At 50.9% G+C, this 68132-nt stretch overlaps 2 protein-coding genes across 2 annotated transcripts; one reads left to right on the top strand and one right to left on the bottom strand.

Moving 5' to 3' along the window:
* Positions 1 to 15942: 15942 nt before the first annotated feature.
* Positions 15943 to 27916, top strand: IGFBP4 (insulin like growth factor binding protein 4). Its single transcript, XM_059147894.1, has 4 exons — positions 15943 to 16731; positions 23986 to 24143; positions 24880 to 25014; positions 26691 to 27916. Exons 1-4 carry the CDS (start codon positions 16383 to 16385, stop codon positions 26823 to 26825), a joined length of 777 nt encoding a protein of 258 aa, XP_059003877.1. The 5' UTR covers positions 15943 to 16382; the 3' UTR covers positions 26826 to 27916.
* A 10721-nt stretch (positions 27917 to 38637) lies between these two features.
* Positions 38638 to 60420, bottom strand: TNS4 (tensin 4). The gene is made up of 13 exons (XM_059149255.1): positions 60293 to 60420; positions 57002 to 57533; positions 50098 to 50512; positions 48465 to 48889; positions 46284 to 46370; positions 45821 to 45946; positions 44442 to 44534; positions 44261 to 44338; positions 43210 to 43275; positions 42203 to 42371; positions 41052 to 41120; positions 40773 to 40799; positions 38638 to 40249 (listed from the first exon to the last, which is right to left on the bottom strand). The coding sequence occupies exons 2-13, from the start codon at positions 57438 to 57440 to the stop codon at positions 40108 to 40110; spliced, it is 2136 nt and encodes a 711-aa protein (XP_059005238.1). The 5' UTR covers positions 57441 to 57533; positions 60293 to 60420; the 3' UTR covers positions 38638 to 40107.
* Between the last annotated feature and the right edge of the window lie 7712 nt (positions 60421 to 68132).

Below are 68132 nucleotides of genomic sequence, written 5' to 3'. Positions count from 1 at the left end.
GAATATTACTCAGCCATAAAAAAGAATGGAATCTTGCCATTTAAAACAACATGGATGGATCTAGAGGGTATAATGCTAATTGAAACAAGTCAGTCAGAGAAAGAAATACCTTATGATTTCATTCATATGTGGAATTTAAGAAACAAAACAAATGTTCAAAGAAAGAAAGAGACAATTTTAGTATATGTGCTGCTGAAGCGAGCACAAAGAAAGAAAGAGACAAAAACCCAAACTCTTTACTATAGAGAACAAACTGGTGGTTACCAGAGGGGAAGTGAGTGGGGAGATGGGTGAAATAGGGGAAGGTGGGGCACCTGGGTGGCTCAGTGGGTTAAAGCCTCTGCCTTCGGCTCAGGTCATGATCTCAGGGTCCTGGGATTGAGCCCCATATTGGGCTCTCTGCTCAGTGGGGAACCTGCTTCCCTCTCACTCTCTGCCTGCCTCTCTGCCCACTTGTGATCTCCATCTGTCAAATAAATATATAAACTCTTTTAAAAAAAAGAGATAGGGGAAGGAGATTAGGAGTACACTTATTGTGATGAGTACTGAGTAATGTATAGAATTATCGAATCACTATATTGTATACTTGAAACTAATATAACACTCTACGTTAATTATACTGAAATTCAAAAAATTTAAAAATTTAAAAACAAAGAATTTTGACCTGGTAAATACACATTTAGACAAGTAAGGAAGTATTCTAGTTCAGGATGGGAAAAATCCAGGATGAGATTTGTCTTTGGTAAGACAAAAAATTGTTCCTATAAAAAGGAACAATTAATAGGAGAGGTGTTGATATAAGAAAGTACCATGTGAAGAAAAAGTTTCCAATTAGAGCTATGCAAGAATGGACATTCTGAGGACATAGGAACTTCTACCACTGGACTGCTGAAGAGTCTAGATGACCACTTTCCAGATATGTTGTAAGAGAGATCTCTCCAGAGTGAGGGTTGGACTCAATGAGCTATAAGATCCTTCTGACTTTAAGATGTTAGGGTGAGGGGCGCCTGGGCGGCTCAGTGGGTTGGGCCTCTGCCTTTGGCTTGGGTCATGATCTCAGGGTCCTGGGATTGAGCCCCGCATTGGGCTCTCCGCTCAGTGGGGAGCCTGCGTCCCTCTCTCTCTCTGCCTGCCTCTCTGCCTACTTGGAATCTCTGTCTGTCAAAAAAATAAATAAATAAATAATTAAAAAAAAGATGTTAGGGTGATTTTACCTAGGAGTTTGTTTCCATAAATCGTGCTCTAAATTTTTTATCATATTCAAACATTGTCTTATTTTGTATTTATTTATTTATTTTTAAAAAGATTTTATTTATTTATTTGACAGAGATCACAGTAGGCAGAGAGAAAGGAGGAAGCAAGCTCCCCACTGAGCAGAGAGCCCGATGCAGGGCTTGATCCCAGGACCCTGGGATCATGACCTGAGCTGAAGACAGAGGCTTTAACCCACTGAGCCACCCAGGTACCCCTCAAACGTTGTCTTATTTAACATTAATATTTTACTTATTTAACAAAGAGTGATTTTTCAGAAAACATAACCAAGCAGAAAAATGTGCCATCGTCCCTCTCTGGAGTAGTGTCTGCTTGAAATGACCTCTGTGATGGTTAATTTTCTATGTTAACTTGGTTAGGTTATGGCATCTAGTAGTTTGGTCAAACAGTAATCTAGATGTTGCAGTGAAATTACTTTGTAGGTGTAATTAGCATTTAAAATCTGGTGACTTTAAGAAAAAAACTTTTAAGAAAAAAAAAGAAAAAGGCTTGTAATGCCCCTATAATGCCTCTGTAATGTTGATGGGCCTCATCCAATCAGTTGAGGGCCTTAGGAGAAAAAAAAGGGAGGTTTGTCAGAAAAGAAAGAATTTCGGGGGCGCCTGGGTGGCTCAGTGGGTTAAAGCCTCTGCCTTTGGCTCGGGTCATGATCCCAGGGTCCTGGGATCGATCGAGCCCCGCATCGGGCTCTCTGCTCTGCGGGGAGCCTGCTTCCTCCTCTCTCTGCCTGCCTCTCTGCTTACTTGTGATTTCTCTCTGTCAAATAAATAAATAAAATCTAAAAAAAAAAATAATAATAAAATAAAGAATTCTGCCTCAGGACTGGAAGAGAAATTCCATAAGTCTCCAGTTGCCAGTCTGCCTACAGATAGCAGACCTGCCAGACCCCACTATCAGAGCCAATTCCTAAAACCAAATCCTATTACATATAAATTTTCTGAGTGCCAATTATGTACTAGACACAGTATTAAGCACTCTACATAATTTCCACCCTAATCTTTATATCAACACTTTATACTGAGGAAACTGAGGATTAGAGGGGTTAGGTAATTTCCTCAAGGTTTAAAAAAATTTTTTTTTAAAGATTTTATTTATTTATTTGAGAGAGAGCATGAGAGGGGAGAAGGTCAGAGGGAGAAGCAGACTCCCCATGGAGCTGGGAGCCCTATGTAGGACTCGATCCCGGGACTCTGGGATCACAACCCGAGCTGAAGGCAGTTGCCCAACCAAGTGAGCCATCCAGGCGCCCAAGATTGTAAAATTCTACTTATCTTTCAAGACACAGATTCAACATCACCCTAACCACCCATTCTGGGCTCCTCTCTGTTTTCTTGGCATCTAGAACATTTCTCTGTGTTACATAATACTGATCATGGTGGGTTTACCTGCAGGTCTCCCTCTTTGGCTCACAAGCTCTTCTGAAGGCAGGGATTTGTCTGCCCCTTTGGAAGCCTCAACACCTAGTTCTTCAATGCCCCCTCCCCAAGACTCTCTGTGAAAGCTATCAGTACTATCATTGTCCACCTGGGGGGAGCATACCCAGCCGCAGACCCCCTTATGCAGGATGCACAACTTTGGAGGGATAGCCTAATAAAGTCAAACTCCAAAGTGAAAGGAAAGGTCCACACATGCCTCTGTTTACTACCCGCTGGAAGCTGGGACCCACTGTACCAACAGTTTGCACCATCCCTTTGGGATTCAGTTGAAGACTGAGTAGCCATGGTTGACACTAGCTGGGCTGCCCTTGGGGACAATGGGACTGTCCCAGGGCTTTTGCACCTTGAACTCAAAGATTCAGTGAGAGAGCTGATGGAATGAAAACCCAGAGGGGACAGAAAGGATCAGCTGCAAGAGTTCTACTTGAGGAGACTGTTCTGGAATAAGGCTGTATCCCCATGAGGTGAAAGGGGAGGAAGAGAATTCTGCACTAGGCTGAATGAACCCTGCTCCCAACTGGAGTGGGTAATGAGAAAGTCCAAGCAACCTCATTCACAAGCCCCTTACTTCCAAACCTTCTCTTGGTTGTTCTAGTCTTCCTATATCACTTCTAGGGATAAGGTGAGCTGGGGGTATGGACAGGTGAGGGGCTCCTACATCAGTGTGTCTAACCTGAGCTCAACACAGAGATTTTAGACCAAGTCTCTGTCTGTAGTACAGACAGGGCAGTCACAGAGGGTCTCTGCAGATACTCTCCTACTTCTCTTAATTGAAGCTACCAGGAGGCAGAAAGTATGTCTTGGGCGGGTGGTCATGGCAGTACTGGGGGCAGCAGGGAAGAGGCAGGAGAGAATCCAGTCATGTCAGAGCACTTTGAGAGGGGTGGAACAGGGGAAGGAATGAGGGAATGACACAGTATTGCCGATGACTTAAATTTTGAGCAAACAGATGAGAGAAGAACAAGTAAGGGAGGCACCTGGAATCATTTATCCAGAGAAAATAAAAATATTTTCATAAGCTTCACTGACATATAAGAAGTGACATGTCCAAGATTACATGCAATTCCCAGTCTTTTGACTATACACACTGCCTCCTCAAAGCTAAAAGAATTAATGATGGAAGGTGAGACTTAAGAGGCATATGAGGATATTCCTTCAGGGAGGAAAAGAAGAAAAAGAGAAAGAGGAAGAACAGCCATGAAGGAGGGATGCTCTGGCCTCTTCTCTCAGGAAAAGCATCTAAGCATGGATCCTTTTTCCCATTTGGACCTGGGGCTCTAGGAGGCCCCTGCAAGTTTCTTTTTCCAGGCAAAACTGGGCCACTTATTGAGCCTCTCTTTCCCTTTTGGCTCTGTAGTAGGAAGTGGGGGAAGGACATAGGATGAGACAAATGATTAGCTCTAGGGGAAGACCCCTAAGGAGAGAGAGATACAAGCAGAGGAGGGGTAGAGGGTCAGTGAATCAACGAGTGTAATTGAGTATATATCATGTGCCAGCCCCAGACCACACAGGATGTATGAACACTGTGTCTTCCATGTGAGCACATTTATTATAGGAAAGGGTGTAGGGAAGGATGGGAGAGGGGTTGCTAAAGAAAAGGACAGAGGGAGTAAAGAAATAGAGGGAAGAAGAGGAAAGAAGTGCAGAGTTGTTAACGTCTAATAACTCACATTGTAGTTATAGCAATAGGGCAGCTGACTAAAAAGTGAGCATCCCTGGAAAGAAGTTAAAAAGAATGTTTATGGAGGATGCAGGAAGGCCTGGAATAGAGGAACTGGGCTAGGGTGGGTTTTCTTCTCCTCTTCTTTTTCTTCTTCTTTATTTTTTATAAAAGAAAGGAGATTTGATGTTATTTTCTTTAAATAGGCTCCACACCCAACATGGGGCTTGAACTCACAACCCTGAGATCAAGAGACATATGCTTTACTAACTTAGCCAGCCAGGTGCCCCTAGAGTGGAACTTCTTCTCACCTGTGGACCAGGCTGGGTTGGCTGGTCTGGAGGAGACTGTTTTTTTTTTTTTTTTTTTTTTTTTTAAGAGAGAGAGAGAGAGAGATGGGGTCGGAGGGGCAGAGGGAGAAGGAGAGAGAGATAATCCCAAGTAGGCTCCACTCCCAGTGAAGAGCCTGACTTGGGGCTCAATCTCATGACACTGAGATCATGACCCAAGCTGAAATCAAAAGTCAGAGACCTAACTGATTGAACTACCCAGGTGCCCCCTGGAAGAGATCCTTACGCAGAGGGTCGCACTGGTCCCTGAGCTCCATGGGAGCCGATCTGGGCCTGGCAACCTTGAAGGGCCAGGGTAACCCCAGGTCCAGGAAGGCCCAGTGTCCCTGGGGTTCCTTCAAGCCCATCAGTCACAGTCCCTAAGTATCCACAGTGGTCTTGGGAGTCTTCATGGCAAGGAAGTCCTGAGGTCCTGGGGGTTCTGGAAACCCTTGGCAACCAGGGGGACCAGGAGGTCCAATTCTATCTTGCTCCTGGAATGAGAGGCAGGAAGGATGGTGGTGAACCACAGAGCTGGCAATGTATATTTTGGGTGTGGGGGACTCTTGTAGGGAAAGGCAATGCAGCCAAGCCAGAAACTGTGATGGAATAAAATGTGTACATGGGAAAATGCCCATGGCCCTGGAATTATTTAGAGATTTTTGAGATATCCTGGGGGAGAGACATTAACTGAATCACCCACAGAATCATTAATTCTGGGTTCAAGGTCCTATTACAGTACTTGGACACACATATAGAGGATGTCTTAGAAGGAATCTGGGTTCTCAGTTTGAGATTCCCGTTGCCAACTTTGCCCCAGCCCCTGACTCAAAGGACTCAACCAGCCTTCTACCCAAAGAACACTATCATTTCTCATCCATTGACCACTTACCCATTACCTTCTCTACTTATGTACCATTCATCTAGCCCCATCCACCACTTACCCTCCCACCCACGAACCATCTACCTGTTTTCCCACCCACCCCACCATCTACTTACCACTCACCTCCCACCACCCATACACCGTCTACCCTTTACCTCTGGTCTGACTTCTCCCTTCAAAAATGAGGCTGATCTGGGGCTACAGGGATGTGCTAAGAGGCTAGGGATAGCTGGGGGCCCTTGAGGATTAGGGGGTCCTGGGCTCTCCATAGGCCCCTTCTCATCAGTAGAGCCAGGAGTCTAGTCCTGGGGTGCTCCTCTCCCTTTGCTTTCCCTGTTGGGACAGAAAGGCACGTAGTAGAGGTAGAAGTGGGAATGGGAGAGTGAGTTTTCTAGGTCGGTCAAGTTTCTCAATCTTCCTTCTGTTCCCCTATCCCACCCCCACTGTCATCCCCAAAGTTCCCAGAGTTCCTGAAATTCCTACCCAGACAGGAACTTACCTGACATTCAGGGGGTCCAACAAAACAGACACATCTAGAATATATGACAGGAGCAGAGTTGGATCTCCTTGGAAGAGAGGAGATTCAAACTGGCTCTTAGATTACCAACCTTCTCATTGTACAGATGGGGAAACTGAGGCCCAGAGAGAGATATAACTGCAGGTGGCAGCAATGGGACAACAAGCTGGTCTGGAGGATGGGGTGAAAAAGTTAGTATGTCTCCTAATGTGGTGGGGAATGTGATCACCTGGACCAATCACATTTTTTTAAAAGATTTTTTAAATTTATTCATTTGAGAGAAAGAGAGAAAGGGGAAGAATGAAGGAGAGGAAGAAGTGACCTGGAGCTGGATCTCATGACCCCCAGGATCATGGCCTGAATCGAAGGTAGACGCTTAACCGACTAAGCCACTCAGGCACCCCTGGACCTGTCATCTTCTACACAGTTCTGAAATTGGCATAAATCCCAGAAAATGTCCTTGGGAGGTGTGATGTTGTGATAAGAAATATTTTGGTCTTTCTTTGATCCTGGCACAGAGCTAAAACGCTTGGAATTTCTGAAGCGAAGCGATCAGAGCCATAAATGTGTCTTTTGTTATGTGAATGAGGCAACTTTTAGAAAGCCCCTAGGTAACCTGGGGATGGGGGCTGGTTGCCAGGGAGCCACCCCAGGGATCAGAGAGTGGGAACTGTTCCAAAACCCTACCTCTGAGGAGGGGAGAGGTGCTGGAAATTGAGTTCAATCACCAATAGCCAATGATTTAATTAATCATGCGTCTGTAATAAAGTCTCCATAAAGAATGGGGTTCCTCCTCTCTTTCTGGGCCCCACCCAAAAGTCTTCTATGATTCTGATGTGTGGGTTTTCCAACACCATCAAACAATGAGTTCTCTGAACCTTGTCCACTGGGATCCCTGTACCATTCCTTAATGAGAGTCAGGGTGGGGGTAGTGGGAGAGGACAGACATTCCTAGGAGTTAGCTGCTTCCCTACCTCTGACTTTGGTTTGTTAACCCCAGGGATCTGATCTGAGGAAGAGGTCACCTGGAGCTGCAGAATGAGTGAATGAAAGAATGAATGAATGGAGAGGGGGAGTCTGGATTGTGAATCTTTGGTCTCATAACTATCTATAAATCTCTCCCATCTCTCCAAGTTCTTCATTTCATCACATCTACTCATCTTTCTCTGCCTTCCATCTCTGTGTCCTACTCCTTATTCAGTCCCTTCCTCTCTTGGCCTTATTCTCTCCCCTTCTTTCTATCCTTCCACCTCAAAGGATCATAGAATCTTAGAATCAAAAAAGGTCACAATAACGACACCAATCATTGGTAACCTGTTTTCAGGTATACATATCCTGACACTTATATAGGTAGTAGCCTCACCCAATGCTCCTTAATAGCCTTTTAGGGTGAAGTAGGGACTGACATCCCTATTTTTACAGATGAAGAAATTGAGGATCATCATGGTGAAGAGAAAAGCACATGGTACATGGCTTATAAAGACGGAGCTGGGATTTGAACCCCTAGCTTTGACTGCAAGACTAGAGCTCTCTGCCTCACAGCTTGTGTTCTCTAACCTGAGGGCAAAATTCTCCATTGCAGGCAGCCTGCCTTTCCCCTGGCTTGGGGCCCAACTTCTCCTGCTTTTTAGATCATAAAGATTGGGTGGGGGTGAGGAACAGATTGCACAGATCTTGAAGATTACTGGCTCCAAACATCAAGCCTCTGGAAACAGTGATGACTGAGTGGGTGAGGGGGGGAGGAATCCAGGTTTCAGGAGAGGCAAGGTGGAGGCTATGGGAATTAGGGGCTCCAGGCAGGATGGCCCTTCTTTCTGGGCTCACTCAGCCTGTCCCTTTGCCCTCAAGTTCTCTCCAGCCCTCACTGGCCATCTATAGGACTCTCCCTACCTCTTTGGGGACAAGGAAAATCAAAGACTGCAGCAGAAGAGGGCCCTGGCATGGGCAATGTGGCTCTCTCTGAGACCCTCTCTTCCCACAGGTGGGGCTAGATCTGGGTTCTAGGCTGCGTCACCAGCATTCCAATGGAAGGTACCAGAATGATCAGATTTTTGCTAGAACTGGGCAGGCAGGGAAGGCACAACAGCCTGTGGGAGCACAGAACCCCGAAAACTGGGGCTAGGAAGATAAGAGCTTCAGCTGCAAAAGGGCAGGCCAGCAGGAGCAAGAGGTGCTATTTGGGTTTGGGCAAAATTCTTCAAGGCTATGGTGCCTCTGGAGGTGGTGTGGGGGTGCCAGTTGGAGCCTGGGATCCATCAGGACACAAATGGGTTCAAAGCACATTTAATTGCATGTGGCCTTAAGCCAGTCTTTTTACTACCTGGAGGACCATCTATACAATGGGTCTAGGTTACCATGGTGATAATAATACTAATAATGGCTGGCATGGTTGAGCCTTACTCTGTGGTGGGCCCTGTGCTAAGTGCCTCTCTGCATTGTTTCTGTAAGTTCTCATACAGCCCTATCAGGCTGGGCTGCCATTAGCCCTCCTTCACAACCGAGGGTATTTAAGGATAAGAGGGAGGGTGTCACTTGGCCAAAGTTATAGAGCAGGTAAATGGCAAATCCAGGTTTCAGTGCAGGCATTTTGGTTCCAAGCTCTTCATCTCACTCACTTGATTGGTCATGGCTAATGATCAACACCTTCTGGGTACTTACTATATAGTAGGCACTATGGTAAGTGTTTTATACAGACTCATTCATTTAATCATTATAGCCACTCTATATAATAGTCAGTTAATGTGAAAGCTGAGGATTCTGAGGCACGGAGAGGTGTGCTAACTTAGCCTAAACCTACTGCCAAGAATCCAGTCCAGGCAGGCTACTTGAAAGCCAGCAGTCTTTTAAAAAATAAACAAAGAAGTTTTTTCTTAAAAAAATTAAAGGGCGCCTGGGTGGCTCAGTCGATTAAGTGTCTGCCTTCAGCTCAGGTCATAATTTCCCGGATCTTGGGATGGAGCCCCTCGTCTGGCTCAATGGGGAGTCCTCTTATCCCTCTCTCTCTGCTGCTCCCCTGCTTGTGCTCTCTCACTCTCTCTCTTTCAAATAAATAGATAAATAAATAAGTAAATAAGATCTTTAAAATAATGAAAGTTAAAAATGAAAGTACATACAGAAGAGTGCAGAAATAAGAAATGTTTAGCTCAATGAATGTTCATATGGTAAATATACTATGTAACAAAATAATAAACATCACCTGTACCCCATGAGGCACTTTCTAGTAACTTCCATTCTCCCCAAAAGTAACCCCTATCGTAATTTCTGAACCATAGCTTAGTTTTCCTGTTCTTGAATTCTATGGAAAGACAATCCTACAGTAGCAATCTTTTGCTTGCTTTGTGATTCCTCTATGCTGTTGGTAGAGCAATAGTTTATTCAACTATAGATTTATCCATTCCACTGTTGATCCCAGTGGTTGGCTATTCTGAATAATGCTGCTATGACCACTGTATATGTGTTTTGGAATACAAACACGCACACACACACACACATACATTTCTAGTGGGTATATATCTCAGGGTAGAATTGTTGGTTGCTTTCAAGCAGTTGTACAACTTTGTTTTCTTACTGGCATTATATGAGAGTCCCTTATTTCATACTTGGCACTGTCAGTATTTAAAATTTTTACCAATCTGGTGGCTATAAAGTGGTATCTCAGTATGTTTTTTCATATCTATTTATTAAATGAGGTGAAAGCAAGCACTCTGTAAGCTTGTCCTGACAACCCTAGGAGTGCAGGTATCATTCCCATTTTGCAGATGAGGAATGGAGGCCACAGTTGCTCCTTTCCCCTTCCTCTTGCACGATCCACTCACCTTTCCTGGAGGCCCCTTCACCACTTTCCCCAGTAGGGTTGGGAGGCCTGGTTCCCACCAAGTTTGGGAGGCCCTCAGGTCAGGATGTTCTCCTGTGTGAGGAAAAGAGGAAGGCTGGGGTGAAGTGGGCAGGGATGGTAGGACAGAAAGGATGAGGCATAAAGAGGGGTGTGAAGAGATTCTGGCTCTTGGCATGGATGAGGGGGCCAGAAGAGAGGTCTGGAAATAGAGAGAAGGCACAACAGTGGATATTTGTGAATTTTGAGTGCTGGTGTAGAAAGAGGGGTTGTGTAGCCGGGGAATATGAGCCCACATGTGTATGGATGTTGGGGATTTTTCTGGATCCCAGGACCTCTTTCTGGGGTTTTTGCTAAGTCAGAGGAGTCTGTGGGGTCTCTCTAAGCTTAGAGCCCATTTAAGGGGTCACTCTGGGCTCAGCAGTTCCTTAGTAGAGTCTTTTGGGAGTTTTCTAAGAAGTAGATAAGAGGTAGGTAACACTTTGTTCTCCATGGTTGGGGGAGTAAAAGGTAGGACCTAGTGGCCCTCCAGAGAATGTGGGAGAAGAACCTGGGGTCTATTCTGATTCTGGGCTTCTGATCTGTCAGGCCAAGAGGCACCCTGGCAAACAGGTATGCTGTTCTTTTATTCAGCAGCTGTCGAGGGGGCTTTCTAACATCTGTCACCCTCCTCCCAGAGTGCCCTCTGTATCGGTACTTTTGCAAGTGTTGTCTGTATAGATTCTCCCAGGTTGTACTTCCCTCTCCTCCCACTCACGCCTTCCTTGAGCCCATGGCTCACTGGAAATGCTCTGGCAGCAGAGGCAGCCTGGCTCAGGGCACTAAGTCTGTAGCAGGTAGTAAATATATTTATATATATATATAAAATATGTATTATATATAATATATTTATAATATGTATTAATAAAATATTAATATAGATATATTAAATCTTGGTTCTATTAATTACTAGCTGTGTGTCCTTTGGTGAAACTCATCACCTTTCTGGGCGGTGACAGAACTCTCTTTTTTTTTTTTTTTTTTTTTTTTTAAGATTTTATTTATTTATTTGACAGAGAGAAATCACAAGTAGGTAGAGAGGCAGGCAGAGAGAGAGAGGAGGAAGCAGGCTCCCTGCCGAGCAGAGAGCCCGATGCGGGACTCGATCCCAGGACCCTGAGATCATGACCTGAGCCGAAGGCAGCGGCTTAACCACTGAGCCACCCAGGCGCCCCGGTGACAGAACTCTCAAAGGACCCAACATCATTCCCTTGACTTGCCTCCTACACAGGCTTTGGCTGATGAGTTAATGAGAAAGTGATTCCACGGGTGCCAATTGTCTTGGCGCAAACTCTGGAGTGTTGGGAGCCATGCTGGCCTGGGGTCTAGGACCGTGTAAAGACTCCAGAGGTTCTAGATTCCTCAACTGCCCAAGCTGGAAGGGGGTTCCCAATTCAATGTATTCCCCTCCCCCATTTTACAGATGGAAAACTGAAGCTGAGGAAGGGGAAGTGGTCACAAAGCTGGCAAGTAGTGGAGCTGGTTGGATTGGAGATAAGACACTGAATCCTGCCCAGTCCAACTACAGATGGGCTCTCCTGTTCCTTCTGCATCCTCTGTCTGGGAGTTCATTTCTGGAGCCACATGTCCTGAGGAAAGGACCCAGGCTCTAGCTCCTGAACCAGATTTCCCTCTGCACTGTGGGGTCTCTATGGAGACTCTAGCTCTCTTGATCTGATCTCTCCAAGTATGGGGCCCTGGTGCACAAGGAGGCAGCTGTACTGATGGGCCATTGCTCAGCTCACACCTGGAGTGACTGTGAAGGATGTTCTCCCTGGGGTCTGGACATCAGCAGACATGGAGGGGAGTTGAGCCCCCTACTCAGTTTGGGCACTGTGGGAAGTCCAGGGCAACCAGGGAAGGGCTGGGAAGCCAAAGGTATGGGGAGGCCTGGGGCCTATTTCTCTGCTACCGCCTCCTCCACTCTGACCCCCTACACCCATCTTGCACTCTCTACAATAGTCTTTTGCCCTTGGCATTTGTTTAGGATACTTCTGACAGCTCTTTCAGAAGGCTGTGAAACATAAAGGTTTATCATATAAACTCTGGAGCAGGACTGGTGGGGTTCAGAACCCTGTTCTTTGACTTACTTGCTGTGTGACTTAAGTAAGTTACATATCTTTCTGTGCCTTAGTTTCCCTGTCTTAAAAAGGGGATAATGATAGCCCCTACTTCTTGAGATTGTTGTGAAGTGCACTTGGAACCGACTAGCACACGACTCATGCTCATTAAGTGTTAACCTTCATTATTATGCATATTTTGCCTACTCCATCAGACAAGACACTCTATAGGACAAGCCCATGAGATTGGGGGTAGCTTGAAGGCAGGACTGTCAATTCTCTAAGAAGCCCATCCTGAACGCAGTAGAGTTTTGAAACTGAACAAACAAGGAGCCTAATTAGACTCTAAGCAACAAGCCAAGGAGATTGTGGGCTGGAAGAAGTGGGCGGGGAGTGGGGATCATTCTCACTTCTCCATCAGTAGCATCTTCCTGGCATCCTGAGTACGCAGGAGCTTAGGGACAGACAAGGATGCGAGAGGGAGGCAGGGGTTCTTTTTCTTTTTAAAAAGTTTATTTTCTTTTTCAGTAATCCAGTGTGAGGCTGGAACTCACAATCTCGAAATCAAGAATTGCATGATCTTCCAACTGAGCCACCCCGGTGCCCCAAACAGGTTCCTTTTCTGGTAGAGCCCTGGGCTGGAAAAGATGACAGGGAAGAAAGGCGATGTTTCTGTCTCTGGGGGCTCCTGGAGGTGCTCTCAGTCCTCAAGGAAGCAGCAATCATTTGGAGAAAATCAATGAGCAGCCTCTGTACCCCATTTCTTGGGTTCCAGAACCCTTTCTTATCCATTGTCTCATTTTCTCTTGAAATCATCCTGTGGGGTAAGCCCAATTACCTCTCTTGCTCTTTTTTTCTTATTTTTATGATATGTTTTTAAGGTTAATTTTTTAAGTTATATCTTTGTTTCAGGAGCATGTAAAAAACACAGAAGAACTGAATTCAGATTTTTTTTTTCTCTTTTTAAAATAGAGGATGAAATGACCCTTCCAGACATTAAGTGGGTATCCAAGGTCACATAGCTCTTAAGCAGCTGTGCTACAACTTGAACCCAGGTCTTCTCATTCCAAATCCTTTGCCCTTTATGTAGCCTATCCCCAGGCACCAGCAAGCCCAAGGAGGACACTAAATCTCTAGTCCTCTGAGAGCCTCCAGTCCGCCGGGGCTGGGGGTGGGGGGTGCAGGATGACAAAGATCCTTAGTTTCCAGCAGGGTGGCTGATAGGAAGGAGCAAACACTCAGTGCCCCTGTAGGCTGGACAATTTGCACAATCTAGTCTTTCTCTCTCTTCCCTCCTTACGCTTTTATCTTTCTTATCACAAAGCCCCATTTTCCAGGTAAGAACAGTGAGCTCAGAGTAAGTTGTTTCAGATTCCCCAGTGAGTCCAGTGGCAAAGCTGGGATTAGAATCCAGGTCAGCCTAATGCTAATACCAGTGTTTTTTACTCTAGCGTGGCAGATGGTTGGCTCATCAGTCACCTTTTCTGTGAAGCTTTTCCATGCCTTGGTCGTAGAACTGACCACTTATGCGTCTGGGTCCCCACGGTGCCCCACACGAATGTCTCCCAGGGCACCTACACACTTCTTAGGTTCATTTTATTTATATGCCTGTCCCCCCTCACTAGGCAGTGAGCTTCTTGAAGGCAGAGAGTGATCTTGGTCATCTCTGTGTCCTCAGTATGTAGCACAAAGCCTGCGCAAATCACTGTCCAGTAAATATGTGTTGCACGAATGATGGGGAGGTGCTTGGATGGCCTACTTATGTCTATTTTTCTGCTTCCTTGAAATTATCCCAGACAGTGATGTGGGGTGGTGGGTGGGCACCAGCAGATGGATAGGGGTTGCTGGGGTAGAGGTCTGGGCACCTGTCTCACCTGGAAACCTTTCTAGATTTCTCACACCTGCACTCTTGCTTCACCTCAGGTACTTTTCTGCTCTGAGTCCAGCCTCTCCTGCACGCTTTCCTCCGCGTCCCAGTGTCTTTAGCTCTCCCAAGTTTGCTGTCTATGAGGCAAGTCTGGCATTGGTATCAGAACTGTCCTTTCTTTCTTTTTTTTTTTTTTTTAAAGATTTTATTTATTTATTTGACAGAGATCACAAGTAGGCAGAGAAGCAGACAGAGAGAGAGGGGGAAGCAGACTCCCTGCTGAGCAGAGAGCCCGATGTGGGGCTCGATCCCAGGACCCTGGGATCATGACCTGAGCCGAAGGCAGAGGCTTTAACCCACTGAGCCACACAGGCACCCCAGAACTGTCCTTTCTGATCCCATTTTACTCTCATAAGAGCTTTAAGAGGCAGAATAGGTGGAGATGACCTACCTCTATTTTACAGTTAGGGACATTCAAACTCCAAGGAGTGGTGTCCAACTTCACACAATAAGTTAGTGGCAGAAATGGGTTCAAGATGATTGAGGGGGATAGGGCTGGGGGAAGTTTTCTGAATCAGGGACAGGCTGGGCTTCCCCCAGGGACATGAGGATCCTGGCTCTTTTTGCTGTGCTCCAAGACAGAAGAGACCCCAATATGTCTGCGAGATGGCAGGGAGAGGATTGTACAATCTTGTCCCCTGCCAGAGCTCTCCAGACCTTCTGCAGTCTTGATGATTGCCAGTAGGTGCCGTCAGTTTGCAACTTTTTGGTTCTGTCCAGGCAAGTTCAGCTTCCAGCTCCTCTCTTCCTACTATCACCTGGACAGTCTACACTTGGAGAAAGTAAGAGAGGGCCTAAAGGCTGTGAGACTGAAATGAAAGACTGCTGCCTTGGGAAAGGAAGTAGGAAGCAGGAAAACAGTCTCTGATCTGCACTTGGCTTGGCTGCCTTGCCGCTTTCTAGGCTAAGTCAAGCCAAGCCAAGCCAAGCCAAGCCAAGCCAAGCCAAAAAAAAAAAAAAAAAAAAAAAAAAAAAAAAGTCCATAGTGTGTCACTGATTGTGCCCTGACAGGCACTCTTACCCTGAAACCAGGTCCAGGACAGGAGAAGCCTTTGTGGGGGAGGACCGGTGAGTACCTGCGGGACCAGAGAGAGAACCTAGGAGATGGGTCTCTACTCAAATGTTACTCCAGGTCTCTCTGGATCGCAGCAGGACTGAGGGAAGGGTGAGGGAAACAGGCACCAATAGGATATCACAGAGGGCCTAGCCAGCCCCACGCACAATGCTGGCTGAATTAGAAGGCACCCCTTCCTCGAAATGCTTGACTGCCCTCTGCTGGAAAACTGTCTTAACAGCTACACAAACCTACAATGTCTACAAGAGAAATGTTGCCCCCTGGAGTTGTGCTATGCACAGTTTGCACACTGAGAGTGGCAATCTCCCCAGCCAGTCCTCCTCTGGGGAAGGAGTCGGGCAGTAGAAGCAAGCATCCTGGAGGAAGAAGAGGCTGGGCACCTCCTTCTCCAGGAGTTCGGTGGATTCAGTTCTCAGGAAGGTAGAGCAGATCAGGACCCAGATGAGCCCCGCGGAGACAGGGCGCGCGCGGCCGGGGCGGGGAGTTGGAAGGGCAAGTGGGAAGAGAGCTTACTAACTTCTTAGGGCCATGAGGCCCTTCTGGGTCCCTCGTTGGGTGCTTGCTTCCCTTTCCCCGCTTCACCCGACTTGGTCTCCAGTGGTTGGGACTGGAAGCACTGGGGGGGGGGGGGGGGTGGAAAGGACTCTGGCCCGGGAGACTGAATCGCGGAGCCGGGAGTCTGGGCTAGGAGGTCGCGTTCTTGGAGGGCGGGGGGTGGGGCTGCAGCCGCCTTGGAGGGGAAGGGGAGGAATCCTCCAAGGTCGGAGGAGAGGTCCAAAGAGCAGCCCCTTGGCGTCTCCTCTCCTTTCTCTCCCCTCCCAGACTCCGGTTCAGAGGCGCTCTCGGCGCCTGCCACGGCTTCCAAACTGCTCCGCTTCCTTCTGCGGCAGAAAAGGACTTTCAGATGTTGTAGCGGCGGCGGCGGCGGCGGCGGCGACTCAGGACAGCGCCCCCTCCCCCTAACGGCCGCCTCTCCCTCTCCCCCCGGCGCCCCCGCTCCCCCACCTCTGGGAAGGCTCTGGGGGTGTGGCCAGGGGCCGGTATAAAGTCCGGGGGAGCCGGTCCCAAGCAGCCGCTCAGCCCCCTGCCCCCCCTGCCCCACCGCCCGCTGCCTGGGCCCGGCCGAGGATGCGGCGCAGCGCATCGGCGGCCAGGCTCGCTCCCCTCCCGTCCGCTTGCTAACTTCCCTGGCTCCGTCCCTGTCCGCCCGCGGGGCCGCCCCGTCTCCCCGCGCCCTCCGGGTCGGGTCCTCCAGGCGCGCCAGGCGCGGTCTCCCTGGGTCCCTGCTGCCAGTCTGCGCGCGCGTTCTCAGCTCCCGCGCCCCGCGCCCGCGCCCCCGTCCTAGCTCGGTCATGCTGCCCCTCTGCCTCGTGGCCGCGCTGCTGCTGGCCGCCGGGCCCGGGCCGAGCCTGGGCGACGAAGCCATTCACTGCCCGCCCTGCTCCGAGGAGAAGCTGGCGCGCTGCCGCCCCCCCGTGGGCTGCGAGGAGCTGGTGCGGGAGCCTGGCTGCGGCTGTTGCGCCACTTGCGCCCTGGGCAAGGGGATGCCCTGCGGGGTGTATACCCCTCGCTGTGGCTCGGGCCTGCGCTGCTACCCGCCCCGGGGGGTGGAGAAGCCCCTGCACACGCTGATGCACGGGCAGGGCGTGTGCATGGAGCTGGCGGAGATCGAGGCCATCCAGGAAAGCCTGCAGCCCTCTGGTAAGGTGCCCCTGTCCTTGCGTGCCCTACCTGGTGTTCTCCTCTCCCAGACACCCCTTCCCCTTTCAAGCTAGTCCGAAAAGCCCTTGAAAATCTTTCGTGAGTTAAGGAGACAGGTACCTGGCAGGGCTGGAATGGCATGGGACAGGCTCACCCAGGGAAACTGCTGTAGAGTCCCTAGCAGCCTGTTGCCACCAGCAAGGAAGACTGTCCCAGCCCTCCATCTCAAACCTCCCAAGGGTGCCTATTTGGGAAGAGAGGTCTCGGTGGTAGTCCTGGTTGCTGCTGCAGGAGTGGAACATAGCCTGACCTGGTCCAGCCAGCAGTCTGCAAGTGAGCGGCTTGGGGTCAGATAACTAGAGGATGGGGCTGGCAGGGGTGGCGGCTTTCTGTTCCTGATCCTGGAATGTCCCTCATCCTGGCCACACTTGAAACCCAAAGGGTCTAAGAAGCCTTTTTGACATTGAGGTGGGGTGGGGTGGAGTGGGACATGCAGATCAGAGGGGCTTTGGTGGTGGGGGGCATCAGAGTTGCCCCTCCCCAAAGCCCCTAGGCAGCTCACCTAGCTGTTTGAGAGGTATTGGGAAGACAGAGGTCTCTCTGCCAGGCCTGGGCACCTCATCCTGCTCTGGTATATGGGCACCCCGCTCCTCTCCCCTGGCAGGTGTCATCTGAGGTGGCGGAAGAGAAGCAAGTCTTGGCTCCCAGCCCAGAGCTGTAGAAACCTAACGGTGTGGGATAGGGAGTAGAGAAAGGAGAAAGAGGGGGAGAGAGAGGGAGAGGGGGAGGTGGGAGGGGGGGGGGAGGCCCTTTGCTCTAAACTCATTCTTACACTTTCTCTTTTTCCATTTTTCAGTGAGCCTCTCAGTTTCTCCTTCTAATCGTTCTCAGTCGTTCGTATTCTTTTGTTATTTCCTGCGACATCTCGCCGTCTCTAGTTTCACTACCAACAGGCCTGAGTTCTCCTTGGTTCTCCTTTCCCCAGTGTCTTCTGCCCGTTATCAGTTTCTCTTTCTCTACGTTGTTCCCTTTCTGCTTTTGTTGTCCTGCTTCTCTCACTTTCTCCTCAGCCTCTTTCTGTTGCTCTTTCTCTTTGTGTCTCTGTCACTGTTGCTCGTTCTGTCTTTGTTCCTATCTTTCTGTTACTTTTGGATTCTCTCTGTCTGCTTTTCTGTATCTCTGCCTCTGTTTCTTGTTCCCTCTCTGACTGTTTTGCTCTCCCTGTGACTCTGTCTGTGTCTGTCTCTTTTCCTGGTGCTTGAAGCTTCCATTGTTGCAGTCCGGATGCTGGGACTCTGGCCCCAAGCTTCCTGCCTCGGGTCCCAGACCGTCCACTTCCTCAATCCTCTGCAGCTTGTTAGTGGAGGAAAGCAGGATGCAGGGAAAACAGGAAGGAGGTGGACCCCAGGGGTCTGGGCCTCAGGCCTCTCTGCCCTTCCTGTCCTTAGGCAGTGAGAGATGGGTCAGCAAAAAACATGCTAGGAGAAATGCCAGCCTGGCACCCGACACATCTGGGAAGTGGGGGGCGGGGGGGTGCGGGGGGCGGGGGGTGGTGGTCCTGAGGGAGTAAGGCACTGATCCTGGGGCATAGGTGCTGGAGAGGAGCGGAACTGGTACCAGACCAGACTGGGAGTGAGGGCTGAACCCTTGGCTCCCTGAGTATAATGGGATCTCTTTTCCTTCATATCTCCATCCTTCACTGGCCAGTGCGTATGTATCTGGCACCAGATTAGAATGGGGTGCTTCTCCTCTCTCACTGACTTGAACTCAGGACAAAAGAGCTCTCAGAGGGTCTTGAGTACCCCTTCCTCCCTGGCTGAGCAGGAGCACCTCATCCTGTAGTGGGGGAAAATCTAATCCCCTAGAGGCTTTGGGAGAAATGGTATGAAGTTCGTGATTGCCCTGTGGACATCATGTGAATTGGTCTTTATGTCCCCTTGGGATTACAGGGTCCAGGTCTCTAATGCCCACCCCCTCCCTCCTTGCCTGTCCTCCACCCATGCAGGGTATGCGAAGATCTGGAGAGGGAAAGGGCAAGCCTGGAGAACCCTGGGGAAAACTTGGTACCGACTCGGCAAGCTGTGTCCGTGCCTTCTCACCTCCTAGTCATCACAGAAGCTTCCCCTGCACCATGTGAAAGGTGCCCCCTAGAGTTGTGCAACAGCCCTGCAGGGTCTCTGGTGTGACAAGATGGCCAGAGCTCAGCCCTTATCCCCACTATTCTCTCTAACCTTTCACTGTCAATAGGCCAGTGTCCCTCCTAGGTCCCCAGACTTGGACCCTCTTGCCTTGGGAATAGTTTGGCAGAGAGTATCAGGCTCTTCTTTCTGCCTTTTCCTCTTAGAGCTAAGCTTCAGCAGGTGACTGGGGGCAGACAGTCACTTGGCATGTCCCTTCCCTTGGTCTGCTATGTCCAGCTGCTTACTACGTGCCCCAGGAGCAGGTGTTCTCCTTCCATCTTAAGCCTTTGCCCCTAACCTCTCCAGAGCCCTCCTGTCCCAGCTTTCTGAGCCACGAAATGTTGTGGGTTAACACTGCTCAAGCCCCCGGAGGTGGGGGTGGGAAGGAACATGTGCGTCAGAAGTCCAAAATTCTGCATCAGTGGACTGACCCTTGACCCATGGAATCTGGGGGAGTGGACAGTACGAAGATCGGTGCTTGGACTGGGGAGCTCCTAAACTGTGCTCTTGGGTTTCTCTGGGACAGGGTGAGGGCACAGACAGACTGGGTTAATTTTTAGTCAACGCAGCAAATATTGTCCCCCTTACTTCAGTACTGGGAATTCAGTCATGTCATGGGAACAGGGCCTTCCCAGAAGTTCTGTGCCTTGGGGGAGGTAGGGGGAGGAGCATGGCTGCTTAACATTTTTTCTTTAGTATTGGCAAAGCCAGAATTATTGGTGCCTCGGGTATCAGGAGTCTTTCCATTTAAAGACATAGGAGCTGCAGGGATAAGTCCTCCTTCCCCTCCGCCCAGGCTGCTGCATTTCCTCATCTGTAAAATAGAGATGACAACGGGACCTGCCTCACAGGCTTGGGGTGTCTGGCATGGAGTAAGAGCTTCATCAGTTAGAGCCATGATGAGGATGGTGAAGAAGAAGAAGAAGCTGAGAAGATTTTGGTCCAAACTTAAATCCTCCTCTGATGCTGGGATTTTTGAGGGACATTAGGGCAACTGAGCAAAGTAGGGGGACATTCAGAGTTGTTGAGGGGGGTGGGCAGGAACTTGGTCCTTTTTGATGCTGTAAACAAGGGAAGAACAGATCAGCTTTCCTTCAGTCTGAGGCAAGCAGTGTGGCATGATGGTGAAGGGGACGCCTTCTGAACTTGACCTTGAAGTAAGGGCTGGGTACTTGGGATGGATGATCTTGGTTTCTCTAGAGAGAGTCCAGGGGAAGAAAGAAAAAGCCTTTCTTGCAGGGTAGGAGGGGTGAGCTGAAACGCCTGTGTCTGGGTGGCTGGGCCCACCTACGTCACAGCCTCACCCTGGGTGTCTTGAAGGGGATGGGGGCTGGAGTTGAGGAGGAATCATGGGGTTGGAATCAGGCTTCCATTAAGAGGAAATCCTCTAGCTTTGACCATGAACTTTTCAGCCATTGGTGCCAAAGCTGTGAAGTCTTTTCTCTGTCTGGGCACCTAGTTGCTAGAGCAAAGACCAAGGTTTGCACTGTGGTTGCATGTTGTTGGCCTAGCCCCATGCAGGGGCTGGAAGAGATGACCTGGCCCACCTTGGAAGTCCCACCCTCTAAATAAGCCTTCTGGAAGTCCGAAAGTCAAATCTTTCAGGGGACTAGGTCTGACTCTGGGGGGGGGCCCACAGGGATTGAGGGCTCCACCTGGGTGAGCACGACCAGAGGGATGGAATTCCTGAGTGAGCGGGGAAGTAGCAAGAATTTAGCCAGCTTTGGAGAGTGGAAGGTTAACATTTTTCAGAGGCCCAAGGCTACGATGACCCTCACCCTCCCAAACCCAGTGTCTAGGGGTGGATCCTGGGGTGGATCCTCAGTCCGCCTGCTAAGCAAGGCTGAGCAAGGAAAAGTTACAGATTAAATGGAAAGTCAACAAGCGATGGGGCAGGCAGAGTGCCCTGCCCCCAGTCTCTGTGTCTCTGCCCAGGGCAGGGTCAAGGTGCCCAAGTGTATGTGGGTGTGCCTGTGTGGACCAGTGCCCGGACACGTGATTGTTTGTATATGTTTGTGGTTCTTGAATCCTGGCCTGTGTCTGAGTGGGAAGATACGGATATACTCTGTGTATCTGTGTGCCTGTGAGAGTAAGTGAGCTGCTACTCTTCCTCTCTGGTGTATTCTTCCCTGAACTTAGACTCGAGGTAGGGACAGACCGGGACCAGATCTGCAGAGTGGCAGAGCAGCTGGAAGTTGGCTTGCTTGCTGTTAATGAAGGACTGATCTCCTCTGTGGAGTGCCCTTTTGGTGGGGTGAAACAGTCTGGTCTTGGACAGGAAGGGTCCGAGTATGGCATGGATGCGTATCTGGACTCAAGTATGTGTATTTTGGAGGCTTGTAGGATTCTTCAGTTCTTCAAAAAATAAAAAAGGAAGTTGGCCTAGCAACAACAAAGAAGTGGGGAAACCAAGGAAGGGGAGGCCAGGCACACTGCCTGCTTAGCTTTCCCAGATAACCCCCTTAGTGTGACATGGGGCCCTACCCACACAAGAGCATAAGCTATGCTTCCAGCCTTGCCCTATGGCCCATAGAGCTCCAGGTTTCAGTGAGAGAGAGAAAGAGACAGCATCCACAATCAGAGAGAGAGGGAGAAAGAGAAAACCCCAAACAGACTATGTGCTGAGTGCAGAGTCCTACCCCTACTTGGGGTTTGATCTCACAACCCTGAGATCATGACATAAGCCTAAACCAAGAGCCAGATGCTCAGCTGCTTAACCAACTGAGCTACCCAGACGTCTCCAACAGTTGTTCTCCTTAATCATGCCTCCTAAGTTAAGGGAAAAAATATTCCATATATTCATTAATAACCCCCAAGAGTTAGTCATTTGTGAACTTCAACTCATGGAAACTCAATGTTGGAAAGCCTAGTTGCGGTTATATTTCTACTCCAGATCTCTAGGTTCTTGAGGCCTTTACCACTCTGATGGGCCACACTTTCAGGATGGGAGACTCTCTACCTCCGTTTGTTAAGAAAACTCTTGCTTACTTCTTGAACCTGAGAACATTCTGCCCACTTACCAAGAGAAACAAGTGTTATTGTGCAAAGTAGTGCTTCCCTTTATGGCCATGAAAAGAAAGCAAGCTTAAAGGAAAGACCAAAACCTTTTCCAGGTTCCAAGGGTGCCGCTTGAATTAGCATCATGGGCTGTGGCACATGAGTCCTTGTGATTCCTTCCAGTCATTTCCGGGTAAAATGGTGGTGCTTTTGTCCATGGCTCAGTTCAGCTCAGCCTCTGTTGTTTCAAAATTTGGCTCTAATTCTTTTATTTCTTCCATTTCCTCTTCTTCTCCATTATCTACCTCCAGCCTACACCCCTGCAACACTGTGAGCCCTCCAAAAGTCTTAGGCTTTTGTGCAAGGTGGATGCAGGGGCAGGGATCGCTGGCTATTCTGGGCCTTTTGGCCAGAAAGTTTCCTTGGGAGGGTCTTTAGGGTAGAGCCTGGATCCCAGATCATTTCTCTGGTTCTGACCAAGGGTTTGGGGTCCGTCTTCTTACGGCTCCCTTGACAATCCTGGTCTTCCGAAATTTACCCACATCTTTTACTGCCCACATCGCTGGGAGGTCTTGCTATAGTGGATACTCCTCGGTTGACCCTTAAGAACTTGATGTCATCTCTGAGACGAGTCCCCTCTGGACTGTCTTTCTTGGGATGTTAAATATGCAGAAGGACAGAGTATATCTATCTGCTTCATTTATTTCCTTACCTTTGATTCTTTCTAAACCCGCCCTCCACCCATGACAAAACCTTCCCATCCTTGGTGACGCAATTTTATCAATAACCTTTGGGTATGGAATCTTGACAAAGACTTTCTCCTTGCCTGGTTTCCCTTTATCTACTTGCTTCCCCCCCACACCGCCAGAACTAGGAGAATAAAAAGAGAACTAACCCCCCAACTAACTTTGGCTAGACGGAAAAATACCATTTGACCCAGAGGCAGCTCTGGGACTGCTGCCATGCGTGGAGGAACCTGCTAACTCCTCAGGAAAAAAATCCTGACGCAAACCAGATGTAACCTTCTGTCTGGCTGCCAACATCTGGAATGCTGGCAGGGGCTTTGCATTCAGGCCAGCAGCAAGCTGCCAAGCCCAAGCATTTTAGAGGTGACTCTGATCTGCAGAGAGGTCTTGCAACCTCTTTCTCCAGCTCAGCCCTGAATCCCCGTTTTGGCTGTCTGGAGGTTGGAATAGTGGTTAGGATTCTGGGACTTTGGGATCGGGTTATTCTTGAGTTCAGATAGAGTCTTCAGGAGATCCCAGGGAGAGTGTGCAGGTTGAGCCTCACCACCCCCATCTCCACATCCCCAGTGCCCTGACTCTGGGCAATAGACATGGACTTCGGATGGAGTCCAAAGTCTAAGGATGGAAGAAATTGGGGTGGGGGAACTGAAGGGAGGTGTGAGGGTGTTTTTGGTCCTGCAGCCACACAGTGGGTCACACACGCACGGACTCACACTTTCAGATGTAGACATACACACCCACTCCTGCTTCTTCTCTCCTGTTCAGCCAGTGGGGAGAGCCTTTGGGGCCAGATTTCTCATCACTCATGGAAATTCTGATTTTGGCCATGTGGAAGAGGGGTAGCAGAGCCAACAGACCTGAGGATCCCCTGGTTGGCTCAGCCAGATGCTGAAAAGAACAGGACAGGAGACAGGAAAAGAGAGCAGACGGAGTGGGGGATGGTAGGAGGAGCTGAATGGAGGAGGGTGTGAGATCTGGTGGGGAGGCTCCTGCCTGCCTTAGACCTCCCTGCAGGGCTCAGGGGACACTCCTGTTGTCTGCGCAGCTGCAGCTGGTGACTCATCTGAGGGCTGGACTGGGTGGGGTGAGGGACAAGTGAAGGACTTTAAGAAGAATATTCTCCTGAGGAAATCCCGGGAGAATGGGGAGGAGACGAGGGTGTTGCTTTCATCCCCCCCCGCCCCCCCCCCCGCCGCAACTCCAAGGTCCCCTATTCTTTCCCAGAACCAGGCTGGAGAATCCCCAAGAGAAAAGCAAGGTGGGAGGCTGGGTGGGTGTGCTGCCCTGTCCTTTCCCAGTGCTGACCTCTCCCTATCTCGGCCTGACTACAGACAAGGATGAGGGTGACCACCCCAACAACAGCTTCAGTCCCTGCAGCGCCCACGACCGCAGGTGCCTGCAGAAGCACTTCGCCAAAATTCGAGACCGCAGCAACAGCGGGGGCAAGATGAAGGTCATCGGGGTGCCCCGGGAGGAAGCTCGGCCTGTGGTGAGGACCTCTGACCTACAAATGCGCATGTGCACACCCTTCCCCACTAGATCTGGATTATGTTCATTCAGCAAATGTTCACTGGATGCCAAACTGTGTGCAAGAGGCACCTAGAATGCATCATCAGGACCCAAACAATCCTCATTCCTTTCCTTGAACTTCCTTTCCTGTTCATCAGTTCTACATGTTGCTGCAGTGGAAGTAATTGTTAAGTACTGAAATACTTCCGTACTGGTGTGTAAAAATAGTGGTTGCTCCAAGCTTCCTGGTGTTTCTTCTCTTGGATTCTCCATGCAGACTTTTTCAGTAACTAAGGGGTTAACGCTGGCCACAGCAGGGGGCCTGGAGACCCTGCCCCACAGTCTGGCTAATGTCCTTTCTGATGAATGGTTCTGATGGATCCATGCCCAGCTCTTACCAAGTTGTTAATTGTATGATGTCCGCTATCCCTCCTGCTTAGAAATCATTCCCTTCCCAACCATCTCCATTGGTTTCCACAGCCACTTTCCCCTACAAGGTCCCTTCCATTCACACCCTTCCTTTTTAGAAGCTCTTTGGCTCAGGATCCTCTCGTTAGTGTCCTGCTCTGTCCACCAGGGTCCCCTGAACCCTGGGTCTTGCCTGGCCTCTGGGCCTTGAGCCTCCTTTCTGGGCCTTTAGTTCTGATCTGACCCCCAGCCTTGGTCTTCCTGCCTCTCTCCCTTCTGCTAAGCGGTTTCATTCTCCCTTCCTCTAGCCCCAGGGCTCCTGCCAGAGTGAGCTGCACCGGGCCCTGGAGCGGCTGGCCGCCTCACAGAGCCGCACCCACGAGGACCTCTACATCATCCCCATTCCCAACTGCGATCGCAATGGCAACTTCCACCCGAAGCAGGTGGGTCTTCATCCCCGCTGGCTCCATCCTGACTTCAGCTCTTGGGGCATGCCTGGTCTCTCCACGAGATGGTCCAGGATGGAGATCTCAGCAAGGGAACTTTCCCACCTACACCTAACCCCTTGGACCCTCCCCCAGCCTTACAGTTTCAGCTTATTTTGCCTACCGCACTCATTTTGGAGATGAGGAAACTGAGGCCCAAAGTCACAGCGTGAGTTAACGGCAGACCAGCTGTCCTGCCTCCCCATCCAGGGTTATTTCCATCACCTCTGGATCTACCACTTAGCACTCCTGCCAACCTCTACCTCCCCGCACTCTCTCACTCCCTGTACTGTACTCCGTCCTATGAGTAGTTCTCCTTTGCCACAGAATGTCTCAGGTTACATTTGGGGATGGAGGGGCTCAGTCGTGAAGATTTAAGGAGGAAATTCAGCCTGCCCTTTCCCCCAAACCACCTGGGGTACAGCCAGGATGGAGGTAAAGCCAGATCTGACAGCTGGGAAAGGGAGCTTTGGATGGAAGCAGAGGAAGGAGTGGGACAGGGGAGAAAATATGAATGCAGGAACCTCCATACTCCCTCATTCCCTTGGAACATGGGTTCCTCTCATAACCCCGCAGGAGGCTGGGCTATTCGGCAAGGTTGGCTTGCCTCAGCCCCAACTCTGACCTGTAAGAGGTGGGCTTACTTGGCAGGGTGGCACATCTGGGCAGAGCCTTATACTGGGTGTGACCTGGGGAGTCCTGGCCTGGGTCTTTCTCCAGCTCTTTGTGGGCATAGATACATACATTCTCCCACTCTGTGCTCTATAGATAGATCCACAAAGTGGGCTAGACACCTAGATAGGAAAAGCAGGGCTGCTCCCAGGTCTGCAAATCCCAGGATGGCATGAGGAGGTTATGAGGGCAGAACCAAAAAGGGCCTCTCAAACCAGTGCCAAACCTACCTGCAAGCTTTATCCCAACACGAATTTTATCTTTGTCCCATTTAAAAAAAAAAAAAAAAATTTCTATTTATTTATTTATTTATTTGAGAGAGAGTGCAAGCAAGTGCAGGGGGAGGGGGAGAGAGACAGGGAAAGAGAGAGAGAATCTCAGGAACCCCACGCAGGGCACCATCTCCAAACCCTGAGATCATGACCTGAGCCAAAACCAAGAGTAGATGCGCAGCTGACTGAGCCACCCAGGCAACCCCATCCTTGACCAATTTCTAAAAATGTTTTTCCCTCATTAAAAAGAGCTAATAGACTTTATTTTCTAGAGCAGTTTTAGGTTTCAGAAAAATCGAGCAGAAAGTACAGGATTCCTATCTACTCCTCACCCCCAGTTTCTCCTGTTAACGTCTTGGTTTAGTGTGGTACATATGCTACCACAAATTAAGGAACTAAAATTGGTCCATAAGTTACCTTAGGGTTCACTTTTCGTGTTGTATAGTTCTATGTGTTTTCTTCCCCCAGTTTTTTTCCCACTGAACATTCTGACACTTAAGCCCTTTATCCCTAGACCAATGCTGGCCCCTGAGACAACCTTCATTTCTTGGCCAAGCTCTGTCTACTCCATGAACTCATGAAAGAGCCTCTGCCCTCAGAGGCCATCTGGGATCAGCTGTCTGACTTGAGCTGGGGTGGGACGGGGGCAGACTGCCTGGGAACTGACCTCTCACACCCTTGTCTTGGCAGTGTCACCCGGCCTTAGATGGGCAGCGCGGCAAGTGCTGGTGTGTGGACCGGAAGACGGGAGTGAAGCTTCCGGGGGGCCTGGAGCCAAAAGGGGAGCTGGACTGCCACCAGTTGGCTGACAGCTTTCGCGAGTGAGCCCTGCCAGGAGGCAGGGGGCTCAGTGCCCCCTGCGGCCCCCAGCCCCTAGAGGCTATAGACCTGACCTGGAGCCTGGGTCTGAGTCTTAGCTCTGTCTCTGGCCCAGAAGTTTCCCTTTTTCTGTGTGTGTATGTGTGTGTGCATGGGTGTGCCCTTGGGGTGAGCAAAAGCCTAGTGGTATCTTTGGGCTTAGATAGTCAGAGAGGTCTAAGAGTGGCAACGGGGACCCCTGGTGTATCTCCAAATTGATCCTGGATTCATTCATTCAATCATTCATTCATTCAGCCAGCCATCTAAAAACACTTATTGACAACATATACATGCCAGCTCTAGTTTTTTAGTCCTGGGGGCTCTTATATTGACTTTGTTTGATTTGGGCATGTGAGGCCACTTCTTATAAGCTGAGCACAAGCTTGTGGGGGAAGAGAAGTCCCATTTCCAGAATCAGAGAAGCAAAGTAGACATGTACCTTGACTTTTGTACCTTGTACTATTATTGTCCTTCCCCTCAATTTAGTCAGAGGGTAGAGGCCGTAGGGAAAGTGTGGGGTGGCAGATGATTCGATGGTCAGGAGTCCAGACCCACTTCCAAAGCTCAAACCTGCCAGGCTCCCCTTCTTCTCTTCCCCAGGCCCCTCCACCGGGAAGGACCTATAAGACAAGCCCACCTTTGGGTCTGGTGTGTCACATGGTTTGTTGCCTGGCTGCCCAGACCCTGCTGTGGGGGAGGGAAGAAGGTCAGAAGCAGTCATGCGGGATAGAGCGCTGGGGAGGTGGGGCCCATTTCTGAATATTCAGAGTGCGAAGAAAGGATACGCAATGGGACTGCATGTGCCAGATGGAACAGAGGACACACATGCTGGGGGGTAAAGGACTTGTCTAGGGTCTTGCTTCCTCCCCTGTTTGTGGTCACAGTCACAAAGTCACCAGGATGACTCCATCCTTCCAGTGCCTCACTGCCTGTGGCTTTGCCTCCCTCCCTGTACCTCCCTATCCTCCAGGCATTTCTGACTTGACTGGATGGAAGGAGACTTAGGGACCTACCAGTTGGCCATGATGTCTTGTCTTTTTTTTTTTTTTTTTTTTTTTTTTTAACAAAACAGAACAAAACAAACAAAAAAAAAATCTAGACAATTGTGTTTGGTTGATTTATTTATAATTAGAGACAGAGATGCACCAGGGGTGGGAAGGGGGGTCATCATGTGGTCCCTAGACCTATCCTACATGGTAAGAGGATTGCAGAGTCAACCAATTCACCCTCCTGTTCCCTGCAGGCTCCTCCTAGGGAGCTTCCCTGTCCCCAAAGTCATACTGTCTGTGTTCAGACTCCTGGTAAGCAAATAATGGCTTCTGAAGGAAGGCAAGCAAGGACAGCCCTGCTGGGCCAGAGCTATTTCTGGGATCATATGGTGTGTGAAGCTGGGGTATTTCCTAGGGCATCAGGCAGATTGGATTTGCATCTGGATTTGATGTATTAATTTAGTGGGGGAGGCACTTCCCTGAAGTTGAGGGAAGGGGGTAAGCTCCAATATATTCCATAGCTCCCGCTGCCTAGATTCCTTAATGGGGTGGTTGTGTCGTTATTTGATTCTGAGAGATTGGGAGTAGGGGCATCTTTGATTTTGCTGTCCTGAGTTCGGCAGGCTGTGGGCTCTTGGGGCCAGACCCAGAATTTGTGCCCATGTGATATGACTGGATTTCTGGTCACCCCTCTCCACCATTTCTGTGCTGTGTGTGTGTGTGTACGCTGGGTACCCCTTCTCAGGTGGTTATAGGCAGCCTGAATACCCTGTGCACCAAGTCTGCTGTGCTCTGCAGGGGTGGGGGGAAGGGGTTCCCTCCTGTTGGGTTGTCTTCTGGATTCCTAGCCCCTTTCCAGTTCCAGAGGCACTCTCAGACTTTAAATTCTCTGGCTCCTGATGAATTGGCCCCTGTGCTATCTGTATCTTAAATCTGGGCCTGCAATCCTCATCTCTCTAGCTCTGCCTCAGTGACAGCATCCCGCAGCCATCTGGTCTCCCTGAGGCACCGCAAGCCACTGCCAGCAGTAGGAGATTAAAGAACAAAGTGACCTGGGCCCCCTGACCCCCGTTCATGGAGCCCCCTACTTCCTGGGCTGAGGCCAAGGCCTGTTGGGGTGGGAGGTAGGTGTAGGCTGACAATTAAGTTTTAGGTCCTTAAAGCAAATAAATGTAGAGAGAGTATCTCTTTCCCTAAAGCATCTCTTTAAATTTCCCTTCTTTATCCAGCCCCCCTTCTCAATGCTCTACCCCTGGTACCATTGGTAGTGAGTACTAAGAGGTCCTTTTCCCTTCGGGGGCCTCCGAAAAGAGCTGGATCTGCTTGGGAAGTAGCTGCCTATGTGGCCTGGGATGAACCTTTGTTATATCTGCATGTTTGTGGTACCTGTGTGTGTGGGTTTGAGTGTGGGTGCACGCACGTGTGTAAATACAGCAAAGTGCTACATCTGAATACACGAAGCGAATATACAAGGTGAGATGTGAACGCATGTGTCCTGGGTGTGGGTGTGTGTAAGGGAGATGCTAATCTGAGGGGCGTGTTTATGTGGGCTGTGTGAATCTGCGAATGCATGCGACGACGTGAGGCAGGAGGGAATGGAGAAATTCGCAGAGTATGTCTGTAGTTCCCTGCCGACTATGAACGCATGGCCTTCACTCATTAGGTGTCCCCACTGCAGGATATGTGGGGAGCTTAAGCAAGCATCAAAGAATAGAGGATACACACTTTGGGAGAGGGAATTACACATCCCACAGAAACACTGCCTGGCGCTTGCCTCCACCATCTGGGAGTCAGGTCCTAGGTGTCCAAAAAGAAGGAAATCAAGGCAGCTCTGTGTCAGCGTGGGCACGCTCTACCACTCCCAGGCTAGAGGAAGTACACTGTCCTGGACAGTGCCACAGTGGGGAGAACCAGGCTTCAGAGAATTGCTGGTCTAGTTTGCACCTAGCCCCACCCCCTCCCTGCCCAGCCATGGCCTCCAAATACCCTTGGATGGTCGCTCTAGTAGCCACAGGGCATCAGTATGTCTGGCAGACATGGAAGGGAGGAGGGAGCAAGGACTAAACTCTTGTGTCCTGTTGGGACTTACCTAGAGAAACTTAAAACTGAAGTCCTTGAGGGCTCTGCTCTGCTTCCCCAAGAAATGTTATTCCCCTCCACTGTGGCTTGGAGCAGGCGGGTGGGAGGCTCCCCACCAGGATCCCTTAGCCCATTGGTGCTGATCTACTTCAGGCATTTGGTTTCCATTTCCCAGCTCATTAGTTGAGATCAAGCCCTGCTGTCACTGAGGACTGGGGGCTGGGTGTTCCACTGGCAAGCCAGCAGGGTGGGGATAGGGAGATAAAAGGGGAGACTTGGACTGACTCCAGCTCCAGAGTTGGATTCAGGCGGGGGCATCTCTGGAGAGTTGGCCAAGCTTCCTGGCCCCTCCTCCTACGAAGGTTCCTAGGTTCCAGCTACTGCAATCCCTTTAGCTCCTTCCAGGAAAAGGCTGCTTGTCCCAACCCCTCTGCCCTCTGGGCCACATTCAGCTCTACCAAGCTGCTCCAGGAATGTTATGAGGTATGCAGGACTTGGGGTGCCTGTTTGGCCCCCCCTCCTTGGAGGGGATATGACTGTGTGGTAAATGACCCTGAAACATTCCCAGCCAGAGAACCTCCCCCTGCATTCCAGACCCCTATGGCACTGTCACCTCTGACCTAGAAAGAGAAAGTCAAGATGATGTGGGAGGCAGGCAGGCAGGCAGCTGCGACATTGGGTCAGTTTTTGGGTCCCGGGGGTCCTCTCAGGGAAGAGGGGAGGAAAGGGTGGGTTTGTGAGTCAGGGGAGAGGATCAATGGGGAGGAAGCATATTCATGGGGGAGGAGAGAGTTAATGAGAACAATAAGTGGAGGAGAGACAATGGGGCAGACCTTTGGGTATACCCACGGGGGCGGGGGTGTAGACACCACTTCAGCCAGCCAAGGGTCTAATTAGATCTTCACTGTCAGAGTGATCTGTCCCCTCTATGTCTGAGGCCCCAGGGCCTGGAGAGAGTTAGGGTCAGGGAGTAGAAGTGGGGGTGCTGAGGATAATTAGAAACATGCTCTACTGAGTGGGCAGGCGCCACCAGGACCATTTCTCCCCTTCACGGTCCCCCTCTCTTCCCCAGGTCCTCAGCCCCCTTCTCCGAGACCAGGACAATTCCAGCCAGACTAGGGGAGGGGCTGGTGGAGCCTGGGAGTAGAAACCCCATGGGATTGGCTTCCTGGGCCCTTACACAGTCTCTAAAGAAGTGCAAACAACATATTTTCGCCATGCAATGGTATTTAATTACACATAAAAACAGAGCCATTAAACTGAAATTAAACCCTTGTTGGAATCACTTAATTCAGGGCATGACAAATTGCTTTCAGTGGAGGCGGCAGTGAAGTCCCCCCAGGGAGAGATGGAGATTAGCGGCTTCCATGGCTGGCTGGGTCCCCTTGTTCTCTTTAGAGCTGGCTCCCTTGCCAGCTCTAAATTCTGAAATTGGGGTTGACCTTCTTCCTAAAGACCACCCAAGCCAAGGGAAACCTTTGGGTTTGTTTAGGATGATAGAAATGGAGGGTTGGGGAATCACTGTCCCATCCAGTTTTAGACAATACTGGCTAATTTTATCGATGGGGAAGTTGAGACCCCAGTGCCAAAGTCATCCAGGCCAGAACTAGGACCCTAGGACCCTGGCACCAAGGCATGACCAGGAAGGCCCCCCACCCCCACCCCCAGGCTTTTATCCTGCACATCCCAGACAGAAGTTGGGACTGGCTAGGTGAGGGTTGGGGAACCTCCCTAGCTGGGGTGGGTAGATGTCTCCAGAACTGGGCTCCCACCTGATCCAAGTCTAGAGATGGCTGGGAAGACAAAACGGTGGCCCTGGTTGCTTACCATCTGGGTGAGGTTGGGCAGGTGGAACTTCCTACTTCTATGAGCAAAAGTTTTCCCATCTTTTGAAGGTGGGATTGTAATTCCTAGTAAGACTGCTGAGCAGAATGCAGGAACAGGGGTTGGGTCTGAATTCAGTAAGTGATTCTATTAGATTTGCTTCTCAGGACCTCTGCTTCCTCATTTGTGATAGGATCCAGGTGGGGGCCTCATGGTTTCCAGGACCTTGGTTGCTCTGACTCTGTTTGCAGCCCCTTTTCCTCTTTCCAGGCCCCTCTTTCCTTCAGTTTTCCACTCTCCTCTGTAGTTTGTCTTTCTAACATGGACATAGTTCCGGGGTCTATACTGTTGCCCCCTAAGATTTGTCTCACCGAGTCTTCCAGTTGCTGAGTGAGACCCACCTGGGAGGTGAAAGGAGATCTAATAGGACAGGGGCTGCACTCTGGGGAGGGGTTGGAGTGGGGGGCGGTTCCTGTGCCCAGCCTCCCTCCCCCATGTGCCCTGGGAAACGGCTCTGATGAGAACCAAATGGGTCTGCTGTGGCCAGAGGCATCTCAGAAGTCCATTCACTCAATGCAACTTCCCCCTCACCCAAGGAGGGGAGGTGGGTGTAGTTTAGGGGAAGTGGGGACCTGGGGGTTCTCTGTGCCCCTGCTAGGAGAGAGTCCTTTCCCTCTTTGCTACTCTGCCCACTACTGCCCTGGGAACTTTTCTGTTAGCCCAGGAAGGGCAGCAATGGGGCGCTGACCAGAGGACACATTTGTCACGAGGCTTGGGGGGTAGCCCTCGACCCCCATCCCCGACCCCTGACCCCCGACCATCGACAGCCTTCTCTGGGAGTAGCACCCCATCCCCCACCTCTGCAGTGACGCTCAGCTGCAGGTTGCCCAGTAAAGGCTGACTAGGTCTGTACACTGCCTCCTGCCGTGGCCTCAAGGTCATTCCCCTTCCCCTTGGCCTCCTAGGCCTTGGTGGACAGAGAGGTTCCTGTGTTGGGGGTTGGGGTGGAAGGGTTGGGGCCCAGGGTTCTCGTCATTGCAGGCCTGGCAGCTCCTCAGCTGCAGATGGCTCCCCCCCAGCCTGGCGGCCAGCACAAATGCCTTACAGCTGTACCTCTACTGGCTTGCCCCGCAGAGACTGGAGACAGAGGCAGGAAGCTGGGGGGGCACAGAGGGGCACACATGGATTGCTGGGGTAGGTCTGGGACAGGCCAGGATGGATGCCCAGCAAACCCAGGTTGCTGTGAAAGTGAGAATGGCAGTGAACACTGGGACCTTGAGAATGCAGGGCGGGTTGGGGGAGGAGCTTCCTTACCCTGCAGGGGCTGGAATGGGGGCTTCCTGGGAAAGGATTGTGGGGTGGGGGAGGGTCGTGCTTCCTGGAAGGGCCAAGACTCAGGGTCCCTGCCTCCCTCCTGGGTCCCGGTTTCTGAGAGCAGCCAGAGCTTCTAAATTGGAACAGCAGGGAGGGAAGCCCAGTCTTGTCCCCACCCAGGGGAAATTGGACCAGACTGCTCAGGAAATAAATTTAATTTTCCAGCATCATGGAAGGTTAGCCGGACAATAGAGGTTTTTTTTCCCCCAAAAAACATAAGTAAAAAAAAAGTTCAATTGCCTTTGGCCGAGCTGTTTCCCAACTTCATTTCTCAGCCTCAGTTCAAGGCTTTCCATTCAAAGTGACATGTGACTGCTCAGTGACCCTGGCCTATTCGCTGGCTGTGTGAGGGGTCAGGCCAGGCCAGCCCGGAACTGTGACCACCCCCACTCCAAAAGCCCTGGGCAGTGCTTGCCCTATGCAATGAGGGAGGGGTTTTGGTAAAAACAAAAACCCTCCCCAAAAGAGACTTTGAATTTAGGGGTGGGTGAGTCCCAAATCCCAGGCAGTAGGCCCAGAAGGGTTTATGTAAGAAATGTAAACCGGGACCTTGAAAGTTTTGATAAGTTTTCTTTTTTTGGGAGAGGAGTGGGGAAGTTTGCCTTTAAAATGCAAAGGGATTATGTTCTTGGGGTTCAAATGAGGGGAACCGGCCCACAGGCTAGGGAAGGGCTAGTCTCCCTTTGTGTTCTCTGAAGATGGTGGCCTTATAGGGGACTCTGGGCTCTGGCAGAGGAAGGGAGGGTCAGCACAATCCAAAGTAGAGGGCAGGTCTGGAATGGGGGGAGAGCAGAGGCTGTCCACAGGCAGATTCCATTGCCCTAGGGTGGGGGGTAGCGATGGGGAAGACCACACAGGAAGCTTTGGGGAGAGCCAGGCGGTATCTCACTGGAGAGGGGGCACATGTGGTGGGAGAGAGGATGGCTCCAGCCTGGTGACTGAGAAAGGTCACTATCAAGAAGACTAGGGCTGGGAGCAGCCTTTAAGTTCTTCTCCAGTTCACCCATTACACAGATGGGAAATGGAGGCTTACTGGGGTCTGCGACTGGCTTGTCTAAAGCCATAAAAGAGCTGGTGGCAGAAGTGGATTAGAACTCAGGGCGATATTCTATTTGCACCATCTCCTAGGGAGTGCAGGGGGAATGTTTGGGCACCTACCCTTTCCACAGGAAACTCTTCAGATACCAGAAAGGGAAAGTTAACTAAGGGCTCTAGTTGGAGAGGAAGGAAGGTGGCCCTGGGGGAAGATTCTGGGATTCTGGGTGGGAGATTATAGGGGGAGATGTGCCACTTTCCAGGCAGGAAGGAGGAGGGGTGACTTTGTCAATATCCTGAGCAGCCTGGGGTGGGGGACCTAATCCCTGATTTGAGAGGAGGGGTTTGGCCGAGACACCAGAGGAGAGGCAGACAGCCCTATCCTGGGATATGTGGGGATTGAACTTGATGACCTTGGGTTCAACAAACTCCAAATATCATTCTTATTGTCATCATCACCATGGGTTTGGGTCCAGATTGCTTGGGTTCAAATCTCAGTGGGCTACTTATTATGGTTGGATCCCAAGAGGCTGACTTAGTTTCTACTCCACAGTTCCATATCCATCAAATGAGCATAAATAAGAGTATTTATACAGTATTGCTGTCCAGGTTAAATGAGATGGGGCGCCCGAGTGGCTCAGTTGGTTGAGCGTCCGACTCTTGATAAATCATGAAGCTAGTCGATGGCAGAGGGGACCTGCCACCCACATCTGCCTGACCACCCAGGCTTCTAATTCTTGATGCAGAAGAGGGACGTTGTGATGTGTGTGTGTGTGTGTGTGTGTGTGTGTGTGTGTGTGTGTAGGTGAGAGTGGTGAGAACTGGACAAATGATATGTCCCATCTCAGTGTTCACGGGTGTCACATCTCATGCTCTGGAGGATAGAACATCTGTGGGGCACATGCAGACCTCTTCTCCATTCCTTGCCCAGCCCCAGTATGGCTAATGCTACCCTGTTCAGCACATGTTTGGTGAATGAGTGAATGAGGTGAATGAGTGAATGTTTGGTGAATGAGTGAATGAGGTAAATGAGTGAATGTTTGGTGAATGAGTGAATGAGGTGAATGAGTGAATGTTTGGTGAATGAGTAAAGTGAGTAACATTCTCCCTTCTCCTTTCCCTCCTCCTGGCTCTCCTCCCTGACCTCCAGGCCTGCAGCAAGCCACGCTCCACTTGACTTCTTCAATAAGACCCGATTGCAGAGAGGTAAAGGCTGAGCTGCCTTCTAGGAAGCAGAAGCTTACTAAGAAGGCCCTGGCTGCCTCTAAGGGCAAGATTCAGAAAGAAGACAGCCCTTGCCCAGCCAGCACAGGGGAGCTATGGGAGTGGGGGATGTGGCTGGGGCAGGATTGAATTGTGACCCTCTAAATTCATAAGCCCTAACAACCAGTGTGTGATTGTATCTGGAGATAGTATTTTTAGGAATCAATTAAAGTCAACTGAGATCAGAAGGGTGGGGTCCTAATGCTAGAGGCTTGGGGCCTTGTTAAGAAGAAGAGGGATTTTCCTCTCTAGGAGCCCATACTGAAGAAAGGCCATGTGTGCAAACACGAGAAGGTGGGCATCTACAAGTCGAGAAGAGAGCTCTCACTAGAACCCAACCATGCTGTCACCTCAGGCTCTGGAACAGGGACAAAGTTTAGGTATCTGTTGTTTAAATGGCTTAGCATTGTGTTATGGTGCCTGAGGACACTAACACCAGGGGGGCTGGGAGGCCCCGGTCTTGCTTTTTCCCATGTTGCCCTTCAGGCCTGAAGAACCTAGGACCCAGGCCTAGATCAAGTAGGCTCCTGTCCCAGCCTATCTCCTTAGGCTTTTATTCTTTTCCTGGCCTGAAGTTCCAGGTTCTCACAGCTTTCTCTTCTGATCACACTTCTCCTCAACCCAGGCCTCAGGTCTTGTCTCCTGCCCCCATAGCCATATTTCTAAAGCACAAATCTGGTCACTTACTCCTTGACTGAAAAGCCTCTGATGTCTTCTCATTGCCTACAGAATGAAATCCAAGGAAGGTGCCATGTATGATTGTGCATTGCACAACCTGTGCAACGGTACATGAGGGGTCTTGAGTTCAACCTCATTCATTCATTCACTCACTCATCCATTCATTTAACAAGTGTTCATTCCCTAGACATTCTCGGCTTAGAACCCAAGGTTCTTGATAATCTGGCTCCAGACTCCCCTTTCCTTCCTCTGTTACTTATTTCCTTGGGTACCATATACTTTAGCCACACTGAACATGGTACTGTGTCATACCTGTGTGTTTCACACACAAATTCATCCATCAGCTTGTCTGAGACTGCTGAGGCAGCGCGGGCCCAGATCTGGAATCCCATTTCTCTGCCATTTCCCAGCTAGGAGGATATGGGCAAGTTAACCCTCCAAGCCGCAGTGAAATGGGATTAAACATATATAATGGGCCTCACATGGCACTTAGCACATAAGAGCCTCCCAATAAAAGCTGGTTTCCCCACTTCTTTGTGTGCTAAACTCCTTTTCATTCTTCTCTCTCTTTTTTTTTTAAAGATTTTATTTATTTATTTGACAGAGAGATCACAAGTAGGCAGAGAGGCAGGCAGAAAGAGAGGAAGAAGCAGGCTCCCCGCTGAGCAGAGAGCCCGATGTGGGGCTCGATCCCAGGACCCTGGGATCATGACCTGAGCCGAAGGCAGCGGCTTTAACCCACTGAGCCACCCAGGCGCCCCACTCCTTTTCATTCTTGAAGACCCAGCTCGAATGTTACCTCCTTGGGAATATTGCCCTCTTTCCCTCCAAATGGATAAAGTTTACATTCCCTATTTCTACTTTTCCTGCCAGTCCCACATGGCACTCACATACCTCTGTTAGAAAGCTGTTGTACTGATCTGTTTTCCTGGCTCACATGAACAAAGCATCCAGCCAGAAAACCCTTGTTGCATGAAGCAAAGCACCAATCTCTAGGTTGGGGGCCCTTCAGCTCCCAGGGCTGTCCTGGCTCTAAGCCCTGGGCCTGTTGGATAGCTTGAGAGTCCAGGACAGGAGGCAGAAGATGAAAGAGAAGAGATGGGCAGACAGAAGAGGGGGTGGGGTGAGGTTTGGTAGAGGGGTGAGGGTGTTTCAGCCTTCTGGGGAGGTCACTCTGTAGCCAGAAAGGAGGCAGGGCTCAGAGAGGGTGGCAATTGGAGGCTTGCAAAATGGTTGGCAGTGCAGGTAGCTGCCCCTGTTCCTTCCCATGGACTTGAGCTAGGCTTTGCTGTGGGTCCAGCCACCTGCGGAAATTACGGGGGACAAGAGGGAGAGGGAGGAAGGTTTTTCTGTAAAGAGGGAAAAGACAGGTTTGAGGCAGGAAGGTCAAGAAGGAATGAGTTGGAGAAAGATGAGGGAGAGGAGAAACTGGGCAGGGAGGACGAGGGAGGACTGGGCAGGTGGTGGATGTGTGTGTAGACAGCGGGTTGCGGAGAGCTAGAAAGTTGGGAGGAGTGACATTAGAAGGTACTGGGGAGGGAGGCTTTAGAACAAGGGCTCCAAGGCCTGGGACCTCCTGAACAGAAACATCTTGGGGTATGAAGACTCCTCTCCTCCTGGCTCCAGGCTTGGTGGCTGTCCTTCCTCCCCTCTGCTCACCGCCCCCCCCCCCCCCATATCCTTGCTGGGCTGGCTGCTCTGTCCATCGGCAAAAGTCCAAGTCAAGTTCTTTGTTAAATCTTCCTGGAGGAAAGATGAACTGTTGTAAATGGAGCAGAGATATTACCTTCCATGGACTGGGTCCATGGCCAGGTCGAGGGGGCTGGGGTGGGAGGACGGAATTCAAGTTTGGTCGTGGGAGGGGAGGAAGTCTCCTCAACAGCCATTCAAGGCCATTGGGAGGGTCTCTTTGCAGGCCCTCCAGGGCAGCTCCTGCCACTGAGTCATAGAACCCGGCTTAAACAGAAGCAGCAGCTCTCCTTCCTAAGGCTCTTCGGAAAGTAGATTTCCTGAGGCCCCTCTTATACCACTTGGCAAGACTGGACTGCTGCCTGGCAGAAGCTGGTGGTAGAACCCCGAGGCCCAGGGCAGAATGAAGAAGCCATTGTCTATTTCTCTAGGGCTGAGCTGGTAGCTCAGGGCTCATTTGGGTTCCGAAACTCTTCCCAACTCCTGCCCGTATTTTACCTGCCTCTCCTTGGCCCTCAGGGAGCCCGAGTGAAAACTTGGAACCTGACATAGGGGCCACACAGACTCACCTTCAGCTCTGGGACATGGGGGAGATCTCAACTTGTCTTCCTGGCAGAAAGGCGAGCAGGGAGTCATGAGGAAGAAAATCGCGTCTTTGGGCCATGCGGGGGCAACAGAATGGTTTGAAGAGATGGTTTATGAAGGGAAGCCAGTGCAGACTGTACAGCTGTGACCAGCGGTGTTGGAGGGAGTGTTCTCTATGACACAGCCTCCGCCTGTCATCTCGGGTCCCCTCTCTGTTCAGGTCTCCACCTCTGAGCAGGCCGCCCTGAATGTCTTAGAACCGATTGTTATGCCAAGACAGACTCTTTATTCTCCACGGGAACTACACAGGCACCCATGGGTAAAAGGGGGGCTCTCTGCCCACCTCCTGAATATGACTTTGAGAACCTGTCTAGTGCTTTCTACTCTCCAGGGATGGGACAGTTCCTGAGCACAGACTGAGTGGGCTTCTCTCAGCCAGTCGCGCCAGCCCAGGGCAGCCTCAGTCTGTTTTGGTTTCCTGGATTGAAATCACAATCTGTCAGACCCAACTTTGGCCAAAGATAATGATAACGATGGGTGGCAGGGCCTACAGCTGGGAGGGGGCGGGCACTTGCTCCTTGTAGAACAAAAGTGGGCTTCTTCTCTGAGCCTCCTCTTCCATCCTCATGGTATGGTTTACCTAGGACCCCAGACCTGTTGCACAAATGATTCCAGCTTCTTGGGAATCTTGATGGAAGTGGGGGTGGGGGAAAGACCGCCCAGCTTCTCCAACAAACTTCTTGAGTTGGCTGTCTGCACGCATTCATGACTCTCTGCTGCCCCCGTGTGGCTGTAAGGACAGTAGATGCCTTCCTGTTGGGCCTCTCTGTGTGTCTATGTGTGTGTTTTGGAGAGTAGGGGGCAATCAGCAGGTCTGGAACTGAGGCAGAACCAGAGAAAGCTGGTCTTTGTGTCTGCTCCGGAGAGTGTGTGTGGGGTCTCCCTGCCCCTACCTGCCTCCTGTGTGTTACATAGACAGCATGAGGGCCTTTGTGACGCGTGCGGGGGGACACTTGCTTACCAAAAAATTGAGAGAAAAGATGGGGCTGGTCCTCATTTGCAGTGGTGGGGGTTAGACCTCAAGAACTTGAGGGCAGCTGGGTGGTCTCTGATCTTGGGGACAAGTTCTCCCTTGCTAAACTGCCCTGACAACCATGGCCACATTGGCCTAAAGAGTCCGGGGCAGACAGATTCTGCTTTGTCCTGGGAAGAGCTGCCCAAGAAGCCATTATGGGAATGGGGAAAGGAACAGATCTGGAGGGGAATAGAGTCCATCTACCCATCCTTCGGTCGATCCTTGCATATCATTTCTCCCAGGTCAGCCTTGGGTGAGGGGCCCATGGGTCCTGACCCAGCACCTGCTGTTCACCATGACAGAGAGTCGCAGGTCTCTAACTCTGTGCTGTGTTGGTAGTGTCCCAGCTGACGGAGGCAGGCGTCCTCAGAAGTTGTTTCCATGCGGGGTCCTCAGATGAGGGCATGCTTCCGAATTGCAGGGAGCTTGTTAAGGTCTCATCAAAGTCTGAGAAGCATAGCTGGTCCTGTCTATTGGCCTCTTTTTATGGTTGAGGAAACTGAGACAGCTGGGTCTGGATGAAGGTCACTGCTGATGGTCATAGGGTTTCCAGGATTTCACTTGGTACCGCTCTCCTCCAGTCCAATAGATTAGCTCCGGCTCAGGGGTTCCAGCCCCCTTGGGATGTCCGGGAAGGTGCGTGGGCAGCTCCCTTCATCTACATCCTTTCTGTGTCCTGCAGCAGGGTACGCACGAGGCTGATGACCTGGGAGGCTGGCTGGACCGGGTCGTATTCCGCAAACAGGTGGCACACATTCTCTTGTGACTCTGTCTGGCTCTTGGCCACAAACCCGAAGATCCTGATGGGAGAAAATAGCCTGAGTGAAGTGGTGGGTCTCAGAGAGGCTGGGAGGGGTGAGATCAGTATGGTGCTCTGCCCTGCCCCTTCCCCAGCCCTCTGAGAGTGGGATGGACCTCCTCGCCTCCTCTGTCAGACTGGGAGATCCCTGAGTTCAAGACCTGGGTTTCTCTCCTTTCAATGAGAGCTCCTTCAGGACAGGACCTATGTATTCCTCATCAGAGTAGAAGCTTCCTGAGGGCAAGGATGTGTTTTGACCATCAGACTGCAGCATCCCCATCAGTGAAGGCTCCTTGAGATTAGAGCCTGTGCCTCCTACCTAAGACCAAGGGCTCCCAGGCTCTTGTCTCCCCCTTCAGACTGGAGGATCTCTGAGGACCTGTGCCACCCCCATCAAAACCACAGACTCTCTTAAGGTCAGGATAGGGCCTCCCTCCTTCCCCGAGTTCCTCCTCTTGTTGGGTCCCTGTTTCTGGCCCAGGGAGACCTTTCAGGGTGACTGACAGGGCACAGGAAGGCCTTACCAGGAAGGCTTGCAGTACTTTTGCCACCTGTGGGAAAGGAAGATGGACAGGAATGAGTACTGAGGCTTCTCTGCATTCCACAGGACTCTGGCTGAGCAGCTGGAGATCATGGCCAGCTGTGGCCACGCCCCACTGGGTCCCCTCCCTTCATCCTGTTGTTCCTGGCCACTCCAGGTTCACAGGCTTTGTCTGTGACCCCAGTCCCAGAGTCAGCAAGAAACTTCAGTGGGCAGCTGGGCCCTGGATGGCTTTTTGAGTTTGGCCCAGCCTTGAACTTACTTCCGTTGCTCGGGGTCCATGCCACAGAAGCGGAGGGTAGTGAGGGGGTAATGGCGCCGGAAAAACACCCTGGAAGAGAAGGACAGCTGGTGAGAGTTTGTCCCAGTGCCATGTCCTACCTCCACCATCTCCAGCTCTCCCAAAGTTTAGATGCCCCGCTCTACAGCCTGGCATATACTTTCCCACTACTGGGCCCTGGGGCACATGTTTACACTTCTCTCTTTTCTTTCCTTTTTTCTTTAAAAAAAAAAAAAAAAAGATTTTATTTATTTATTTGACAGGCAGAGATCACAAGTAGGCAGAGAGGCAGGCAGAGAGGCAGAGAGAGAGAGGGGGAAGCAGGCTCGCCGCTGAGCAGAGAGCCCGATGTGGGGCTCAGTCCCAGGACCCGGAGATCACGACCTGAGCCAAAGACAGAGGCTTTAACCCACTGAGCCACCCAGGTGCCCTTCCTTTTTTTTTTTTTTTTTTTTTTTTTTTAAATTTTTTATTCATTTGAGAGAGAGAAAGAGAGAACTCAAGCGGAGGGGTAGAGGGAGAGGGAGAAGCAGACTCCCCGCTGAGCTGGATCCCAGGACCCCGAGATCATGATCCGAGCCCAAAGGCAGACTCTTAACGGACTGAGCCATCCAGGTGCCCTGAACTTCTGTCTTTTCATGGAATGACTCTGTCTTGTGTCTTAGGTATTTAGGTTTTTTGCCCTCTCTCCGCCCTCTGCCCACGGTGTCATTTAACGGCTTGAGGATGGGAATGATGTCTTGCTCGTCTATTGTTCCTCCAGCCCAGGACCAGGCGCCTGCTAGACTGGGAAGCCCTGAGCCCTGGGAAGGAGGGATTCCATCCACTGTGTCCCAGTGGGCAGCCAGAGTCTGGCCTTCTGCGGTCGTTCCATCAGGGGATGCCGATTTAACCAGTGCCCAACGAATACTGGTAAATTCCATCTCCATCAGTTTCGGGGAAGGGGAAGCAGGTCATTGGCATGAGGCCCAGAGAGGGCAGAGAACTTTTCTGGAGTCACTCAGCAAGCCACCGACCATATGGAGTCCAGGATCCTGGATCGTACCTTCATTAGTGATCCACAGCCATCTCAGCTATCCCCTCCAGATCCCCCTGCCCCGCCCAGCAGCCCCAGGGCAAGGGAAGTCCCTTACTTCCTCTGGACATCGGTCAGGGTGATGCCTTGATCAGTGACTTTGAAGTGGACCACAGTGGGTGTGGGGAGGACATCCCTCTCAAAGGTGGTTGAGATGGCCTTCCGCACGGCCAGGGCTCCGCTCAGGGTCTCCACGCTCACAGAGGTCAGGTACAGGGCATGGCAGCCTGTAGGAGGTAAACGCTGTGCTCAGGCCTTGCCAGGATCCACCATGCAGGGGCAGGAAGTGTTCCCCCAGCCCTGGTCCTCCCTCTGCCCAGAGCCAGGTGTCTGGGCTCTTCCTTGTTCAGGAATCAGGGATTCCTCTGAGCCACCAGGCAGGCAGGCAGGAGTTGTGGAAGTGACTGAAATTCAAGGCCAAGTCCAGTGGACCTTGCTCTGCATTGCTCTGGCCTCTGGCCCTCTGGGGCCGAGTAAAGGAGGGGCTGTTGCCCTCTGTATAGGGATGTCCAGGCAAATCTTCCTTCTGTCCAGAAGCATGCTTGGCCCTGCCACCACCTCCTCCACCCACCCTGCGGCCCTGGTTCATTGTCAAGAGAAGGTGAAAGACAAGAATGGGGTGGAGGCACTCAGACAAGCGCTGATCTGTGCCTGGCGTCTGGCTGTGAAGAGGAGCAACCTTTTCCCTGTTGAAACCCCCAAGACTTGGACCCGACACTCCACAGAGGATCCCGGACCCAGAGATCTCCTCTAGGGCGGGTCCCTCAGAACCTGCCCTAGAGAGACCCCAGCACGTGACATATATGCCCATGTGTGTCCAGGATGGGGTTTAAACCCACCATCCCCCCCTCTTGCCACCCCTGCATCCCTCACCCCCAGGCTTGCAGCCTCTCACCTCTAGGTTTATAGGGACGGGGAGGACCGCGGGGGCACCTCTTTAAGGACGAAGAAACAGAGCTGGCGTGGGAACATGTGTGGACCCGTGCGTGCACATGTGTGTGTGTGGGGCTGGGAGGCACCCTCCGGGGACACAGGCAAGCCTGGAGCCTCCCGCACACCGCTCACCTGCAGATTTCTTCAGGCAGGAGGCCCGGCTGTCTGTAGCGTCCGAGGAGACTCCACCTCCCAATTCTGAGCCAAAGCAAAGTAACAGGCCCCGGGTGGGGGGTGGAGGGGGAGGTGGAGTGAATGAAGGAACATTAATCCCTTTGAACATCTCCCACCTCCGCCCCCAGGAAGCAAGCCAGTTGAGAAACCTGGTGTGATTACCCTAATTAGACAAACAGGGCCACTTGAGGCTCCCCAGAGGCCTGACTTACAAGCCTTTTGATCCCTCCTTCCCCTCCATACTCCTCCAGCCCCAGGACCCGGCCGTCACCTGGTCCTCAGATGCCTCTGATCCTTCTTTCAGAGCCCACCCCAAACCCACACCTTTCTTTGTGGAACGTAGGGAGGCTTTCCCCATCCCCACACCGGGGGATCCCCCTGCTCTGTGTCCTCTCCCAGAACCCCTCAGCTGCTTCTCCTGGACACTCAGAGATCATCTACTCTGGCTGCTGGCATGGCGGGGCTGGGGGCTCCGGATGGGACTTCCAGATCTTCGTTTGGGGTCTGATCTGTGTGTCTTTGGGCAAGTTACTCAGCTCCACGAGCTCTCCTTTTCTCATCCGTGAAATGGGGACAACACCTATTTGACACAGTTGTGGCGAGGGACAAGGGACGTGTGAACGAGGGAGCGCCCAGTAAAGGCTGGACCTGGGAGGAAAAAACCCTGCCCTCTCCAAACTGGCTGCTTTATGCTTCTTTCATCCTCTCGAAGAAGGCTCCTGTTTATCAAATATATACTCTGTGATAAGAGCCTTGCCTGGACCAGCTCTTTTAACCCCCAGCCAATCCAGTCAGTAAGTATGATGACGGCTGTCTCCATTTCATAGAGGAGGAAACAGAGGTTCACAGAGGTCGACAGTCTCAAATTCTCAGGCCAGGAAGTGGAGATGCTAGAGGATGCTAGGCAATTCACTTTAAAATTGTGACACTAATCCATAAATAAGGTGGGACGTGACCACTAGGAGTCTTTCTAGTGCCCCGGTATTGCCTCTTTGGGGCCCAAACCCACCTTTCTGTGGGATGGTGAGTTTGCAGGGCAGGGCCAGGGCCATGATGGAATGCTGGCACACAAAGGCAGAGAGGCTCCCTGCAAGGAAACAGCCCTGTGTGAGAAGGCTTTCCCCAGACCAGTCTCCCACCGCAGAAGAGCGCCCCCCACCCCCAGAGGTCTGCAGGCTGGAGAGGCTCACCAAAGTAGGGTTCCTCGTCTGCTCCTTTGAGATGCACTCCTTTGGCAGAAGACTCGATGAGGAAGTGGCGGATGAGGTCGTTGTTGTCCTCACCTGGACAAGGACAGAGGAAAGAGTGCATGTGGATGGGAGTTCCAGAGCCCAGTGTTCGACGAACACTGACCCACTCATTCCCTGACCCGCCTCCTCCAGGTGTACCCAGAGGTTAACTGGTTCGTCACCTGCCTCGGGGTGGGACTGCTAGCTGGGACCCTATCTTCAAGGCCTCCCACAAAGGAGGTCCCAACATGTTTGCTCCAAGGCTTCTGCATCCAGTAATTCTCCTTTTAGGAGAACTTTCTCTTGGTCTCAAGGGCTCCCGGGGATGGTCCCAACAACTACTGGGATGAAATCTTAATCCATCAGCCTGATCTCTCTCTCTGTCTACCTAGTCCTTCCCAGGGGCTGTTATTCTCCACCAGATGGTCCTTACTGGAGCTGGTTGGCCCTGGAGGGAAACCATACCCCTCTGCTCTTCTTCACTAGCCCATGGCTTCCTCCTCTCTGGGCTTGTTGGCAAGGCTTCCTTGAAAACCAGCCCTGCTCCAGATCTCACATTCTGATTTAACCAGAGCGGCAAAGTGTAGAGAGCACAAAGTTGGGGTTTTTGTCTTTGCTCTGGAGGGGGTGTGGCAGGCCGTCATTAACTAACTCTTGGAGCCCCGTTTACCTGACCCTTTTGTTACATGAGAGCTATACCCTGGGGGCTTGGGGAGGGGTTGTAACTTAGGTACTTTGTACTATAATGATCTTTCATTATAGTACATTTCATTATACCTCTTTCCCCAGCGAGGTATCCCAGGGCAGGAGGGACGCCCCAGAGATGTGTGTTGCATATGCGAGACCACGGGAAAACATGGGATAAGCTATCACAAGTGTGAAAAAACCAGCACATATGTGATAAGCTATCATGCACGTGGAATAAGCCAGGGCATACCCTCGATAAGCTGTCACACGTGAGAAACCCTCGCATACATGTGACAAGCTGGGACACACACATTATTACCACATCAGTTTCCCTCACAATAAGGCTGGTCTGGACAGTGGGGTGGGGTGCGGAGGAGAGCATCCTGAAGAGGGGCTGGGAACTCCCTCCTCTTGCCCCCATGAGAGCAGAGCAGGGAATCTGGGGACTCCCGGAGGCAGAGGAAGCTCAGGCTTGCCGTGGAAGGAGTTCCTTACGGAACCTTGGTGCAGGAAGGCAGCTGGAAGAGCACGGAGGTGAGCCCTCCTCCCAGGAGTCCTTGCGGGCCGGCTGCAAGGTAGCGGGGGAGCTAGGACTAGAACCTACCACTGCCCCTTGCCTCTGTGAGGCCTTGAATAAAGAGGCGGGTGCATACCTGACCGGTTCGCGGCAGGAGCAGCGGCCTCCTGGACCTTCAAGGCAAGGCCAAATGAGCCTCGGTAGGAAGAACTGTCCCTCACGACGAAAGCCCCGGGCTCCTCTTTCCTCAGCAGCTCGATTGCTAGAACAATCCTTGAGTCAGAGAGAGTTAGCCACCCACCCCCACCTGCAGGGGACACCCCCTGTCCCCCAGCCCCATAGAATCTTCATAGAACAGACATTACAGAATCACCTTGTGTTCCCAGGAAGTCCTTCCTGTTGTCTAATCTCCACCCTTCCTGCTGCGGCCCCTGTTTCCTCAGGACATGAGGTTTGCACGACATCCCCCTTCCCTGGATCTACCATTTGCCATTCCCTCCCCTACCATGACCCGGGGCCCCATCTACCTGATACAAGGTACAAGACCCAGACTTGACTCCTGGATCCCTCATCCCTTGAAACACAGCACTTCCTTTTACCTTGTTCCCGGGTGATGCTTGGCTTAAACCAGTATTTAGATGTGTCCATCACAAACTTCATGGTGGGCTGCATGTCCCTGGTGGGACCTGGAGACAGAGAGGGGGAACACTTTAGGCTGGACAGAGGGGAGTTGAGACACCCTTCACCCACCTCTACCCAGTGGTCCCATTCAACCCATCCTACCCTATCCCAACCCCATTGTATCTCCATCTGCCTACAAGAGGCAAAATCCAACAGAAGAATTCAGGGCTTGGCACATCTAGGACCTAGGAGTCTCCCCTTGTATCCTTGGTAATGAATCACAAACAGATAAAATCTCAGTTTAATGAGAAACAGTTTCTCAAACCTTGTGTTGTCTGGTGCGGATGGAAAGAAGAGACAAGGGATTCTGAGAGGCATCGTGTTTGGTTTTACCCTCTCTTCCCCCTTAAGAATCCTACAAGGGTCTTTGGGGTGCATATTAAGTTTGGAGAAGAAAATGAAAGAAAAGTTTGAGGAAAGAAAGGCGGCAGATTTTGTTGAATGAGCCTGAGCGGAAGTCAGGAGACAGGATTCCTGACTCTGATTTGGGACAACAGTCTTGCTTCTAAAGCCCAGAGGGGACTGAGTGTACTAAGCAGTCTCTGAGGGTTTTTGACGTTCCAATAGCCTAGGCAATTAGGGTGGATTTTGTTTTGAGAACAGTTTGTGGAATTTGATAAGACCCCAGGGTATAATTAGTGATATCCCGGGGCATCACCAAACCAGGATGGGAATATCACCGGACTAAGTAAATGTGCTCTCTGCCATGACACAATGGTCATCTCCCCAGGTCCCTAAGGCAGAGATCAGTGTTTCTCAATTTTGGCACCTTGAAAAGATGTGTTGTGGCCAGCTGAGAGTAACTCATTATTAAAAAAAAAAAAAAAAAAAGTACTAAAATCTGCAAATGATTTGTCCTGGGAAAACGATCAGAGCAGATTCAAAGGCACACCTGTCTTGCCATTTTTGCTTACATTGACATGGATGGCTTCCTGCATGGCAGTGCGGGCCAGACTGAACCTCACACCCCTAGGAGTCACCCTGATGCTTGTGGCTGAGCGACGGAGGATGGGGGGCAGTGTCCCTGGGGCTCTGCCAGTGGTGGGGGATGCTCTACTCTGGAGATGTGTACCCTGCGGGTGCTAAGCCTGAGCCTCTGTGTTTACTGCTTTGGGTTCTGGCTGGTTTTGTTCTTTTTGGACGCCTGTAGTCACAGACTACGGGAAGGAGGGTGTTTTCTGCTTTGTGGTTTTTAGCTGTCTGAATTGGAATGCATTGTCTCCGTCGGCTCTCTGTGTACTCGTCATCCACGAACGTCAGAGGTAGAACTGACTCTCCTTCTCTTTCTCCCTCTCTTGGGTTAGTCATCAAGCCTGCTGTTTTCATATCCCGAGGGTCTCCTGGCTCTGTCTTCTCCCCTCCGCCCTGCCCTGCCCTGGTGCAGGCCCCCGTTACAGCTTGTCTGGACCACTTCATGATGAAAATCAAAACAAAGCTGCTCTCCCTGTCCAGGCCAGGCCCTGCAAGTCAACTGCCAGCTGCTGGGGTGATCTATTAAACGTATACCTCTGACCCCATTACTTTCCTGTTTGAGACTCCCTGCTAGACCCCTCCTCACCCCCCACCCCGCAGTCTAATAGGGAAAATCCATCCTTTAGCTTGGTGTTCAAGACCTTTCCCAATCTGGCTCCAGATTTCTCAACCAGTTCATCCCACACCCAACACTCCAGTCATTCCTTGAACATGCTTGTCCTTCTACACCTCCATGACCATGAACTTGTTCCCTCTGCTCGGAAGGCCCCTCCTATCTTGCTCTGGCTCTAGACATTTGATCCGCTTTTCCAGATCCAACACAGATGTCGCTTCCTCCAAGGAGTAAAAAACTCCAAGGAGTTGTTTAGACTAAAAAGATCACCCCTTCCTTTGTGGCCCCATAAGACTTAGGATACCTCTACTTCTGTGTTTATTCTACTCTATAGTGATCCTTGGTATTTGTCTCTCTTGAAGCTGTTTCCATCTCTGTCTCTACTCTTTGGCAAACTGCCTGGCACACAGTAGGTATTCAGCACATGGACCTGCTGTTGCAGAAACCCACTGATGCTTTGTCTTTGCCCCCAAGCCAAACCTCACAAGGGCTGAAGGACTGGTTTACAACATACCCTCCGAGGGTGTGGTGAGAGAGGCATCTGGCAGGGTCTGGCTGTGGCTCCTGGTGGCTGGACAAGAGTTGCTGGAAGAAGTGGCCCCAGGTCGGACAAAGTCCTGGTGTCCTGGGATCTGCTGGGTGGGGGGAGACCCCGGTTCTGGACAGCCATTGATCAGCACGATGGGTATGTCCACCATGGAGTTGGTGATGGATGGCGGACAGCTGCTGGCATGCTCCTTGGCCGCTGGCGGGGAATGAGTTGTTCTGGGTTGGCCCATGCTTGGGGTGGGATTGCCGGGGACCTGAGAGTCGCTGGCTCTTGTACACAGGGACACTTGGCCCAGGCTGTGGAGGCTGGAGGAAGAGCTGGCTGGGCTTTCCAAGGATCTAGAAGATGACTGATGGCTGGAAACGCTGGAGTGGATGAGGGACTGGCTGCTGCAAGGAAGACACCAGAAAGGCAGGGTATTAGGGTGTCAGTGCACACGCAGGAGCCAGAGCCAGGCTCCAGAATCTATTGATTTGGGTGCCCACAGCTCTGGTTAAATCGAATATTGCATACTCCATCCCCCACAGCCCAGAGCAAAGTACATGGCCACCTCATCCCCAAGGGATGCTGAAGGATACAGAAATGTCCCTGTACTGCAGAGTCTTTGGTCATTTAAAGTAGCTAATGAGCTGATCCTCTGCAGGTCATGTGGGCTTAGGCTGGACTGGATTCCCTCTGCCTTCCCAGCCGGGCAGGTCTGACTGAGCTATCACGCAAGTACCCGAAATTCGCAAGAGCCCTGCACGCTGGCTGGACCACGTCCATGGCGGATGCAGAGGGAACTCCCCAGCTGGAGGAAGAGGAGGAGGCCAGCTCTGCATCCAGCCAGACTTTCCTCTGAGCTTGGAGGCCCATGCCAACGGCCATGGCTGTGGAATCCTGGCCTCCTTGCCAAGGACTGCCTTGGCACATCGGCTTTGTAGTCAGTGTGGGGGACAGAGGTCCTGTGGTGTGGTCCTCATGCGCAGGTTGGGTGTATGTGTGTGTGTGCAGCTCTACTGTGAGGCCAGCAAACTGGGCAGTTTCCCCTCCTTCCTGCTAGGTTTTGCTAGCAACAAATAATGCCCAGGCAAGCTTACCTCCCTCCTGCTAGGGAAGAAGGAAGGAGGCTTTTCTTTCCTTAATGGTTTACCCTAGGCCTCCAAATTTTACTTACATCCCTGTGTTTTGACCTTTAAAAAAAAGCCCTTCTTTCTCTGCCTGCCTTTCTGCCTACTTGTGATCTTTCTCTGTCAAATAAATAAATAAAATCTTTAAAAGAAAAAAAGAAGAGAAAAAAATCCCCTCTTTGAGATTGGTTGTATGAGTGCTGGAAAGGATACAGGTGAGCCTCATGAATGTAACCATTCTCCTACTGAAGAGGTCAGCATAAATCAACAATTTTGTATATTGAGTTATCGTCTTAAGTGCTTAAGGAAAGCTTGAGGTCCAAATGGCTCTGATGGCATAAAAGAGAATATTCACTCTTTTGTTCTGGGTGTGCACCCTGATTTTGCTCAGCTAGAACAGGGTGCCTGTCGGATTTTAGGGTGTGTGCCTGAGTGTGAGTGTGTATGTTGCAGAGACAATATCAGAAGCTATAGTGGGAGCGACCTACCTTCCGAACACATAGCTGCCATTGGACACTGGGCTGGCTGACAGCACAGAGATCCGGCTGCCTCGCTGTGGGGCCAGCCCCTTCTCCAAGCCCGGAGAAGCCGCCAGTGGGGATCCCAAGCCGTGGGAGCCCGAGGCCTTGCTCCTCATGCAGGGGATGGAGATGCTGGGAGAGGGTGAAGGATGGGAAGAGGGAGCCCCTGAAGGAGGAGGGGTGCGTTGGTGCCCCCTGCCCTGGCTCCCAGAGAAGATGAGGCTCTCACTGCTGCTTCGGGTCTCTCGAGGGATGTCTCTGGAAAGGAGGAGGCCACCACTGCGTGGGGAGCCAAAGGGCGGGGTGGCAGATGGGTTGGAGCAGCACTGGGGGCCATCAGGACCCCTTGATCTGGTGGAGCTCACCTCGATGTACTTTATGTCTGGGGAGAGAGCAGAGCACTGGTGAAACCCAGGAGCCTGGACTGCCAGAACAAGAATTCTGGAAGAGTCTTCCAGAACCTCTGGTCTCCCCTTCTTTAGGCAGAAGAGGAAACCAAGGCTCCAAGAGAGGACAAGTTTGCTGGGTTAGGATTAGCACCCGGCTCCCCCTTCTAGGCACAGTTCCAAAGTCACCCTCCTTGTGATTCCTCCTTCTGGTGGGGGGATGCAATGGAATAAACACAGGCTTGGGATAGGTCCTGGTTTCAGATCTGGTTCTGCCACTTACTATTAGAGCACTTGGCCAAACGACTTCACCAACCAGAGCCTCAGCTTTCACACCCTTGAACGGGGCTGACTGTATCCAGTCTCTTGGTAAGTAAGGATGAAACGAGATGAATGCAGGTGGCATAGCACTGTTCTTGGCACACGGCAAATACTTTAAAAATAGCAAATCCTTTACTGTGTGAATGTCCCCCTCCCCAGGTTGAAAGAACTGTTTATAGAGGGTGCCAGTCACATCTTCTGATGGCTCCATTGTTCAGGGCTGGTGAAGGCTGTTTCTACATCTGTGCCTACAATCAAGGCACAGAGGGGTTTTCATGCTTGTTTGCACACTAGAATCACCCGATGAGCTTTTCAAAGTCTCGATACTCAGGCTACCCTCTGCGGCAAATAGACCAGAATCTCCAGTGTGGACCCAGACGTCAGGCTGGTTTAGTTCCCCAGCCGATTCCACTGGGCACCAAGCCACAGGTCGGGGGCCCCCTGCCCAGCAGTGCCATGTCACCTGGGGGCTGGTCAGATGTGCAGAATCTGTTTCTACCCCAGACCCACCGAAGCAGAATCTGCATTTTAGCTCGACTCCCTGGCATCTGAGAGCACTTTAGAGTCTGAGAACTCTGCTCTAGAGCAGGGGCTCCCAGAGGCCAGGGTTTGCTATACTATCCAGCTGTGGACCTCCCAGGCCATGCTGTTCGCTGGTATGCAGTTGATGGTTATCAAACACGGCCCAGGGTGGTGACTCACTCCAATGCTGCTTCTATTCCCCAGTGTGGGCACCCAGGGCTCTTGTTCTGAGAACTTGCTCCTCCCTGGAGTGGGGTACCCTGTAGTTTTCCCCATGGTGAGTATGGACACCCCGCCTCTTGACCTGGGGGAGGGGAACTGTCCTTGGTGCTGTTCCAGCAAAAGTGGGAGAAGATGGGGACAACCTAGCTTCCCTCCTAGAGACCTGTCGAGTCCTGTCTCTGGCTTCCCAGGATGGAAACTGGGGCAAAGTCAGCAGGAAACTGCACCTTCAGCCCCTGTCTGCCAGCCTCCCATCCCCCTTGGGCTTTGGTCATGAACCAACTCCCTCCTACTCTGTGGAATCCCTGCCTGCCCCAGCCCGCTCCTAGGTAGGACCTCAGAGCCTGCTGGCGGTTACTGCTTCTGTCTGAGCCTGCTTAGGCTGGGGTGGGGGTGGAGGATTACATCAGATGAGGGGGGGCTGGCAGCCTGACCCGGGCATGCTGTTCCAAGGGGTGTAGGAACAGGCCTGGCTTTGCCATCAGACAAACCTGGGTGTGAGTCCTCGTTTTGCACTTTCCCGCCAAGAGGCATCAGGTAACTTTCCTAGACACTGTGAGCCTCAGTTTTCTGATCTGCAAAGTGGGGATCTAAAGCTAACCTCCTGAGGTTGTGGTAAGGATAAAAGACACTGATGAATGGTGCCTGGATCCTGGCCCATGGTGAGCTTTGGAGAACTCCTCCTGCCTGCTTGCTTTTTGAGGCCAGTATTGGCCAGAGGTTGACACTGTCCAGCTAAGAGGGGAGTCCCTCTGCCAAGGGTAAGAAAAGACTATTTAGCACAATGTGTTGTGGGTTCTGAAAGAGTAGAGGTCTTGGAATGGGGTGGATTCTTCTGGAAGGTTGGCAAGCACAACTTCTATTTTTATAGAACTTCATCGTGTTTTTACCCATAATCCTCTCGGCTCTTATGCCCAATGCCAACATTCCTCAGGAGGAAACTGAGGCTCAGAGAAATGTGGCAATGGGGCTGGCATTTACTGCAGAATTTTTAAGGCTGGTATTTACTGAGTGCTGTGTGCCAGCACTGTTGCAAACATGTTACCTGTACTAGCTCATTTAACCCCCACAACAACTCTATTGAACTAGAAAATATTATGAATTCCATATAATAGATGAGAAATCAAGGCTCAGAAAGGTTAAGGGAGTGATCCGATGCCACACAGCCAGAGTGGAGGAATCTGACTCCTGCTCCTGTGCTGTGTTTGGAGGGCCTCTTCCAGGACAAGGGACTCCTCAGGATACTTTCCCAAGGCCTTGTGTTCTGAAAAGGTGCTTGGCTGCTTTGGGGGAGGGTATCTCCTCGTGGTGAAGCTCTGGGCCTCCTGCTTACCAGGTCCCAACACTGACCAAAGGCCTTGCTCGGGGGACTGAGCAAGCAGAGCAGGGTGGGAAGGGAGGAAGGAAGAAGCCCTGGAGCTGTGAGTCACCTCTCCCTGCTGCCCCGAGGTGCATGTGGCTAGGGGAGGTGGAGGCCCTCGCACACCCTCACCTGGGTGCAGCCTCTGTTTACAAGCCCGTGGGGCAAGTCCCAGCAGTGCTGGGTGGATGTAGGCGCCAGCGCCAGGCTGGGCTGGTGGAAGGGGCACGTGGGCGGGGGGCAGAGAAACAGTTATTAAACACCCTTCCCTTGGAATTGGCAAACAGCCTTGCCTGGCAGAAATTGCTGGAAAATTGCTGGAAAATGAAATGTGGGTGCCTGTTCCAAAGATGGGGAGGGGAGGGAGTGGCGGAGACGGATATGGTGTTTGCTTGGAATAGCCATTCTCCCTGTGGGTTGGGAGCCCCCCAGGGTCAGTCTGAAGGAAGGTAAGCAAGAGGCAGGGGCAGGGAAACTGGAGGAGGTTTGTGGGCACTGGGGGAGGGGGAGCCCCAGAAGAGGAGCCTGAAGGCTGCCTCCAAACAGATCTGTTCTTCGAAGCTCCGGAGGGCAGGAAACTGGCTCCAAAAAAGAGAGAGAAAGGCAAGAACACAGACTTTGGAGGCCAAAATCCAAGGCTTTGGGGCCTGACCTACGACCCACTGGCTGTGTAACCCTGGATCATTACTTCTTCTCCCTGAGCCTCACTTTGGTTTCTGTAAAATGAGGCTACTGCTGTTTCCTTCTCAGGCAGAGGCTGAGATCACGCACTACAAAATCTATCTATATATATTTAAGGGAGGGAGAAACATAGGATCGCCAATGCTTAATTTTTAATTTTGCCAAGTGAGGACAAAGAGAAACAGAGAACATCTGCTAGCACCACAATTATAGAACACCTTCCCTTTGACACCCCAAGAGAAGGAAGGATGAGAGGCGAAGGGAGGGCGTCCCACACATTTGGATATGTTTGGCCCAGTGAAAGCTCATCACGGTGCCCAGAACGAGTTACGCTGCCATGGGCTGGCAAGCTCTCTGTCACCGGTAGTGGTGGTCTGAGGGGAGGGTTTTGGCAGGTTCAGATGCCTGGGACAGGCGCCACCCATCACAGTGACACGCTATTAGGTATCACAAGGAACGCAGTCAGGGGAGCTGACTGCACCAGCTGTCTCAGGATGTAGTGAATTCCCAGGTGTCACTGCCATTCAGGCAGAGGTTAGAGGAGAGGATTTTCTTATTGCATCAGAAGATGCTAGGGCAGAACTAAGGGGCTTCATCAGGGCTCTCTGACCACTGTTGGCTGCTCGCTCACCCCCCGAACCCCTCTGCCACTCAGAGTCAGGTGGACACCTCCCCACTATGGCAGGTTGTGTCCAGAGCATCAGGGGACACAGATTACTGACCACTGGCCCCTTGGAGGAGGGGGATGTTGTTCACATCTCCGCCCCGTACATGTGGATGCTCCACAGAGGCTGGTCTTGCCCCTACAGGCCCTGAGTGTGTGGAACCCCTACATTGGGGCATGAACATTAAAGCCCTGAGCTTGCTCCTGCCAGTGATAATTAGACCCAAGCCACCTTCCCTGCAGAGACATGCCTGTGACTGGCCTCAAGAGGCAGGAAGATCTTGGGGGGTAGAGGTGGTTCTTTCAACAGCCCTGGCAGGCAATGCTCAGTGGGAGGGGCAGAAGGCAGGGCGGAGACTGGGAACGGGGGCACCAAAGGACCTGGGTGCTGGGCTCACCTCCACCCCAGTCCCTGAGCTTCCCCTGGGGCGGGTCCTAAATGCCACCCCAGTGTTTAATGAAAACAGTTACCATTTATAATGACTAACAGCATGTCAGGATTTCTGATAAACGCCCAAGTGTTATTTCTTTTAAACCCTGCAAACCTCATGGAGGTAAGAACTCATCTCTGTATTACTGATGAAGAATATGAAACAGAGGAGTGAGGTCACTAGCTTGTATGAGGTTTGCCCACCTCAGGGGCGCTTGGGTGGCTCAGTGGGTTAAAGCCTCTGTCTTCGGCTCAGGTCATGATCCCAGGGTTCTGGGATCGAGCCCTGCATCAGGCTCTCTGCTCAGCAGGAAGCCTGCTTCCTCCTCTCTCTCTCTGCCTGCCTCTCTGCCTGCTTGTGATCTCCGTCAAATAAATAAATAAAATCTTTAAAAAAAAAAAAGGTTTGCCCACCTCCAGTGATTAGGCTAGACTTACTCCTTACTGAAGTCTGTCAGCCTCAGTTTTTTCCGTCCCTAAAATGGTGATGAAATATTTCATGGGGATAGGTTGGGAGGATTAAATGTTCTCCTGTAGGGTGCTTAGCAGAGTCTGGATATTATAAGATCTCAGTAAGTGGAAATTCTCATGGACCCTATCACTGATCCTCATTGTACCCCTTAATCCATGCTGATTCTTTAAAATCCCGGAGACCTTAGTCTTCTAGCCTGTCTGTTGGGACTGCTGCTCCTTGACCCTCATCCTCAGAATATACCTGAAACCCTTTGTTTGAGAAACTGACACCAGATGTAGAGATTTCTAGACTCCCTTGGATGCAGTGGTGTATTGAAGTCGACTTGTACCAGCTCGTAAGAGCAGACTGTTAAATTTTTAGGATTTTGTCCAGCTGATTTCTAAACTCAGATGTTATTAAAAATTAAATTACATAAGCCTACAATGAAATAACTTACCATAAAAACAAAAGTAATAAATACAATTCATCATATACCAGTTATTTAACTAGATGCTGCTATTACCTGGATTCTTTTTTTTTTTTTCAAGTTTTATTTCTTTTGGGGGGCACTGGCTGGCTCAGTTAGTTGAGTGTCCGACTCTTGGTTTCCGCTCAAGTCATGATCTCAGGGTCGTGAGACTGAGCTACGCTCAGCATGGAGTCTGCTTGAGATTCTCTCCCTCTGCCCCTCCCTTTCCTTGTATCCTCATGTGCTCACACTCTCCCTCAAATAAATAAATACATAAATAAATAAAATCTTTTAAAAAATAAAATTTTATTTATTTAAGTATTCTCTACCCTCAGCATGGGGCTTGAACTCGTGATCCACACGAGTCACACTCTCTTCCGACTGAGCCAGTCAGGTGCTCCAGTACGATCTATACGCCAGAGGTTATTTGGTAGAAATACTGTATATACCGTAAGGGCCGTCTACAGGTTATCTCTTTCCAGTGCTATGTTTGGTGACATCATGCTGGTAGCCTGAGACTGGCCACAGTGAGAGAGCCTATCCCATGAAATTTGGTAGATGTTTCCAGCTGGAGCCTTTAGCACCCCGGCATGGAGCTCATTGTTAAACTTTTACCAGCACACCACTGCTTACCCACAGCAGGGTCCTGCCCTAAACAGACTGAATTCTGTGTCTTTCCAACCCTACTGCTTCCAGCTCTCCAGAGAGATAACCCCTAAAAAGGGACAGGGGCCCAGAGAGCAATCCTATGAAAGTTTCAGGGGATCCAGGTTAGGACTTAAAGAGATCTACTATAGAACAGTGAGGTTCAGGGACTTCACATTTCTTGATCTCTTATTTACATGTATGGCATTGTATGACATTTATACACACACACACACGTATACATGTATACACACACATATATGTATATATGTATATGTATATATATACATATGTATATGTATATATATGTATATGTATATATATGTTGTTATAATAATAACTTTAAGTTTACTTGTTACATTTTCTCAGTACGTATATGTATATATACGTATATACATATGTGTATATATACATATACATGTGTGTATATATACATATACACATAGCTTATTTAAAGTTCCTGAAAGATCCCATAAAACAGGTATTCATCACTTTTCCAAACTTAGGGACAAAAATAGCATTGGATAGTGAGGGAAGCCTGTATATATCTCTTTGATATAGGAAAGAAAAGAGTGATTAAGTAACTTGTTCAGGGCTGCACAGCACCTCCCAACAGGACATTGTCTCCTACTCCTCTGATCTGATAGAAAAGTCCTTCTTCCTCATGATGTTTGGTCCCCAAGCACCCCCTCCTGGCACTGTGTCCCAGATCCTTACCCAAGGCTTCAGCGTCATCTTTCTTTTTCCTTGAGGTAGTGCTCTGGGTGGGCTCAGTCCAGGGGCTACCAGTTCCTGGGGGGAGCAGCTGGAAGGTGGGGTCCAGTTCCAGAATCATCTGGTTGAGGCTCTCCAGTGAGAAGTCAATGTAGGAGTTGAGGTCCTCCAGGGTCCCCGAGGTCTGCTCAGCGGGCAACTGTAGGAGGCGGCTGGCTTTGGCTCCAGTTTCTGGGCCCTGCTGGAGCCTGCTGGGGGGCCCCTTGAAAGGCGTGGAGGCCATCAGGCCCTGGGCTCCCCAGCCTTCTGTGGTGTAGTAAGGACATTGGGGTGGCAGGCCAGGGCTGGGTGCTGGGTGCAGGGTCCTCCTGGGTTCTTCACAGGGAGTCAAGCCGACTGCATGGCCTCCTGCCAGCAGGGCGCTGGACATCACTTGTGACATGGTGGGGGCGGTGGCTGTCTGTTTGCCTCTAGCTTCAAACCAGCCTCACTTACACCCCAGATATGTTACTTGCCAACCAGGAGCTCCCAGAATCTGAAAGAGGTCAGGGTTGGGAACTGAGTAACTTTGGTAGTTGAAGTTTCTCCCACTCCTCCCCCCAAGCAAAGGCATGTTTATTCATTCATTAAAAACATGGGTCCTGGAGCCAGATTGCCTGGGTTTGCATTCTGGCTCTACCACTTACTAGCTGTGCCATGTTGGACAAGTTAATTAACTTCTCTGTGCTTCAGTTTTCCTTAACTATAAAATATGTTGAGATTTGTAACATGCTTAGGATGGTGCAGGGCACTTAATAAGCACTATGCCGGTGACTGTCAAATAAAATCGCTTCAACAAAGGTTACTGAATATCTGCTCTGTTACAGCCTTCTTTATTAAATAAATACCAGCTAATATTTATTGAGCGATTACTATGCACCTATATTACACATAAAGTCTTTTAAACTCCTCCTAACAACCCTCTGAGGTAGATACTATTATTTTACATTTTATGATGTGTGAATGGAGAGACAGAGAGGTTAGTAACTTGCCCAAGCGTCATGCTGTGTCATACTAGTGTCAGAGCAGGCCTGGACCTCAGGCTGCCTGATGTCAGGAACCCACATTTAATAGCTACTATTGTGTGTGGGCCAGTTAGTGAAACAGACAAGTAAGCAGGTGAGCAATTATAAACAGTGTTACCATGGAGGGGCAAAACAGAGGAGACTCTGTAGCACTGGTGCAGAGGTCAGGGAGGACTTCCTGGAGGAAGGGACCTGGATTCCTAACTCCATATACCTCATGGGGTTCAAATGCGGAGGGATATCTAAAGTCCAGAGAGGGCGTATGATTTGCCTGAGGTTGCATTTTAAGTTAATGGGAAAAGCCAGGCTCCCTTGTTCCCCATGGTTCCTGTAGGCTCTGTTGCCAGACCTCTCCTTGGCTGAGACCTGGAGCGGGCGGTGCGTCCCGGGCACTGGCCTGTCTATAAATGGCAGTGGAAGGGACTAGGCCTCCGAGCAACTTCCTGGGGGCAGCTGAGGACACGGAGCTGTGGCTCTTTCCGCACATCCTCCAAGGGGTCTGGGGCAGGATCTCAGTGCATCCTATAGGGTTTTTGGCTGGGCCCCACAGAGGAGGTTACTGACTTGGAGAGCACACTGGGGGCCTCGGTCATCACTCAGGACCAGAATCTAGAATGCCTGCTTACTGACTGGAAACTGCTATTGTGCTATCCTTTCCTCTTTAGGCCTCAGTTGTCCCATCCGTATGACAGGGATATAATAATAACAACTTTAAGTTTACTGTTACATTTTCTCAGTGGTTCTGTGCAGAGGGTACTCTTACTGTGGTGCTGGAGAGGTTCAGGGATTTGCTTAAGGTCACAGAACCTGAAGAATTCACTGGTGGAACGTGGGTTTGAACCCAGTGGCTTTGAACCTGGGCTTGTAGCTCCACAGTCCCAAACTCTTTTTTTTTTTTTTTTCTTAAAGATTTTATTTATTTATTTGACAGAGAGAGAGAGAGCGAGAGAGCACAAGCAGACAGAGCAGCAGGCAGAGAGGGAGGGGGAAGCAGGCTCCCCCCTGAGCAGAGAGCCCGATGCAGGGCTCGATCCCAGGACTCTGAGACCATGACCTGAGCTAAAAGCAGAGGCTTAATCCACTGAGCCACGCAGATGCCCCCACAGTCCCAAACTCTTAACCCTATATCGCTACTTCATAGATTTAAGACCCTTTTCACATCTGCTCCTTCTGGTGTTCTGGAACCCAGAGAGGGTTCCAGACAAACCTGGACAGGCCTGGGACTGAGCAAAAGGCAGGCACTCAGGCTTCTTGTTCAAGCTCTTCTCCCTTTGAATACTCTGAATCACACCACCAGTGGTGTGGGGCTGAGTCTGCGTCTCATTCCTTTTTTCCTGGGCACCCTCACCAGCCCACTTCTCTAGCTCTTTCTTTCCTGCTCTAAGGTGGAGGGGAGGGTCCCTGGGGCTCCAGACTTGGGGGGGGGGCGTGTGTGTATGCGTGTGTACTTGCCTGTGTACATGGGAGTGCTCCAGCCAGCTCTGCCTTATTCATAGGTCTCTCCCATGTATTCTCCCTTCAGATTGACTCAAATATCTTTCTTTGTTCCCAAGGGCTCTGGAGGCAGAGAGATCCTGAAACCTTGGCAAACTCCCGTTTCCACTTCACTGACTTACTCTCTCCCTCCTATCTTAAGCCCAGCTCAGGGAAGGGAGAGGGGACAGAAGGTGAAGCCTGAGCCTCCTCAAAAGCATTTTGCCTCAGTAGCCCACCCCACTGCCTCCCTCCCCCCGATCCTTGACAAGTGCCTTCAGATTGTTTCATCTCCTCCACCCAGATCCAGTGAAATAGAACCCGGCCACAGCCCCCACCCCTGGATTCCTGGCAGCCTGGGAAGGGCCCAGCACGGGTGAAGAGGGGCCAGGGGGAGCACTCAGGGCCAGGCTCTGGGCTCTGTGCTGGGAGGCAGGAGGCCTAGGTTCTGTGTCCATTCCCTTCCTAAGACTCTGTGACCTCAGGCAAGCCTCTTCCAAATCCCTCTCCCTGCACCCCCAGACCTTGGTTCTCTCATCTGTGCACTGAGGGGCACAGATTTCATTCTCTTAAAGCGCTGACCTCCAAGGTCTGTGGTCCTGAGACCACCTCTTTCATCTCCGGCCTCCTCCCCTTTCTCTCTGCTTTGACTTCTAGCCCCCGGGACAGGTGGAAAAGCTGAGGACAAAGGGTTAAATGAGTCAGGTTGGCCTCGGTGCTGAATCTCCCTCTCTTTTTGGAGAAGAAAGGCACATACCTGGAGTCCGGGCAGGCAGATCGCGGTGTTCACTCCTGGCGCCTGGGACCAAGGCTGCTCAAAGTCCAGGTATGGAGTACGGGGAGGTGTGGTTCACCTCCAGACCTGCCTTAAGAGCAGACGGCTCTCCTCCCTCCCTCTTCCCCTCCAGGCCCGCCCCTCCTGCAGGCCCGCCCCTCCTGTGGCTGATGAGCTCAGGTGGGGCTGGCACAGGCACCGTCCCTGGCAGTCGCTGGGGCTGTGTGCGTGTGTGCGTGTGTGTGTGTGTGTGTGTGTGTGTGTGTACATGATTCCCAAGCTTCTTGTTTGCCTGTCCCACTCACCCCTCCTAACTGCCTTGTGTTGTGGCAGGGAGAGGGGTCCATGCACCGCATGGTCAGCAGAGTCCTGCTTGTTAGAGACAAGCTCTGTCACGGGGACAGGGCCTTGTTAGGACTAAGGGGCGATGTGGGCATTCTGTCCACCATGTGCCAGCCAGGGAAAGCACCACGGGGTGCAGAACAAGCAGACAGTGAAGGCGCTGGCCTAGGAAAGCAGGATGCCAGTGGGCAGGAACCCCTTCCCACACCCCACTCCTGTGTTGTCCGGGGTGGGTTGCCCTGCAGCAGGCGTAGGGTAGGGGCCCACTGGAACTAAGACTGGGCACAGATCTTACATTTTCTTTTCTTTTCTTTTTTTTTTTCTTCTTCGCAGGGGAATGGGGCTTCTGACTTAAGGGAAGGAGGCTCTGAGTGTCCGGAGGACTTTGAGAAGGGGCGTGTAGCTTTGTTTCACTTCATTAATTCACACACGGCTAGCCTTTTGCATGGTCTGATCTGTGCCTCAGGGCAGAAGCTCCCTGTGAGGGCGTTGGCAGAGAGACAGGAAGTCTAAGCGTCCCTTCTCCCTAGTCCCAAAGTGTTGCAAGGGGAAGGCCCTGGTGCTAGAGCTGAGCCAGATCTGGGCAGGTTGGTCTGCAGTGACGGAGTTGGCCAAATCTCTAACTCAGGGACTCATGGTGATCCCAGCAGTGGCTGGTCTCGGGGATAGGCGGGTGGGCTGCTCAGTGCCCCCATTACGCTCAATGGCAAGGCTTTTGGCCTTCAAGTTTTCTTTTTTTAAGATTTTAAAAATTTATTTAAGAGAGAGACAGAGTGCATGAGCCCGAGCCCGTGAGCGGGATGGGGAGGGAGGGGTTGCAGAAGGGGTGGGACAGGAAGAGGGAGACAATCCCAAGCCAACCCCACGCTGAGCCGAACCTCGTTCGGCGGGCACGTGACTTGGTGAGCAGTTGTGTCTTTGAACAAAGAAAGTGGGGAGGATGCAAGCTGCAAGCGACAAGCCAGGGTGCATGGCACACAGCGGCTTCCCTCACGGGGCTGCAGCTCAGGATGGGGGGCAGGGATGCGGAGTGGGTGGGAGAGGGGGGTTTGGCGGAGAGGAGAGGGAAAGGGCAGGTCACGGGTTGCTGATGGTGCTGGGCCAGGACTGTAGGGTTCTCCGTTAACCCTGGGGGCTGGCACAAAGGGCAGTCTTTCAGGGCCACCGGCCCCCTACCCTTATGACCCTGTGCCTGAGGTCATAGTCTTTCTTGGAAGGTACGGCTTTTTTGTTTACATTTGGCCGCTTCCTACACCTTAACCCAGTCCTAGGAACACCAATTGCAGTCTCAGCTGCTGTCCCCATGCCACCTTGCCTCTCTCCCAACCTCTCTCTGCTCCTCTCCTTCCCCCTGACACGGTCAGTGTCCCCAGGGGGTGGGGCAGAAATGTAGCCATGGATATGATTGTGTGATTTTTCTTCTTCAGCTTGTGGGTGGGATGGAGTATGTTGATTGATTTTCAAAAAGGCAGAACACGCATTTTTCTGTATTTTTCACATTCCTTTGCCTCTGAAGTCCTGGTTAGACAACAGGTTGTGTCAGTCCTGTGGTCTTGGGAATATGGCTTGTTGCTGGCCGGTCCAGCATGGCTGGGGAGACACTGGGATGCTGGGGCTGCTGTCTTCTGGCATCCAGGGTTGGGCTTTATGGGTGTGGAGAGGTTGTTGCTGAAACAGCTTCCTGATCCTGAATCAGTGAGGTGATGGCTCTTGAGGTCAACAGACGTTGGGTAGCCCCTGATTCTTTACCTTCCTGAAGGGGGCAGAGGGAGCCGTTCCTAAGCGGGGGCCTCATGTTTTCCTGGGAACCATTCCCGCAGGTGCAGCCTGTTCCTCTAGGCTTTCTGATGATTTTGTAAGCATAGAACACATGAAATTCCTTGCTGCTTAAATTAGCTAGTGTGGTTTCTGCTTCCTGCCAGTGGGTGATGCTGGGCCGGGGGAGAAGGGTATGTGGGTTGGCCTAAGCCACCTGGCTGTTCTCTTGTGGGCAGTGGAGATACGAGGGGATGCTTTGAAGCAGAGTAGGACCAGGGGAGGAATAACATGAACATATTTGTGCCATAGAAAGGTATTTGCTTCAGGGAGGTGCTGAGGGCCCGGATAGCATGGCACAGGGGCAAGCCTCACTTTTCTCTGGAACTCTTTCTTCTTCGGGGTTAAGACAGATGCAGAAGATGCTGGGGAGGGATGTTGTTTGCTATGGTGGGGGCAGAGAACTGACCTGAGTGGTTAGCATCCTGAACATTCTAGGCTTTATTTGCAGCATGCAAGACCAAAGTTAAGAGCAGGAAGGGCTTCCCAAATAGAGATGATCGTTAGAATTTTGGTACCTAAAAACCAGGTTCCGTATCAAGGTCCAGAGAGGCCAAATCAGGTAAAAGGCGGGACCTGGCCCTCTGGATCCCTGAATTCACACCTAGCCTCCATCGCCAATTTGCTGTGATGCTCCAGGAAAGACAGTTACCCTCTCAAGACCTCCTGATTCCCTCTGAGCAGGAGGAGAATAGTTTTGTTTTCCTTCCGCTGTTACAGTGGGAGGAATGAGGAGGAGAGATGTGAGGTCCTTCTCAGGCAGGGGTAGGCGTTCTGATCCTTATGAAGGGACTGTCCTCAGAAGGTGGGGTGGGCTCAGGTCTTACTCTTCCATACCTCTGGCTCCTTAGCTACAAAATGTGTATGCCCGAAACTCCACCAGCAGACCAGGTGAGGCCCAGTCCAGGAACATCTTTGTTATGAATACGCCTACCCAGGACAGAGGGTGCCCCATGCTGTCTCTAATGCCAGAGCTAGAGGAGGGGGTCCCCGGCCCTGCAGACATCCTTGAACCCAAACTTTACTGTTCATACATCCCATCAGTAAGATATTAAGCACCCCTGGTAACTATGAATTTATAAATTATATACATAGAACTTTTTACACATGAACTGTATACATGAATATATGTTAGTAGGTATATTACATAAACCTATGGACATTACAAAATGCATCATGTACATTATTCATATATGTACAAGTCAGATATCATGTATATTATTATATCATGTATATTATAAAGCCATATACATAGAAATGAAAAATGTAATAAATAAAAACCATGTTTTAAAGTAATGTTTATGGCCTTTCATTTAATCATGGTGTAGAATCCCTTTTTTTGTTCTCACAGCAAGAGCAATGCCTTTGAAGATGCTTCTTTATTTTTGAAAAGCCTGGTTTAACACTTTGTAGAGCAGTGACTTGAATGGTACTAAATTCAGTTTATTTAATATTCAGGTTTCAAGGCTGTCACAGCTGAAAAGGGGGCCTCACAGAGATACCTGGATCCAGATGGGTGGGGTGCATTTTGGGCTCCGCTCATTAAGTCTTGACATTCATTTTTCAGTTTTCAGTGCCATCCACCAATTATGCAAAGGTTTTGTTCAAAATTGACTTTCAAATTTCCATCTTCTCTCATGTCAATCAGTTGTTCTTGCAAAGAAATTGGAATATGTTGCATTTTAATACTTCCAGCAAATGGATTTTAAACCCACTCAAACTCTTCATTTGGAAGATTTTTAAGCAAGTTAAAAAAACTCCTTTTTTTTTAAGGCGCCAATATGAAAGATCATGGCACACACAAGATTTTCAGCAACAAAATCTTGCAACAATGGGAACGCTTTCAAATTTTATTTCTAAATGCTCTCTATATTATTTTCCTTCCAAAAAAGTTACTTCCTCAACAACTGTTTAAAGTTCACCTTTATCCTGATGAAAGAGATTGCGTTTTTGGAAACCACAACCACAGCACTCAACAGAGAGCCTTTGTTTTCTCTTTATGAAATGTCACATGAAATCATGTCCTAGGATTAGGGGGAAGCACTGCTCTTTTCTTGCTGTTTCTTTGCAGAAATCTTTTTAGGTCAGTTGTCCTTTTTTCCTGAAGGATGGCTAATTTAGTTTGAATCAGACATTACAATCTGCAAATTCCACTGAACTGGGCATATGTAAGAGTCAGTCTGTTACAATCTGTTGCAAAGTGAGCAACAGAGAGAGTGTGCCCCTCTCCAGTCATGGCTGGAGGGGGCACCTACCCCTCCCTCCAGATACTGACTGATGCATGGGGATATGATTAGCCAAGAAGGGGTACATAACATCTGTGTGTTAACTATTACGACGGCCGAAGTCCTTTCTTACTTTTAGATGGGAATACTGCATATACCTTATATTCTTTTTTTTTTCCCAAGATTTTACTTACTTATTTGACAGAGAGAGAGAGAGATCACAAGTAGGCAGAGAGGCAAGCAGAGAGAGAAGGAGAAGCAGTTTCCCTGCTGAGCAGAGAGCCCGATGTGGGGCTCAAACCCAGGATCTTGGGATCATGACCTGAGCTGAAGGCAGAGGCTTAACCCACTGAGCCACCCAGACACCCCTATACCTTGTATTCTAAAATTCTTCTTCCCATATGTGAGCAGATCTTTCTGTGTTACCCTAGGGGTATGTTTTACTCTGTTTTTAAATTGAATTAAATTAAATTTATTTATTTGTCAAAGAGAGAGAACAAGAGAGGGAATACAAGAAGGGGGAGAGGTAGAGGGAAAGCAGGCTTCCCACCAAGCAGGGAGCCCAATGCGGGGCTCGATTCCAGAACCCTGGGATCGTAACCTGAGCTGAAGGCAGACAATAACTTCACCCAGGCACCCCCATACGTTTTACTTTGAAGGTTGGATCTTGCTGGAATGGTGTGCCACTGAGGCTCAGAGAGGGATGCCAGAGGGGAAAAGGGTGACTTGAGGGTCCCATGGCAGGTGGTGACAGAGTCAGACTGAAACTAAGGTTCTTGCGCACTAGGGCTCTCCCCTGATCCTAAGAGAGGCACGTGAAAGCCATGCAGGCTGGTCTGTGCAGTCCACATCTCCACTGCCCAAGGTCCTGTGGCTCTAGGAATTCCTACCCTTTTGGGGTCCAGGGTGGGCTTCTCATTCTCCCTGGGGGAGTGGAGGTGGAGGGACACTCCTAGGGACATTGGTGTCTGTGCCCCATCCCTGATCAGGAACAGCAGTGACCCAAGCCAGAAGGCTCCAGTTCCCTTTACCTCAAGACTTATCTCATGGGAACTCTGCTTAACCCAGAGCAACCACGGCCCACCTCCGTGCTCCAAATGCTAGCCTAGCTCCTCCAAGGACCTGTTGAAATGCCACCTCCTCCATGAAGTCTTCTGTCTGAGCCTCAGGCAGAATTAATCTCTCCCAGGGAGCACTTTGCTGGTACCCCTCCTCCTCTATGGCATGCCCCCACCTGCCTGGGGTTAGAGCTCAGAGCTCTGAGTCCTCCTTACCCACTAGCCAGGAGCAACCGTGGCCCGTGTCCCCAGGCATCTGACACTGTACCGGGCCCGGCAGAGATCCAGGGAGATGAACCTTATATGGTTCCTGATCTGGAGAAAACCAATCCGCAAAAAGATCCCCAGGCAGCTGGAGGGGGGGCGGGGGGAGGTGCTGTGTGATCCTGCATAGCCCTAGGTGCCCAGTGAGCTCATTGCATGAGCAAGGCTTCCTGCTGAGCCTAGTAGGTGAGTAAAAGGACACACTGTGCTCTCACGCCTCCCTACACCAACCCCTGCCAGCATGCCTACCCTTGTCTTCACTTCTCGTGCTCAGCTCTGTTGACATGGATTGCACCTGGCCAGCCCTTTCCCCGCCGCACCCCTGGAGCCACACGTGGCCAAAGAGCGTGTTTTCCTCGGCAACACCATGCTGTCTGTTCCTCAGATTCAATTTCCTTTCCCTCCTGGGCACATAGTGTGGCTGCGTTTCCTGGCCTCCCCTGCAGTGAAACGGGGCTCTGGATTGAGTTCTGGCCAGTGAGAGGTGGCTAATGAAATGTCAACCCATGTCTTAGCCTGGTCTGACCCCTGAAAAACTCACCTTGGCTCACTTTCTCGCCTGTCCAATGGCTGGATGTAGAGGACCCAGGCGAGGATGTTAAGGCCTTCATGAGACTGGGGTGGAGGGTCCTGGTCCCCGCAAGGCTGTGAGGAGCGGAGCCCATACCCACTGGACCTGTGTGAGAAAGAATTTTTATGTGTGAAGCCATGGGAATGCTGGAGTGGGTACAGCAGCAGCAACCTGACTAACCCCATGTCTGATCCCAGGTGAAAAGTGGAGGGGCTTGAATTCAACAGGATCTTGTGAGGCAACACCGTGTAGGAGTTAGACTCTACAATTTCTCCAGTTGGTGGGCCATGTGATTCTGGGAATATTAATCAATGTCCCCGAGCCTCATTTTTCTGGGATGTTTGAAAGGTATGTGTAAGGATTCCTGATTCCCCCACACTAAGCATTTATACACGGTAACTATTATTAGGCTGATAGGTCCTGCTGGACTTGGCTTCCTCCAGAGCAGGGACCACATTTGGTTCATCTCTCTGGATCCCTGCTGGGCGCAGTACAGTGTCAGATGCCTGGAGACACCTGCCATGGGTTGCTCCTGGCTAGTGGGTAAGGAGGACTCAGAGCTCTGAGCTCTAACCCCAGGCAGGTGGGGGCATGCCATAGAGGAGGAGGGGTACCAGCAAAGTGCTCCCTGGGAGAGATTAATTCTGCCTGAGGCTCAGACAGAAGACTTCATGGAGGAGGTGGCATTTCAGCAGGTCCTTGGAGGAGCAAGGCTAGCATTTGGAGCACGGAGGTGGGCCGTGGTTGCTCTGGGTTAAGCAGAGTTCCCATGAGATAAGTCCAGAGGTAGAGGGAACTGGACCCGCCTGGCTGAAGCAGTTGCCCCCTGACATTTTCAAGGCCCGGAGAAAGAAGCCTAATAGATGCAGTGGTAGGCAGATTTCTAAGATGGCCCTATCTCAAGATCCCTTTTTCTGCTTACTCAGTCTAATACTAATCTAGGTCCCTTAGGAAGGATTTTATATATATGAAGTCCTAGGTCAGTTGGTCTTAAAATACAGAGGTGAATTAGATGGGCCAGGCCTTAGGGGACCAGTCCTTTAGAAGAAGAGAGTTTTCTCCCATCCGATAGCAGAATGGGAAGTAATAGAGGATTTGACTCCAGTGGCCCTTAGTTGACAACCAGTAAAAAAACGGGGACCACCTCAGTCCTACACCCCATGGAACTGGATTCTGCCAACAATCTGAGTGAGCCTCCAAGTTTCTTCCCCAGAACCTCCAGAGGAGAGCCCAGCCCGGCTGACCCTTTGGTTTTGTCCTTGTGGGAGCTCAAGCAGGGAACCCAGTTAGGTCCATTGGACTCCTGACCTGTGGAGCTGTGAGCTAACAAATGGATGTTCTTTAAAGCGGCCATGTCTGTGCTCATTTGTTACACAGCAATAGAAGACAAATACAGGTACCCAAGTACGCTGAGTCTAAACATTCAAAAGCCGTAAGTCAAGCTTACACGCTGTTAATAAAATATGTTCTATCCGTCCATCTTGACATATATATGTTCATAATGACCTTGAAGGCCAGGGTCAAATTCATAGTTCTCTGATGACTTA

The sequence above is a fragment of the Mustela lutreola genome, chromosome 15 (genome assembly GCF_030435805.1).
Source record: "Mustela lutreola isolate mMusLut2 chromosome 15, mMusLut2.pri, whole genome shotgun sequence".
In the NCBI taxonomy this organism is placed as follows: Eukaryota; Metazoa; Chordata; class Mammalia; order Carnivora; family Mustelidae; genus Mustela; species Mustela lutreola.
Note: the sequence above shows the minus strand (reverse complement) of the source record. Positions and strands in the feature narration are given on the sequence as shown.

Excerpts from the sequence above, each read along its gene's own strand:
- IGFBP4 (XM_059147894.1), top strand. The coding sequence starts at position 16,383 with ATGCTGCCCCTCTGCCTCGTGGCCGCGCTGCTGCTGGCCGCCGGGCCC. Across the intron at positions 16,732-23,985 it reads GGAAAGCCTGCAGCCCTCTG|ACAAGGATGAGGGTGACCAC; the intron begins GTAAGGTGCCCC and ends GCCTGACTACAG. Across the intron at positions 25,015-26,690 it reads GCAACTTCCACCCGAAGCAG|TGTCACCCGGCCTTAGATGG; the intron begins GTGGGTCTTCAT and ends TTGTCTTGGCAG.
- TNS4 (XM_059149255.1), bottom strand. The coding sequence starts at position 57,440 with ATGTCACAAGTGATGTCCAGCGCCCTGCTGGCAGGAGGCCATGCAGTC. Across the intron at positions 44,535-45,820 it reads TCCTGCCGCGAACCGGTCAG|GTGAGGACAACAACGACCTC; the intron begins GTATGCACCCGC and ends GTCCTTGTCCAG. Across the intron at positions 43,276-44,260 it reads ACTCACCATCCCACAGAAAG|AATTGGGAGGTGGAGTCTCC; the intron begins GTGGGTTTGGGC and ends GCTTTGGCTCAG.